At 38.5% G+C, this 72,089-nt stretch overlaps 4 annotated features.

The window, feature by feature from the left end:
* Positions 5,997–6,537: an enhancer, noted in NCBI's record as "OCT4-NANOG hESC enhancer chr11:48849408-48849948 (GRCh37/hg19 assembly coordinates)". NCBI's record gives its function as "activates a minimal SCP1, AML or CMV promoter by ChIP-STARR-seq in primed H9 embryonic stem cells {active_cell/tissue: H9 hESC(primed)}" and the evidence as "EXISTENCE:reporter gene assay evidence [ECO:0000049][PMID:30033119]".
* Positions 15,174–15,675: an enhancer, noted in NCBI's record as "NANOG hESC enhancer chr11:48858585-48859086 (GRCh37/hg19 assembly coordinates)". NCBI's record gives its function as "activates a minimal SCP1, AML or CMV promoter by ChIP-STARR-seq in naive H9 embryonic stem cells {active_cell/tissue: H9 hESC(naive)}" and the evidence as "EXISTENCE:reporter gene assay evidence [ECO:0000049][PMID:30033119]".
* Positions 23,030–23,668: an enhancer, noted in NCBI's record as "OCT4-NANOG hESC enhancer chr11:48866441-48867079 (GRCh37/hg19 assembly coordinates)". NCBI's record gives its function as "activates a minimal SCP1, AML or CMV promoter by ChIP-STARR-seq in naive H9 embryonic stem cells {active_cell/tissue: H9 hESC(naive)}" and the evidence as "EXISTENCE:reporter gene assay evidence [ECO:0000049][PMID:30033119]".
* Positions 52,497–53,312: an enhancer, noted in NCBI's record as "OCT4 hESC enhancer chr11:48895908-48896723 (GRCh37/hg19 assembly coordinates)". NCBI's record gives its function as "activates a minimal SCP1, AML or CMV promoter by ChIP-STARR-seq in primed H9 embryonic stem cells {active_cell/tissue: H9 hESC(primed)}" and the evidence as "EXISTENCE:reporter gene assay evidence [ECO:0000049][PMID:30033119]".

Consider the following 72,089-nt stretch of genomic DNA (forward strand, 5'->3'; position numbering starts at 1 on the left):
TGAACCTTTCTTTCACTTGCGCAGCTTGGAGACACTCTTTTTGTAGTAACTTCAAGTGGATATTTGAAGCGGTTTGAGGCCTACAGCAGAAAAGGAAATATATTCACATAAAAAGTAGACAGAAGAATTCTGAGAAACTTCTTTGGGATGTGTGCATTCACCTTACAGAGTGGAAACTTTCTTTTGATTGAGAAATTTTAAAACACTCATTTGTAGAATCTGTAAGTGGGTATTTGGAGAACTTTGAGGCCTATGGTGGAAAAGGAAATATCTTCTCATAAAAACTAGACAGAAGAATTCTGAGAAACTTCTTTGTGATGTGTGCATTCAACAGTCAGGAATGAAAATTTCTTTTGATTGGGCAGTTTGGAAACACTCTCTTTGTTGTAACTATAAATGGATGTTTGGAGCACTTAGAGGCCTATAGCTGAAAAAGAAGTATCTTCACATAAAAACTATACAGAAGCATTCTGCGAAAATTCTTTGAAATGGGTGTATTCATATCACAGATTTGAACCTTTCTTTTGATTGAGAAGGTTTGAAACACTCTTTTTGTAGAATCTCCAAATGTATATTTGGAGCGCTTTGTGGCCTGTGGTTGAAAAGGAAATATCTTCACATAAATACTCTACAGAAGCATTCTCAGAAACTTCTTTGTGATGTGTGCATTCAACTCAAAGAGGTGAAATTTTCTTTTGATTGAGCAACATGGAAACACTCTTTTTGTAGAATCTGCAAGTGGATATTTGGAGCGCTTTGAGGCCAATGGTTGAAAAGGAAATATCTTCAGAAAGAACTACAGAGAATCATTCTGAGAAACTTCTTTGTGATGTGTGCATTCATCTCACAGAGTTGAACCTTTCTTTTGATTGAGCAGTTTAGAAACACTCTTTTGGTAGAATCTGCAAGTGGATATTTGGAGTGCCTTGAGGCCTATGGTGGATAAGGAAATATCTTCACATAAAAACCAGATAGAAGCATTCTGAGAAACTTTCTGCATGTGCGCTTTTGTCTCACAGAGTTGAACCCTTCTTTTGATTGCGCAGTTTTGAAACACTCTTTTTGTAGAATCTGCAAGTGGACATTTGGAACGCTTTGAGGCCTATGGTGGAAAAGGAAATATCTTCACATAGAAACTAGACAGAAGCATTCTAAGAAACTTCTTTGTGATTAGTGCATTGAATTCACAGAGTTGAACCTTTCATTTGATTGAGCAGTTTGGAAGCACTTTTTGTCGAAACTGCAAATGGATATTTGGAGCTCTTTGAGGCCTATAGCTGAAAAGGAAATATCTTCACATAAAAACTAGACAGAAGCATTCTCAGAAACTCCTTTGTGATGTGTGCATTCAACTCTCAGAGTTGAACTTTTCTTTTGATAGAGCAGTTAGGAAACAATCTTTTTGTAGAATCTGCATGTGGATATTTGGAGTGCTTTGAGGCCAATGGTGGAAAAGGAAATATCTTCACATAGAACCTAGACAGAAGCATTCTCAGAAACTTCTTTGCGATGAGTGCATTCAACTCACAAAGTTGAACATTTCTTTTGATTGAGCAGTTTGGAAACACTCTTTTTGTAGAATCTGTAAGTGCCTATTTGGAGTGCTTTGAGGCCTATGGTGGAAAAGGAAATATCTTCACATTAAAATTAGACAGGAGCATTCTGAGAAAGTTGTTTGTGATGTTCGCATTCATCTCACAGAGTTGCACCTTTCTTTTGATTGAACAGTTTTGAAACACACTTTTTGTAGAATCTGCAAGTGGATGTTTGTAGTGCTTTCAGGCCTATGGTGGAAAAGGAAATATCTTCACAAAGGAACAAGACAGAAGCATTCTCAGAAACTTCTTTGTGATGTGTGCATTCAACTCCTGAGTTGAACCTTTCTTTAGATTGAGCAGTTTAGAAACACTCTTTTTGTAGTAACAGAAAATGGATATTTGGAGTACTTTGATGACTATAGCTGAAACGGAAATATCTACACCTAAAAACTACACAGAATAATTCTGAGAAACTTCTTTATGATGTGTGGATTCATCTCACATATTTTTACCTTTTTGATTGAGCAGTTTTGAAACACTCTTTTTGTAGAATCTGCAAGTGGATATTGGGAGGGCTTTGAGGCCTATGTTGGAAAAGGAAATATCTTCACATAACAACTAGAGAGAAGCATTCTCAGAAACTTCTTTGTGATGTGTGCATTCAACTCACAGAGATGAACCTTTCTTTTGATTGAGCATTTTGGAAACACTCTTTTGGTAGGAACTGCAAAAGGATATTTGGAGCGCTTTGAGGCCTATCGCTGAAAAGAAAATATCTTCATATTAAAACTACACAGAAGCATTCTGAGAAACTTCTTTGTTATTGGTGCATTCACCTCACAGAGTTGAACCATTCTTTTGATTGAGAAGTTTTGAAACACTCTTTTTGTAGAATCTGCAAGTGTATATTTGGAGCACTTGGAGACCGATGGTGGAAAGGGAAATATCTTTACATAAAAACTAGACAGAAGCATTCTCAGAAACTTCTTTGTGATGTGTGCCTTCAACTCTCAGAGTTGAACCTTTCTTTTGATTGAGCAGATTGGAAACACTTTTTTTGTAGTATCTGCAAATGGATATTTGGAGCTCTTTGAGGCCTATAGCTGAAAAGGAAATATCTTCATATAAAAACTAGACGGAAGCATTCTCATAAACTTCTTTGTGATGTGTGTATTCATCTGTTGAAAATTTCCTTTTATTGAGCAGTTTGGAAATTCTCTTTTGGTAGTAACTGCAAATGGATATTTGGAGTGCTTTGAGGCCTATAGCTGAAAAGGAATTATCTTAACATAAAAGCTAGACAAAAGCATTCTGAGAAACTTCTTTGTGATGTGTGCATTCATCTTACAGATTTGGAGCTTTCTTTTGTTTGAGAAGTTTTGAAACCCTCTTTTTTAGAATCTGCAAGTGGATATTGGGAGCGCTTTCTGGCCTACGGAGGAAAAGGAAATATCTTCACATAAAAACTAGACAGAAGCATTGTCAGAAACTTCTCTGTGATGAGTGCATTCAACTCACAGATTTGAACCATTCTTTTGATTGGGGAGTTTGGAGACACTCTTTTTGTAGTAACTGCAAATGGATATTTGGAGCGCCTTGTAGCCCATTGCTGAAAAGGAAGTATCTTCACATGCAAACTAGTCAGTAGCATTCTGAGAAACTTCTTTGTGATGTGTGCATTCATCTCAAATAGCTGAATCTTTCTTTTGATTGAGAAGTTTGAAACACTCTTTTTGTAGAATCTTCAAGTGGATATTTGGAATGGTAAGAGGCCTATGGTGGAAAAGGAAATATGTTCACATAGAAAGTAGACAGAAGCATTCTCAGAAACTTCTTTTTGATGTGTGCATTCAAGTCTTAGAGTTGAACTTTTCTTTTCATTGAGCAGTCTGGAAACACTCTTAGTGTTGTAACTGCAAATGGATTTTTGGAGGGCTTTGAAGCCTATACCTCAAAAGGTAATATCTTCACATAAATGATAGACAAAATCATTCTGAGAAATTTCTTTGCGATGTGTGCATACATCACACAGATTTGAACCTTTCGTTTGATTGAGCAGTTTTGAAATATTCTTTTTCTACAATCTGCAAGTAGATATTTGGGAGGTTTGAGGCGTATGGTGGAAAAGGAAAAACTTCACATAAAAACTAGAGAGAAGCATTCTCAGAAACTTCTGTGTGATGTGTGCATTCAACTCACAGAGTTGATCTTTTCTTTTGATTGAGCAGTTTTGAAACACTCTTTTTGAAGAATCTGCAAGTGGATATTTGGAGCGCTTTGAGGCCTATAGTGGAAAAGGGAGTATCTTTGCATAAAAACAAGACAGAAGCATTCTCAAAAACTTTTTTGTCATGTGTGCATTCAACTCACAGAGTTGAAACTTTCTTTTGATTGAGCAGTTTTGAAACACTCTTTTTGCAGAATCTGCAAGTGGATTCTTGGAGCGCTTTGAGGCCTATGGTGGCAAAGGAAATATCTTCACATAAAAACTAGACAGAAGCATTCTGAGAAACTTCTTTGTGATGTGCGCATTCATCTCACAGAGTTGAAACTTTCTTTTATTTGAGCAGTTTTGAAACCCTCTTTTTGTAGAATCTGCAACTGGATATGTGGAGTGCTTTGAGACCTATAGCTGAAAATTAAATATCTTCACATAAAAACTAGACAGAAGCATTGTCAGAAACTTCTTTGTGATGTGTGCATTCAACACTCAGAGTTGTACTTTTCTTTTGATTGCACAGTATGGAAACACTCTTCTTGAAATAACTGCAAAAGGATATTTGGAACACTTTGAAGCCTGTAGTTGAAAAGGAAATATCTTCACATAAAAACTAGACAGAAGCATTCAGAGAAACTTCTTTGTGACGTGTGCATTCAACTCACAAAATTGAACCTTTCTTTTGATTGAGCAGTTTGGAAACACTCTTTTAATAGAATCTGCAAGTGGATATTTGGAGCTCTATGAGGCCTAAGGTGTGAAATGAAATATCTTCACACAAATACTAGATAGAAGCATTCTGAGAAACTTCTTTTTGATGTGCACATTCATCTCACAGAGGTGAAACTTTCTTTTGATTGAGGAGTTTTGAAACACTCTTTTTGTAGAATCTGCAAGTGGATATTTTGAGCGCTTTGAGGCCTATGTTGGAAAAGGATATATCTTCACATAAAAACTAGACAGAAGCACTCTCTGAAACTTCTTTGTGTTGTGTGCATTCAACAGTCAGAGTTGAGCTTTTCTTTTGATTGAGCAGTTTGGAAACACTCTTTTTGTAGTAATTGCCAGTGGATATTTGGAGAGCTTTGAAACCTGTAGCTGAAAAGGAAATATCTTCAGGTAAGAACTAGACAGAAGCATTCTGAGAAACATCTTTGTGATGTGCACATTCATCTCACAGATTGAACTTTTTTTTGATGGAACAGTTTGGAAACACACTTTTTGTAGAATCTGCAAGTGGAGATTTGGAGAGCTTTGAGGCCTATGATGGAAAAGGAAATATCTTCACACAGAAACAAGACAGAAGCATTCTCAGAAACGTTTCTGTGATGTGTGAATTCACCTCTCATAGTTGAACTTTTGTTTTGATTGAGCAGTTTGAAAACACTCTTTTTGTAGTAACTGCAAATGGATATTTGGAGCGCTTTGAGGCCTATAGCTGAAAAGGAAATGTCTTCACATAAAAACTACGCAGAAACATTCTGAGAAACTTCTTTTTGATGTATGGAATCATGTCACAGATTTAAACCTTTCTTCTGATTGAGCAGCTTTGAAAAACTCTTTTGTAGAATCTGCAAGTGGATACTTGGAGTGCATTAACGCCTATGGTGGAAAAGGAAATATCTTCACATAAAAACTAGGCAGAAGCATTCTCAGAAACTACTGTGTGATGTGTGCATACAACCCTCAGATTTGTACCTTTCTTTTGATTGAGCAGTTTGAAAACAATCTTTTTTTTAATAACTGCAAAGGATATTTGGATCGCTTTGAGGCCTATAGCTGAAAAGGGAATATCTTCACATAAAAACTGGACAGAAGCATTCTGAGAAACTGCTTTGGGACGTGTGCATTCATCTCACGAAGTTGAAACTTTCTTTTGATTGAGCAGTTTGGAAACACTCTTTTTGTGGATTCTGCATGTGGATATTTCCAGCGCTTTGAGTCCTATGGTGGAAAAGGAAATGTCTTCACATAAAAGCTAGACAGAAGAATTCTGAGAAACTTCTTTGTGATGTGTGCATTCGTCTCTCAGAGTTGGACCTTTCTTTTGATTGAACAGTTTTGAAACACTCTTTTTGTAGAATCTGCAAGTGGATATTTGGAGTGCTTTGAGGTCTATGGTGGAAAAAGAAATATCTTCCCATAGAAACTAGACAGAAGCATTCTCAGAAACTTCTTTGTGATGAGTGCATTCAACTCACGGAATTGAAACTTTCTTTTGATTGAACAGTTTGGAAACACTCCTTTTGTAGTAAATGCAAATGGATATTGGGAGTGCTTTGAGACTAATAGCTGAGAGAAAATATCTTCATATAATAACTAGACAGAAGCATTCTGAGAAACTTCTTTGTGATGTGTGCATTCATCTCACAGAGTTGAACCTTTATTTTGATTGACAAGTTTTGAAACACTCTTTTTGTAGAATCTGCAAGTGGATATTTGGAGTGCTTTGAGGACTATGGTGGAAAAGGAAATATCTTCACATAAAAACTAGACAGAAGTATTGTCAGAAAATTCTTTGCATGTGCGCATTCGTCTCAAAGTGTTGAAACTTTCTTTTGATTGAGCTGTTTTGAAACACTCTTTTTGTAGAATTTGCAAGTGTATATTTGGAGTGCTTTGAGGCCTGTGGTGGAAAAGGAAATATCTTCACATTGAAAATAGACAGAAGCATTCTCAGAAACTACTTTGTGATGTGTCCATACAACTCTCAGAGTTGAACCTTACTTTTGATTGAGCAGTTTTGAAATACCTTTTTGTAGTAATTGCAAATGCATATTTGGATGACCTGGAGGCCTATAGGTGAAAAGGAAATACCTTCACATAAATACTAGACAGAAGCATTCTGAGAAACTTCCTTGTAATGTGTGGATTCATCTCACAGTGTTGCACCTTTCTTTTGATTGAGCAGTTTTGAAACACTCTTTTTGTATAGTATGCAAGTGGATATTTGGAGTGCTTTGAGGCCTATGGTGGAAAAGGAAATATCTTCACATAAAAACTAGACAAAATCATTGTCAGAAACTTCTTTGTGATGTGTGTATTCAGCTCTCAGTCTTGAACCTTTCTTTTTATTGAGCAGTTTGGAAACAATCTTTTTGTAATAACAGCAAATGTATATTTAGAGCATTTTGAGGCCTATAGCTGAAAAGGAAATATCTTCATAAAAACTACACAGGAGAATTCTGACAAACTTCTTTGTGATGTGTGCATTCATCTCACAGAGTTGAACCTTTCTTTTCAATGAGAAGTTTTGACACACTCTTGTTGTAGAATCTGCAATGGATATTTGGAGCGCTTTGCGGCCTATGGTGGAAAAGGAAATATCTTCACATAAAAACTAGACAAAATCATTGTCAGAAACTTCTTTGTGATGTGTGCATTTAGCTCTCAGTCTTGAACCTTTCTTTTTATTGAGCAGTTTGGAAACAATCTTTTTGTAATAACAGCAAATGGATATTTAGAGCATTTTGAGGCCTATAGCTGAAAAGGAAATATCTTCATAAAAACTACACAGGAGAATTCTGACAAACTTCTTTGTGATGTGTGCATTCATCTCACAGAGTTGAACCTTTCTTTTCAATGAGAAGTTTTGACACACTCTTGTTGTAGAATCTGCAATGGATATTTGGAGCGCTTTGAGGCCTATGGTGGAAAGGGAAATATCTTCAAAGAAAAACTAGACAGAAGCATTCTCAGAAACTTCTTTGTGATGTGTGCATTCAACTCACAGAATTGAACCTTTCTTTTGATTGAGCTGTTTGGAAACACTCTTTTTATAGTAACTGCAAATGGATATTTGGAGCACTTTAAATCCTATAGCTGAAAAGGAAATATCTTCACATAAAAACTAGACAGAAGCATTCTCAGAAACTTCCTTGTGATGTGTGCATTCAAATCTCGGAGTGGAACCATTCTTTTGGTTGAGCAGTTTGGAAACACTCTTTTTGTAGTAAATGCAAATGGATATTTGGAGTGCTTTGAGGCCTATAGCTGAAAAGCAAATGTCTTCACATAAAAACTACACAGAAACATTCTGAGAAACTTCTTTTTGGTGTGTGGAATCATGTCACAGATTTGAACCTTTCTTTTGATTGAGCAGCTTTGAAAAACTCTTTTTGAAGAATCTGCAAGTGGATGCTTGGAGTGCATTAAGGCCTATGGTGGAAAAGGAAATATCTTCACATAAAAACTAGGCAGAAGCATTCTCAGAAACTACTTTGTGATGTGTGCTTATAACCCTCAGATTTGTGACTTTCTTTTGATTGAGCAGTTTGAAAACAATCTTTTTGTAATAACTACAAAAGGATATTTGGATCGCTTTGAGGCTTATAGCTGAAAAGGAAATAACTTCACATTAAAAACTGGACAGAATCATTCTGAGAAACTGCTTTTTGACGTGTGCCTTCAACTCACAGAGTTGAACCTTTCTTTTCAATGAGAAGTTTTAAAACACTCTTGATGTAGAATCTGCAATGGATATTTGGAGCGCTTTGAGGCCTATGGTGGAAAGGGAATTATCTTCAAAGAAAAACTAGACAGAAGCATTCTCAGAAACTTCTTTGTGATGTGTGCATTCAACTCACAGAATTGAAACTTTCCTTTGATAGAGCAGTTTGGAAACACTCTTTTTATATTAACTGCAAATGGATATTTGGAGTGCTTTGAATCCTATAGCTGAAAAGGAAATATCTTCACATAAAAGCTAGACTGAAGCATTCTCAGAAACTTCTTTGTAATGTGTGCATTGAAATCTTGGAGTGGAACCATTCTTTTGATTGAGCAGTTTGGAAACACTCTTTTTGTAGTAACTGCAATTGGATATATGCAGTGCATTGAGACCTATATCTGAAAAGGAAATATCTTCATATAAAAACTACACAGAAGTATTCTGAGAAACTCTGTTATGTGTGTATTCATCTCACAGAGATAAACAATTGTTTTGATTGAGAAGTTTTGAAACAATCTTCAATTATTTACTTGGTGCACTTTGAGGCCTGTGGTGGAAAAGGAAATATCTTCACATAGAAACTAGAAAGAAGTATTCTCAGAAACGTCTTTGTGATGTGTGCATTCATCTCTCATTGTTGAACTGTTCTTTTGATTGAACAGTTTGGAAACATTCTTTTGTAGTAACTGCAAATGGATATTTGGGGCGCTTTGTGACCAATAGCTGAAAAGGAAATATCCTCAAATAAAAACTAGACAGAAGCATTCTGAGAAACTTCTTTGTGATGTGTGCATTCAACTCACAGAGTTGAACCCTTCTTTTAACAGAGAAGTTTTGAAACACTCTTTTTGTAGGATCTGCAAGTTGATATTTGGAGCGCTTTGAGGCCTATGGTGGAAAAGGAAATATCTTCACATAAAAACTAGACAAAAGCATTCTTAGAAGCCTCTTTGTGATGTGTGCATTCAACTCACAGAGTTGAACATTTCTTTTGAGTGAGCATTTTGGAAACACTCTTTCTGTAGAATCTGCAAGTGGATATTTGGAGTGCTTTGATGCCTACTGTGGAAAAGGAAATATCTTCACATAAAAATTAGACAGAAGCATTCTGAGAAACTACTTTGTGATGTGCGCATTCATCTCATACATTTGAGCCTTTCTATTGATTGAGCAGTTTTGAAACACTCGTTTTGTAGAACCTGCAAGAAGAGATTTGTAGTGCTTTGAGGCCTATGGTAGAAAAGAAAATATCTTCACATAGAAACTAGAGAAAAGCATTCTCAGAATTTTATTTTTTATGTGTGCATTCAACTCTCATAGTTGAACCATTCTTTTGATTGAGCAGCTTGGAAACACTACTTTTCTAGAAACTGCAAATGGATATTTAGGGTGCTTTGAGGACTGTAGCTGAAAAGGAAATCGCTTCATATAAAAACTAGACAGGAGAGTTCTGAGAAACTTCTTTGTGATGTGTGGATTCATCTCACAAATTTGAACCTTTCTTTTGATTGAACAGCTTTGAAACATTGTGTTTGTAGAATCTGCAAGTGGATATTTGGAGTGCTTTGATTCGTATTGTTGGAAAGGAAATATCTTCACATAAAAACTAGATGGAAGCATTCTTAGAAACATCTTTATGATGTGTGCATTCAACTCTCAGAATTGAACCTTTCCTTTGATTGAACAGTTTGGAAACATTCTATTTGTAGTAACTGCAAATGGATATTTGTTGGGCTTTGAGGTCTATAGCTGAAAAGGAAATATCTTTACATAAAAAATAGAAGCGTTCAGAGAAACTACTTTGTAATGTGTGTCTTCATCTCAGAGAGTTGAACATTACTTTGGATTAAACAGTTTTGAAACACTCTTTGTAGAATCTGCAAGTGGATGTTTGAAAGGCTTTGAGGCCTATGGTGGAAAAGGAAATATTTTCACATAAAAACTAGACAGAAGCATTCGTAGAAACTTCTTTGTGATGTGTGCATTCAACTCTCAGAGTTGAACTTTTATTTTCATCGAGCAGTTTGGAAACACTGTTTTTGTAGCAACTGCAAGTGGATATTTGTAGCGCTCTGAGGCCCAAAGTTGTAAAGGAAACATCTTCACATAAAAACTAGACAGAATCTTTCTGAGAAACTTCTTTGTGATGTGTGGATTCATATCACAAGGTTGAAACTTTCTCTTGATTGAGAAGTTTTGAAACAATCTTTTTGTGGAATCTGCAAGTGGATATTTGGAGCGCTTTGAGGCCTACCATGGAAAAGGAAATATCTTCACATAAAAAGTAGACAGAAGCATTCTCAGAGACTTCTTTGTGATGTGTGCTTTCAATTCACAGAGTTGAACCTCCCTTTTGATAGAGGAGTTTTGAAACACTCTTTCTGTAGGATGCAAGTGGATATTTGGAACGCTTTGAGGCCTATGGTGGAAAAGGAAATAACTTCACATAAAAACTAGACAGAAGAATTCCTAGAAACTTCTTTGTGATGTGTGCATTCAACATACAGAGTTGAACCTTTTCTATGATAGAGCAGTTTTGAAACACTGTTTTTGTAGAATCTGCAAGGGGATATTTGGAGTGCTTTGAGGCCTGTGGTGGAAAAGGAAATATCTTCACATAAAAACTACACAGAAGCATTCTCAGAAACTTCTTTGGATGGGTGCATTCAACTCACAGAGTTGAAACTACGTTTTGATAGAGCAGCTTTCAAACACTTTTTTTGTGGAATCTGCAAGTGGATATTTGAAATGTTTTGAGGCCTATGGTGGAAAAGGAAGTATCTTCACATAAAAACTACACGGAAACTTTCTCAGAAAATTATTTGTGATACGTGCATTCAATTCACAGAGTTGAACATTTCTTTTGATAGAGGAGTTTTGAAACACTCTTTTTGTAAAATCTGCAAGTGGATATCTAGAGTGCTTTGAGGCCTACGGTGTAAAAAGAAATTTCTTCACATAAAAACTAGACAGAAGCATTCTCAGAAACAACTTTGTGATGTGTGCATTCAACTCAAAGAGTTGAACCTTCCTTTTGATAGAGAAGTTTTGAAACACCGTTTTTGGAGAATCTGCAAGTGGTTATTTGGAATGCTTTGAGACCTGTGGTGGAAAAGGAAATATCTTCAAATAAAAACTAGACTGAAGCATTCTTAGAGATATTTTGAGTGCTTTGAGGCCTATGGTGGAAAAGGAATTATCTTCACATAAAAACTAGATGGAAGCATTCTCAGAAACTACTTTGTGATGTCTGCATTCAACTCACAGAGTGGAACCTTCCTTTTGATAGAGCAGTTTTGAAATACTATTTTTGGAGAATCTGCAGGTGGGTATTTGGAGAGCTTTGAGGCCTATGGTGAAAAACGAGATATCTTCACATCAAAACTAGACAGAAGCATTCTCAGAGACTACTTTGTGATGGGTGCATTAAACTCACAGAGTTGACCCTTTCTTTTGAGAGAGCAGTTTTGAAACACTCCTTTTGTAGAATCTGCAAGTGGATATTTGGAGCGCTTTGATGCCTATGGTGGAAAAGGAAATATCTTCACAAAAAAACTAGACAGAAGCATTCTCAGAGATATTTGGACCGCTTTGAGGCCTACGGTGGAAAAGGAAATATCTTCACTCATAAACTTGACAGAAGCATTGCCAGAAACATGTTTTGGATGTGTGCATTCAACTCTCAGAGTTGAACTTTCTTTTGATAGGGCAGTTTAGAAACACTCTTTTTGTAGAATCTGCAAGTGGATATTTGGAATGCTTTTAGTCCTATGCTGGAAAAGGATATATCTTCACATAAAAACTAGAGAGAAGCATTCTCAGAAACTTCCTTGTGATGTGTCCATTCAACTCACAGAGTTGAATCTTTGTTTTGATACAGCAGCTTTGAAACTCTCTTTCTGTGGAATCTGCAAGCGGATATTTGGAGGGCTTTGAGGCCTAGGGTGGAAAAGGAAATATCTTCACAGAAAAACTAGACAGAAGCATTCTCAGAGATATTTGGAGCGCTTTCAGACCAATGATGGAAAGGAAATATCTTCACATATAAACTAGACAGAAGCATTCTCAGAAACATCTTTGAAATGTGTGATTTCAACTCACAGGGTTGAACCTTCCTTTTGATAGAGCAGTTTTGAAACACTCATTTTGTAGAATCCACAAGTGGATATTTGGAAGGCTTTGAGGCCCACGGTGGGAAAGGAAATATCTTCAGATGAAAACTAGACAGAAGCACTCTCATAAACTTCTTTGTGATATGTGCATTGAACTCTCAGAGTTGAACATTCCTTATGATATCGCAGTTTTGAAACACTATTTTTGTAGAATCTGCAACTGGATATTTGGAGAGCTTTAAGGGCTATGATAGAAAAGGAAATATCTTCACCGAAAAACTAGACAGAAGCATTCTCAGAAACTTCTTTGTTATGTGTGCATTCAACTCAGAGGGTTGAGCCTTCCTTTTGATAGAGCAGTTTTGAAACACTCTTTTTGTAGAATCTGCAAGTGGATATTTGGAAACTTTGAGTCCTGTGGTGGAATAGGGTATATCTTCACATAAAAACAAGACAGAAGCATTCTCAGACACTTTCTTGTGATGTGTCCATTCAACTCACAGAGTTGAACCTTTCTTTTGACAGAGCAGTTTTGAAACACACTTTTTGTAGCATCTGCAAGTGGATAATTGGAGCGCTTTGAGGCCAACGGTGGAAAAGGAAATATCTTCACAGAAAAATTAGACAGAAGCATTCTCAGAGATATTTGGAGAGCTTTGAGGCCTACGGTGGAAAAGAAATATCTTCACACATAAACTTGACAGAAGCATTGTCAGAAACTCCTTTTGGGTGTGTGGATTCAACTCACACAGTTGAACCTTTCTTTTGATAGAGCAGTTTTGAAACACCCTTTTTGTAGAATTAGCAAGTGCATATTTGGAGGAATTTGAGGGCTACGGTGGAAAAGGAAATATCTTCACATAAGAACTAGACAGAAGCATTCTCAGAGATATTTGGAGCACTTTGAGGCCTACGGTGGAAAAGGAAATATGTTCACATAGAAACTACACAGTAGCAATCTCTGAAACATCTTGTAATGGTTGCAATCAACTCACACGTTTGAACCTTCCTTTTGATAGAGCAGTTTTGAAACACTCTTTTTGTAAAATGTGCAAGTGGATATTTGGAACGCTTTGAGACCTATGGTGGAAAAGGAAATATCTTCACATAAAAACTAGACAGAATCATTCTTAGAAACTACTATGTGATGTGTGCATTCAACTGACAGAGTTGAACCTTCCTTTTGACAGAGCAGTTTTGAAACACTCTTTTAGTAGAATCTGAAAGGGGATGTTTGGAATGCTTTGCGGCCTATGGTGGAAAAGGAAACATCTCCACATAAAAACTAGACAGAAGCATTATCAGAAACTTCTTTGTGATGTGTGCATTCAACTCACAGAGTTCACATTCCTTTTGATAGAGCAGTTTTTATACACTCCTTTTGCAGAATGTGTAAGTAGATATTTGGAACAATTTGAGACCTATGGTGGAAAAGGAAATATGTTCTCATAAAAACTAGACAGAAGCATTCTCAGAAACTACTTTATGATGTGTACGTTCAACTCACAGAGTTGAACCTTTCTATTGTTAGATCAGTTTTGAAACACCCTTTATGTAGAATCTGCAAGTGGATATTTGGAGCGCTTTGAGGCTTATGGTGGAAAAGGAAATATCTTCACATAAAAACTAGACAGAAGCATTCTCAGAGATATGTGAAGCGTTTTGAGGCCTACGGTGGAAAAGGGAATATCTTCACATAGAAACTAGACAGAAGCAATATAACAAACTTCTTTGTGATGTGTGCAATCAACTCACAGGTTTGAACATTCCTCTTGACAGAGCAGTTTTGAAACACTCTCTTTGCAGAATGTGCAACTGGATATTTGGAATGCTTTGAGGCCTACGATGGAAAAGGAAATATCTTCACAGAAAAACTGGACAGATGCATTCTCAGAAACTTCTTTGCGATTTGTGCATTAAACTCACAGAGTTGAACCCTTGCTTTGGCAGAGCAGTTTTGAAACCCTCTTTTTGTAGTATCTGCAAGTGGATATTTGGAGGGCTTTGAGGACTAGAGTGGAAAAGTAAATATCTTCACATAAAGACTAGACAGAAGCATTCTCAGAAACTTCTTTGTGATGTGTGCATTAAAATCACAGATTTGAACCTTCCTTCAGATAGAGACGTTTTGAAACACTCCTTTTGTAGGATCTGCAAGTGGTTATTGGGAGCAGTTTGAGGCCTACGGTGGAAAAGTAAATATCTTCAAATAAAAACTAGACAGAAAAATTCTGAGAAACTTCTTTGTGATGTGCGCATTCAAATCACAGAGTTGAGCCTTTCTTTTGATAGAGCAGTTTTGAAACACTCTTTTTGTAGAATCAGCAAGTGGATATTTGTAGAGCTTTGAGGCCTATGGTGGAAAAGGACATATCTTCACATAAAAACTAGCAGAAGCATTCTCAGAAACCTCTTTGTGATGTGCGCATTCAAATCACAGAGTTGAACCTTTCTTTTGTTTGAATGGTTTTGAAGCACTTTTTTGGAGAATCTGCAAGTGGATATTTGGAGTGCTTTGATGCCTACTGTGGAAAAGGAAATACCTTCACATAAAAAAGAGACAGAGCCATTCTCAGAAACATCTTGGAGATGTGTGAATTCAACTCACAGAGTTGAACTTTCCTTTTGATAGATCAGATTTGAAACACTTTTTTTGTAAAATCTGCAAGTCGATATTTGGAGCGCTCTGAGGCCTAGGGGGGAAAAGGAAATATCTTCACATAAAAACTAGGCAGAAGCATTCTCAGAAACTTCTTTGTGATGCTTCCATTCAACTCACATAGTTGAACGTTCCTTTTGATAGAGCAGTTTTGAAAAACTCTTTTTGCAGAATCTTCAAGTGGATATTTGGAGCTCTTTGAGGCCTTCAGTGGAACGGGAACATCTTCACATAAAAACTAGCCAGAAGTTTTCTCAGAGACTTCTTTGTGATGTGTGCATTCAACTCAGAGAGTTGAACCTTCCTTTTTGTAGAGCAGTTTTGAAACATTCTTTTTGTAGAATCTGCAAGTAGATATTTGGAGCACTTTGAAGACTATGGTAGAAAAGGAAGTATCTTCATATAAAAACTAGACAGCAGCATTCTCAGAAACTACTTTGTGATGTGTGCATTCAACACACAGAGTTGAACCTTTCTTTTGATAGAGCAGTTTTGAAACACTCTTTTTGTATAATCTGCAAGAGGATGTTTGGAGCGCTTTGAGGCCTACAGTGGAAACAGCACTTCTTCACATAAAAACTAGACAGAAGCCTTCTCAGAAACTTCTTTGTGATGTGTGCATTCAACTCAGAGAGTTGAACATTCCTTTTGGTAGAGCAGTTTTGGAACAGTCTTTTGTAGAATCGGCAAGTGGATATTTGGAGCGCTTTGAGGCCTATGGTGGAAACAGGAATATCTTTACATAAAAACTAGACAGAGGCATTCTCAGAAACTTTTTTATGATGTGTGCATTCAACTCAGAGTGGTAAAACTTCCTTTTGGTAGAGCAGATTTGAAAAATTCTTTTTGTGGAATCTGCAAGTGGATATTTGGAGCACTTTGAGGACTATGGTAGAAAAGGAAGTATCCTCATATAAAAACTAGACAGAAACATTATCAGAAACTACATTGTGATGTGTGCATTCAAGACACAGAGTAGAACCTTCCTTTTGACAGAGCAGTTTTGAAACACTCTTTTTGTAGAATCTGCAAGTGGATGTTTGAAACGCTTTGAGGCCTGCAGTGGAAACGGTATGTCTTCACATAAAAACTAGACAGAAGCATTCTCAGAAACTTCTTCGTTATGTGTGCATTCAACTCAGAGAGTTGAACCTTCCTCTTGGTAGAGCAGTTTTGAAACACTCTTTCTGTGGAATCTGCAAGTGGATATTTGGTGCGCTTTGAGGACCATGGTAGAAAAGAAAGTATCTTTATATAAAAACTAGACAGAAGAATTCTCAGAAACTACTTTGTGATGTGTGCATTCAACTCACAGAAGTGATCCTTTCTTTTGATAGAGCAGTTTTGAAACACTCTTTTTGTAGAATGTGCAAGTAGACACTTGGCTCACTTTGAGGCCAATGGTGGAAGAGGAAATATCTTCACATAAAAGCTAAATAGAAGCATTCTCAGAAACTAGTTCGAGATGTGTGCATTCAACTCACAGAGTTAAACATTGCTTTAGACAGTGCAGTTTTGAAACACTCTTTTTGTAGAATCTGCAAATGTATATTTGGAGCACTTTGAGGCCTTCGGTGGAAACGGGAACACCTTCACATAAAAACTAGTCAAAAGGATTCTCAGAAACTTCCTTGTGATGTGTGCATTCAACTAAAAGAGTTGAACTTCCTTTTCATAGAGCAGTTTTGAAATTCTTATTTGTAGAATCTGCAATCGGATATTTGGACCACTTTGAGATCTACAGTGGAAACGGGAATATCTTCACAGAAAAACTAGACAAAAGCGTTCTCAGACGCAACTTTGTGATGTGTGAATTCAACTCAGAGAGTTGAAGCATCCTTTTGACAGAGTACTTTTGAAGCACTCTTTTTGTAGAAACTGCAAGTGGATATTTGGATCACTTTGAGGCCCAAGTTTGAAAAGGAAATATCTTCATATCAAAACTAGACAGAAGCATTCTCAGAAAAGACTTTGTGATGTTTGCATTCAACTCACAGAGTTGAACATTCCTTTTAATTGAGCACTTTTGAGACACTCTCTTTGTAGAACCTGCAAGTGGATATTTGGAGCGCATGGAGGCCTATGGTGGAAAAGGAAATATCTTCACTTAAAAACTAGACAGAAGCATTCTTGGAAACTTCTTTGTGATGTGTGCATTCAACTCACAGAGTTGAACCTTCCTTTTGATAGATCAGTTTAGCAACACTCTTTTTGTAGAATCTGCAAGTGGATATTTGAGTGCTGTGTGGCCTATAGGGGAAATGGGAACATCTTCACATATAAACTAGACAGAACCATTCTCAGAAACTTCTTTGTGACGTGTTCATTCAACTGACAGAGTTGAACCTTTCTTTTGATAGAGCAGGTTTGAAACACTCTTCTTGAAGAATCTGCAGGTAGATTTTGTGGCCTATGGTAGGTAAGGAAATATCTTCATATAAAAATTAGACAGAAGCATTCTCAGAAATTTCTCTGTGATGTGTGTATTCAACTCACAGAGTTGAACTTTCCTTTTGATAGAGCAGTTTTGAAACCCTCTTTTTGTAGAATCTGCAAGGGGACATTTTGAGTGCTTTGTGGCCTACAGTGGAAACGGGAATATCTTTCATAAAAAAACTAGACAGAAGTATTCTAGGAAACTTCTTTGTGATGTATGCTTTCAATACAAAGGGATGAACCTTCCTTTTGACAGAGCAGTTTTGAAACACTCTTTTTGTAGAATCTGCAAGTGGACATTTGGAGCGATTTGAGGCCAATGGTGGAAAAGGAAATATCTTCATGTAAAAATTAGACAGAAGCATTCTCAGAAACTTCTTTTTGATGTGTGCATTCAAATTACAGAGTTTAAACTTTCTTTTGATAAAGTAGTTTTAAACACTCTTTTTGTAGAATCTGTAAGTGGACATTCGGAGCACTTTGAAGTCTTCGTTGGAAATGGGAATATCTTCACAAAAAACTAGAAAGAAGAATTTTCTGTAACTTCTTTGTGATGTCTGCATTCAACTCACAGAGTTGAACATTTCTTTTGATAGAGCAGTTTTGAAACACTCTTTTTGGAGAATCTGCAAGTGGATATTTGGAGCGCTTTGAGTCCTCTGGTGGAAAAGGAAATATCTTCACATAAAAACTAGACAGAAGTATTCTCAGAAACTGCTTTGTGATGTGTGCATTCAACTCACAGATTTGAACCTTCCTTCTGATAGAGCAGTTTTGAAACACTCTTTTTGTAAAATCTGCAAGTGGATTTTGGAGCGCTTTGAGGCCTTCAGGGGAAACGGGAATATCTTCACATATAAACTAAGCAGAAGCATTCTCAGAAACTTCTTGTGTAGTGTGCTTTCAACTCACAGAGCTGAATTTTCCTTTTGTAACAGCAGTTTTGAAACACTCTTTTTGTAGAATCTGCCAGTGGATATTTACAGCGCTTTGAGGCCTATGGTAGAAATGGAAATATCTTCATATAAAAACTAGACAGAAGATTTCTCAGAAACTACTTTGTGATGTGTGCATTCAACTCACAGAGTTGAACCTTCCTTTTGACAGAGCAGTTTTGAAACACTCTTTTTGTAGAATCTGCAAGTCAATGTTTGGACTGCTTTGAGGCCTTCATTGGGAATGGGATTATGTTCACAAAAAACTAGACAGAAGCATTCTTAGAAACTACTTTGTGATGTGTGCATTCAACTCACAGAGTTGAACCTTTATATTGATATGGAAGTTTTGAAACACTCTTTTTGTAGGATCTGCAAGTGGATATTTGGAGCGCTTTGTAGCCTATGGTGGAAAAGGAAGTATCTTCACATAAAAACCAGACAGAAACATTCTAACAAACTTCTTTGTGATGTGTGCATTCAACTCAGAGTTGAACCTTTCGTTTGATAGAACAGTTTTGAAACACCCTTTTTCTAGATTCTGCAAGTGTATATTTGGAGCCCTTTAAGGCCAATGCTGGTAAAGGATATATCTTCATATGAAAACCAGACAGAAGCATTCTCAAAAACTTCTTTGTGATGTGTGCATTCAACTCACAGTGTTGAACGTTTCTTTTAATAGGGCAGTTTGGAAACACTCTTTTTGTGGAATCTGCAAGAGGATATTTGGAGCACTTTGAGGCCTATGGTAGAAAAGCAAATATCTTTGTATAAAAAATAGATAGAAGCATTCTCAGGGACTAACTTGTGATGTGTGCATTAAACTCACAGAGGTGAACCTTCCTTTTGATGGAGTAGTTTTCAAACACTCTATTCGTAGAATCTGCAAGTGGGTATTTGGAACGCTTTGAGGCCTACCGTGGGAAAGGAAATATCTTCACATAAAAACTAGACAGAAGCATTATCAGAAACTTCTTTGTGATGTGTGCATTCAACTCACAGAGTTCACATTCTTTTTGATAGAGCAGTTTTGAAACACTCTTTTTTTAGAATGTGCAAGTGTACATTTTTTGCGCTTTGAAGCCTACGGTGGAAACGGGAATATCTTCACATATAAAGTAGACAGAATCATTCTCAGAAAGTTCTTTGTGATGTATGGATTCAACTCACAGAGTTGAACCTGTCTTTTGATAGAGCAGTTTTGAAACTCTCTTTTTGTAGAATCTGCAAGGGGATATTTGGAGCGCTTTGAGGACTATGGTGGAAAAGCAAGTATTTTCACATAAAAATGAGACAGAAGCATCCTCAGAAACTTCTTTGGGACGATTGCATTCAACTCACAGATTTGAAGATACTTTTTCATAGAGCAGTTCTGAAACGCTCTTTTTGTAGAATCTGCAAGTGGATATTTGCACCACTTTGGGGCCTTCCTTTGAAACGGGAATATCTTCACATAAAAACTAGACAGAAGTATTCTCAGAAACTTCTTTGTGACATGTGCATTCAACACACAGAGTTGAACCTTCCTTTTGATAGAGCAGTTTTGAAACACTCTTTTTGTAGAATCTGCAAGTGGATATTTGAAGAGCTTTAAGGCCTACGGTTGAAACGGGAATATCTTCACATAAAAACTAGACAGAAGCATACTGAGAAACGTCTTTGTGATGTGTGCATTCAACTCACAGATTTGAACCTTTCTTTTGACAGAGCCGCTTTGAAACACTCTTTTTGTAGAATCTGCAAGTGGATATTTGGAGCGATTTGAGGCCTTCAGTGGTAAAGGAAATATCTTCACATTAAAACTAGATAGAAGCATTCTTAGAAACTTCTTTGTGATATGTGAATTCAGTTCACAGAGTTCAGCCTGTCTTTTGATAGAGCAGTTTTGAAACACTTTTTCTGGAATCTGCAAGTGGAAATTTGGAGTGCTTTGAGGCCTTCGGTGGAAAAGGAAATATCTTCACATAAAAACTAGATAGAAGCACTCTCAGAATCTTCTTTGGGATATGTGCATTCAACTCCAAGAGGTGAACCTGTGTTTTGATAGAGCTGTCTTGAAACACTCTTTTTGTAGAATCTGCAAGTGGACATTTGGAGTGCTTTAAGGGCTATGGTGGAAAAGGAAATATCTTCACATAAGATAAGCTTCTTTGTGATGATTGCATTCAACTCACAGAGCTGAACAGACCTTTTCATAGAACAGTTTTGGAACACTCTTTTCGTAGAATCTGCAAGTGGATATTGGGGCTGCTTTGAGGCCTTCATTGAAAACGGGAATATCTTCACATGAAAACTAGACAGAAGCATTCTCAGGAACTTCTTTGATATGTTTGCATTCAGTTCGCAGAGTTGAAGCTTCCTTTTTATAGAAGAGTTTTGAAACACTAATTTAGTAGGGTCTGCAGTTGACATTTGGTCCGCTTTTTGGCCTACGGTTGAAACGGGCATATCTTCATATAGAAACTATTCAGAGGCATTCTCAGAAACTTCTTTGTGATGTGTGCATTCAACTCACAGAGTTGAACCTTTCTTTTGTTAGAGCAGTTTTGAAACACTCACAGAAACTTCTTTGTGACGATTGCATTCAAATCACAGAGCTGAACATACCTTTTCATAGAGCAGTTTTGGAAAACTCTTTTCATAGAATCTTCAAGTGGATATTGGGACTGCTTTGAGGACTTCATTGAAAACGGGAATATCTTAAAATAAAAACTAGACAGAAGCTTTGTCAGAAACTTCTTTGTGATGTGTGCATTCAACTCACAGAGTTGAACCTTTCTTTTAATACAGCAGTTTTGAAACACTCTTTTTGTAAAATCTGCAAGTGGATATTTGGACTGCTTTGAGGCCTTCATTGGAAACGGGAATATCTACACCTAAAAAGTAGACAGAAGCATTTTCAGACACTTCTTTGTGATGTTTGCATTCAACTCACGAAGTTGAACATACCTTTTCATAGAGCAGTTTTGAAACACTCTTTTTAGAGAATCTGCAATTGACATTTGGACTGCTTTGAGGCCTTCATTGGAAACTGGAATAGCTTCACATAAAAAGTAGAGAGAAGCATTCTCAGAAACTTCTTTGTGATGTGTGCATTGAACTCACATAGCTGAACCTTTCTTTTGACAGAGCACTTTTCAAACACTCTTTTTGTAGAATCTGCAAGTGGATATTTGGAGTGCTTCGAGGCCTTCATTGGAAAAGGTAATATCTTCACATAGAAAGGGGACAGAAGCATTCTCAGGAAGTTCTTTGTGATGTGTGCATTAAACTCACTGATTTGAACCTTCTTTTTGATAGAGTAGTTTTGAAACACTCTTTTTGTAGAATCTGCAAGTGGATATTTGGATCGCTTTGAGGCCTATGGTGGAAACGGGAATATCTTCACATTAATCTAGACAGAACCATTCTCAGAAACTTCTTTGAAATGTGTGCATTCAACTCAGAGAGTTGAACCTTCCCTTTGAGAGATCACTTTGAAAGACTCTTTTTGTAGAATCTGGAAGTGGATATACAGAGCGATTTGAAGCCTTAGTTGCAAACGGGAATATCTTCACATAAAAAGTAGAGAGAAGCATTCTCAGAAACTTCTTTGTGATGTGTGCATTCAACTCACAGAGTTGAACCTTCCTTTTGATAGAGCAGTTTTGAAACACTCTTTTCTATGATCTGCAAGTGTACAGTTGGAGCACTTGGAGTCTGACGGTTGAAACCGGAATTTCTTCACATAAAAACTAGACAGAAGTATTCTCAGAAACTTTTTTGTGATGTGTTCGTTCAACTCACAGATTTTCACCTTTCTTTTGAAAGATAGAGCAATTTTGAAACACTCTATTTGTAGAATCTGCAATTGGATATTTTTAGCGCTTTGAGCCCTTCGGTGGAAAAGGTAATATCTTCACATAGAAACGGGACAGAAGCATTCTCAGGAAGTTCTTTGTGATGTGTGCATTAAACTCACTGATTTGAACCTTCCTTTTGATAGAGTAGTTTTGAAACACTCTTTTTGTAGAATCTGCAAGTGGATTTTTGGATCACTTTGAGGCCGATGGTGGAAACGGGAATATCTTCACATAAATCTAGACAGAACCATTCTCAGAAACTTCTTTGTAATGTGTGCATTCAACTCAGAGAGTTGAACCTTCCCTTTGAGAGATAAGTTTTGAAAAACTCTTTTTGTAGAATCTGGAAGTGGATATACGGAGCGATTTGAAGCCTTAGTTGCAAACGGGAATATCTTCACATAAAAATTAGATAGAAGCATTCTCAGAAACTACTTTGTGATGTGTGCATTCAACTCACAGAGTTGAACCTTCCTTTTGATAGAGCGGTTTTGAAACAGTCTTTTTGTAGAATGTGCAAGGGGATATTTGGAGAGCTTTGAGACCTATGGTAGAAAAGGAAATATCTTCATATAAGGACTAGAGAGAAGCATTCTCAGAAACTACTTTGTGATGTTTGCATTCATCTCACAGATTTGAACCTTTCTTTTTATAGAGCAGTTTTGAAACACTCTTTTTGTTGAATCTGCAAGTGGAGATTAGGAGCGCTTTAAGGGCACTGGTGGAAAAGAAAATGTCTTCACAAAAAAAAACTAGACAGAAGCATTCTCAGAAACTCCTTTGTGATGTTTGCATTTAGCTCACAGATTTGAACATACCTTTTCATAGAGCAGTTTTGAAACTCTCTTTTTGTAGAATCCGCTAGTGAATATTTGGACCGCTTTGAGGCCTTCATTGGAAATAGGGAAATCTTCACATAAAAACTAGACAGAAGCATTCTCAGAAACTTCTTTTTGATGTGTGCATTCATCTCAGAGAGTTGAACCTTCTTTTTCATAGAGCAGTTTTGAAAGATTCTTTTTGTAGCATCTGCAATTGGATATTTGGAGTGCTTTGAAGCCGTCGTTGGAAACGGGAATTTCTTCACATAAACTAGACAGAAGCATTCTCAGAAACTTCTTTGTGATGTGTCCATTTAACTCACAAAGTTGAACTTTCCTTTTGATAGAGCAGTTTTGAAACACTCTTTTTGTAGAATCTGCAAGTGGACATTTGGAGCGCTTAGAGGCCTATGGCAGAAAAGGAAATATCTTCATATAAAAACTAGACAGTAGCATAGTCAGAAACTACTTTTTGATGTGTGCATTCAACTCACAGAGTTGAACTTTCCTTTTGATAGAGCAGTTTTGAAGCAATCTTTTTGTAGAATCAGCAAGTGGACATTTGGAGTGCTTTGAGACCTTCGGTGGAAAAGGAAATATGTTCACATAAAAACTAGACAGAAGCATTCTCAGAAACTTCTTTGTGATGCGTGCATTCAACTCACAGAGTTGAACGTGTCTTTTGATAGAGCAGTTTTGAAACACTCTTTTTGTAGAATCTGCAACTGGATATTTGGATTGCTTTGAGGCCTTCGTTGGTAACGGGGATATCTTCGTGTAAAAAACAGGCAGAAGCATTCTCAGAAACTTCTTTATGAAGTGTGCATTCAACTCACAGAGTTGAAACTTCCTTTTGATAGAGTAGTTTTGAAAAACTCTTTTTGTAGAATCTGCAACTGGATATTTGGATTGCTTTGAGGCCTTCGTTGGTAACGGGGATATCTTCACATAAAAAACAGGCAGAAGCATTCTCAGAAACTTCTTTATGAAGTGTGCATTCAACTCACAGAGTTGAAACTTCCTTTTGATAGAGTGGTTTTGAAAAACTCTTTTTGTAGAATCTGCAAGTGGATATTTAGTCTGCTTTGAGGTCTTCGTTGGAAACGGGAATAACTTCATATAAAAACTAGACAGAAGCATTCTTAGAAACTTCTTTGTGATGTGTGTATTCAACTCACAGAGTTGAAACTTCCTTTTGATAGAACAGTTATGAAACACTCTTTTTGTAAAATCTGCAAGTAGATATTTGGAGGGCTTTGAGGCCTACGGTTGAAAGAGGAATATCTTCCCATAAAAAATAGACAGAAGAATTCTTAGAAACTTCTTGGTGATGTGTGCATTGAACACACAGAGTTGAACTTTTCTTTTGATAGAGCAGTTTTGAAATACTCTTTTTGTGGAATCTGCAAGTGGATATTTGTGCTGCTCTGAGGCCTTCGTTGGAAACGGGGATATCTTCACATAAAAACTAGAATGAATCTTTCTCAGAAACTTCTTTTTGATATGTGCATTCAACGAACAGAGCTGAACCTGTCTTTTGATAGAGAAGTTTTGAAACACCCTTTTTGTAGAATATGCAAGTGGACATTTGAAGCGCTCTGAGGGCTATGGTGGAAAAGGAAGTATCTTCACCTAAAAACTAGACAGAAGCATTCTCAGAAACTTCTTTGTGATGATTGCATTCAATTCACAGAGTTGAACATACCTTTTCATAGAGCAGTTTTGAAACATTCTTTTTGTAGAATCAGCAAGTGGATATTTGGAGCGCTTTGAGGCCTACGGTTGAAAACGGAATATCTTCACATTAAAACTAGATAGAAGCATTCTCAGAAACTTCTTTGGGATGCGTTCATTCAAATCACAGAGTTGAACGTTTCTTTTGATAGAGAAGTTTGAAAGACTCTTTTTGTAGAATCTGCAAGTGGATATTTGGACTGCTTTCAGGCCTTCATTGGAAATGGGAATATCTTTACGTAAAAACTAGACAGAAGCATTCTCAGAAACTTCGTTGTGATGTGAGCATTTAACTCAGAGAGTTGAACCTTCCTTTTGATAGTGCAGTTTTGAAACACTCTTTTTGTAGAATCTGCAAATGGATATTTGGAATGCTTTGAGGACTACGGTGGAAACGGGAATATCTTCACATAAAAACTAAACAGAAACACTGTCAGAAACTTCTTTGTGATGTGTGCATTCAACTCACAGAGTTGAACTTTTCTTTTGATAGAGCAGTTTTGAAACACTGTTTTTGTATAATCTGCAAGTGGACATTTGGAGCGCTTTGAGGCCTTCGGTGGAAAAGGAAATATCTTCACATAAAAACTAGACAGAAGCATTCTCAGAAACTTCTTCCTGATGTGTGCGTTAAAATCACAGAGTTGAACCTGTCTTTTGATAGAGCAGTTTTGAAGAACCCTTTTTTTTTTATACTTTAAGTTTTAGGGTACATGTGCACATTGTGCAGGTTAGTTACATATGTATACATGTGCCATGCTGGTGCGCTGCACCCACTAACTCGTCATCTAGCATTAGGTGTATCCCCCGATGCTATCCCTCCCCCCTCCCCCCACGCCACAACAGTCCCCAGAGTGTGATATTCCCCTTCCTGTGTCCATGTGATCTCATTGTTCAGTTCCCACCTATGAGTGAGAATATGTGGTGTTTGGTTTTTTGTTCTTGCGATAGTTTACTGAGAATGATGATTTCCAATTTCATTCATGTCCCTACAAAGGACATGAACTCATCACTTTTTAGGGCTGCATAGTATTCCATGGTGTATATGTGCCACATTTTCTTTTTTTTTTTTAATTTTTTTTATTTTTAATTTTTTTTTTTATTATACTCTAAGTTTTAGGGTACATGTGCACATTGTGCAGGTTAGTTACATATGTATACATGTGCCATGCTGGTGCGCTGCACCCACTAACGTGTCATCTAGGATTAGGTATATCTCCCAATGCTATCCCTCCCCCCTCCCCCGACCCCACCACAGTCCCCAGAGTGTGATATTCCCCTTCCTGTGTCCATGTGATCTCATTGTTCAATTCCCACCTATGAGTGAGAATATGCGGTGTTTGGTTTTTTGTTCTTGCGATAGTTTACTGAGAATGATGGTTTCCAATTTCATCCATGTCCCTACAAAGGACATGAACTCATAATTTTTTATGGCTGCATAGTATTCCATGGTGTATATGTGCCACATTTTCTTAATCCAGTCTATCATTGTTGGACATTTGGGTTGGTTCCAAGTCTTTGCTATTGTGAATAGTGCCGCAATAAACATACGTGTGCATGTGTCTTTATAGCAGCATGATTTATAGTCCTTTGGGTATATACCCAGTAATGGGATGGCTGGGTCAAATGGTATTTCTAGTTCTAGATCCCTGAGGAATCGCCACACTGACTTCCACAATGGTTGAACTAGTTTACAGTCCCACCAACAGTGTAAAAGTGTTCCTATTTCTCCACATCCTCTCCAGCACCTGTTGTTTCCTGACTTTTTAATGATTGCCATTCTAACTGGTGTGAGATGATATCTCATAGTGGTTTTGATTTGCATTTCTCTGATGGCCAGTGATGATGAGCATTTTTTCATGTGTTTTTTGGCTGCATAAATGTCTTCTTTTGAGAAGTGTCTGTTCATGTCCTTCGCCCACTTTTTGATGGGGTTGTTTGTTTTTTTCTTGTAAATTTGTTTGAGTTCATTGTAGATTCTGGATATTAGCCCTTTGTCAGATGAGTAGGTTGCGAAAATTTTCTCCCATGTTGTAGGTTGCCTGTTCACTCTGATGGTAGTTTCTTTTGCTGTGCAGAAGCTCTTTAGTTTAATTAGATCCCATTTGTCAATTTTGGCTTTTGTTGCCATTGCTTTTGGTGTTTTAGACATGAAGTCCTTGCCCACATCTATGTCCTGAATGGTAATGCCTAGGTTTTCTTCCAGGGTTTTTATGGTTTTAGGTCTAACATTTAAATCTTTAATCCATCTTGAATTGATTTTTGTATAAGGTGTAAGGAAGGGATCCAGTTTCAGCTTTCTACATATGGCTAGCCAGTTTTCCCAGCACCATTTATTAAATAGGGAATCCTTTCCCCATTGCTTGTTTTTCTCAGGTTTGTCAAAGATCAGATAGTTGTAGATATGCGGCATTATTTCTGAGGGCTCTGTTCTGTTCCATTGATCTATATCTCTGTTTTGGTACCAGTACCATGCTGTTTTGGTTACTGTAGCTTTGTAGTATAGTTTGAAGTCAGGTAGTGTGATGCCTCCAGCTTTGTTCTTTTGGCTTAGGATTGACTTGGCGATGCGGGCTCTTTTTTGGTTCCATATGAACTTTAAAGTAGTTTTTTCCAATTCTGTGAAGAAAGTCATTGGTAGCTTGATGGGGATGGCATTGAATCTGTAAATTACCTTGGGCAGTATGGCCATTTTCACAATATTGATTCTTCCTACCCATGAGCATGGAATGTTCATCCATTTGTTTGTGTCCTCTTTTATTTCCTTGAGCAGTGGTTTGTAGTTCTCCTTGAAGAGGTCCTTCACATCCCTTGTAAGTTGGATTCCTAGGTATTTTATTCTCTTTGAAGCAATTGTGAATGGGAGTTCACTCATGATTTGGCTCTCTGTTTGTCTGTTATTGGTGTATAAGAATGCTTGTGATTTTTGTACATTGATTTTGTATCCTGAGACTTTGCTGAAGTTGCTTATCAGCTTAAGGAGATTTTGGGCTGAGACAATGGGGTTTTCTAGATATACAATCATGTCGTCTGCAAACAGGGACAATTTGACTTCCTCTTTTCCTAATTGAATACCCTTTATTTCCTTCTCCTGCCTGATTGCCCTGGCCAGAACTTCCAACACTATGTTGAATAGGAGCGGTGAGAGAGGGCATCCCTGTCTTGTGCCAGTTTTCAAAGGGAATGCTTCCAGTTTTTGCCCATTCAGTATGATATTGGCTGTGGGTTTGTCATAGATAGCTCTTATTATTCTGAAATACGTCCCATCAATACCTAATTTATTGAGAGTTTTTAGCATGAAGGGTTGTTGAATTTTGTCAAAGGCTTTTTCTGCATGTATTGAGATAATCATGTGGTTTTTGTCTTTGGCTCTGTTTATATGCTGGATTACATTTATTGATTTGCGTATATTAAACGAGCCTTGCATCCCAGGGATGAAGCCCACTTGATCATGGTGGATAAGCTTTTTGATGTGCTGCTGGATTCGGTTTGCCAGTATTTTATTGAGGATTTTTGCATCAATGTTCATCAAGGATATTGGTCTAAAATTCTCTTTTTTGGTTGTGTCTCTGCCCGGCTTTGGTATCAGAATGATGCTGGCCTCATAAAATGAGTTAGAGAGGATTCCCTCTTTTTCTATTGATTGGAATAGTTTCAGAAGGAATGGTACCAGTTCCTCCTTGTACCTCTGGTAGAATTCGGCTGTGAATCCATCTGGTCCTGGCCTTTATTTGGTTGGTAAACTATTGATTATTGCCACAATTTCAGAGCCTGTTATTGGTCTATTCAGAGATTCAACTTCTTCCTGGTTTAGTCTTGGGAGAGTGTATGTGTCGAGGAATGTATCCATTTCGTCTAGATTTTCTAGTTTATTTGCGTAGAGGTGTTTGTAGTATTCTCTGATGGTAGTTTGTATTTCTGTGGGATCGGTGGTGATATCCCCTTTATCATTTTTTATTGTGTCTATTTGATTCTTCTCTCTTTTTTTCTTTATTAGTCTTGCTAGCGGTCTATCAATTTTGTTGAGCCTTTCGAGAAACCAGCTCCTGGATTCATTGATTTTTTGAAGGGTTTTTTGTGTCTCTATTTCCTTCAGTTCTGCTGTGATTTTAGTTATTTCTTGCCTTCTGCCAGCTTTTGAATGTGTTTGCTCTTGCTTTTCTAGTTCTTTTAATTGTGATGTTAGGGTGTCAATTTTGGATCTTTCCTGCTTTCTCTTGTAGGCGTTTAGTGCTATAAATTTCCCTCTACACACTGCTTTGAATGCGTCCCAGAGATTCTGGTATGTGGTGTCTTTGTTCTCGTTGGTTTCAAAGAACATCTTTATTTCTGCCTTCATTTCGTTATGTACCCAGTAGTCATTCAGGAGCAGGTTGTTCAGTTTCCATGTAGTTGAGTGGCTTTGAGTGAGATTCTTAATCCTGAGTTCTAGTTTGATTGCACTGTGGTCTGAGAGATAGTTTGTTATAATTTCTGTTCTTTTACATTTGCTGAGGAGAGCTTTACTTCCAACTATGTGGTCAATTTTGGAATAGGTGTGGTGTGGTGCTGAAAAAAATGTATATTCTGTTGATTTGGGGTGGAGAGTTCTGTAGATGTCTATTAGGTCTGCTTGGTGCAGAGCTGAGTTCAATTCCTGGGTATCCTTGTTGACTTTCTGTCTCGTTGATCTGTCTAATGTTGACAGTGGGGTGTTAAATTCTCCCATTATTAATGTGTGGGAGTCTAAGTCTCTTTGTAGGTCTCTCAGGACTTGCTTTATGAATCTTGGTGCTCCTGTATTGGGTGCATAAATATTTAGGATAGTTAGCTCCTCTTGTTGAATTGATCCCTTTACCATTATGTAATGGCCTTCTTTGTCTCTTTTGATCTTTGTTGGTTTAAAGTCTGTTTTATCAGAGACTAGGATTGCAACCCCTGCCTTTTTTTGTTTTCCATTGGCTTGGTAGATCTTCCTCCATCCTTTTATTTTGAGCCTATGTGTGTCTCTGCACGTGAGGTGGGTTTCCTGAATACAGCACACTGATGGGTCTTGACTCTTTATCCAACTTGCCAGTCTATGTCTTTTAATTGCAGAATTTAGTCCATTTATATTTAAAGTTAATATTGTTATGTGTGAATTTGATCCTGTCATTATGATGTTAGCTGGTGATTTTGCTCATTAGTTGATGCAGTTCCTTCCTAGTCTCGATGGTCTTTACATTTTGGCATGATTTTGCAGCGGCTGGTACCGGTTGTTCCTTTCCATGTTTAGCGCTTCCTTCAGGAGCTCTTTTAGGGCAGGCCTGGTGGTGACAAAATCTCTCAGCATTTGCTTGTCTGTAAAGTATTTTATTTCTCCTTCACTTATGAAGTTTAGTTTGGCTGGATATGAAATTCTGGGTTGAAAATTCTTTTCTTTAAGAATGTTGAATATTGGCCCCCACTCTCTTCTGGCTTGTAGGGTTTCTGCCGAGAGATCCGCTGTTAGTCTGATGGGCTTTCCTTTGAGGGTAACCCGACCTTTCTCTCTGGCTGCCCTTAACATTTTTTCCTTCATTTCAACTTTGGTGAATCTGACAATTATGTGTCTTGGAGTTGCTCTTCTCGAGGAGTATCTTTGTGGCGTTCTCTGTATTTCCTGAATCTGAACGTTGGCCTGCCTTGCTAGATTGGGGACGTTCTCCTGGATAATATCCTGCAGAGTGTTTTCCAACTTGGTTCCATTCTCCACATCACTTTCAGGTACACCAATCAGACGTAGATTTGGTCTTTTCACATAGTCCCATATTTCTTGGAGGCTTTGCTCATTTCTTTTTATTCTTTTTTCTCTAAACTTCCCTTCTCGCTTCATTTCATTCATTTCATCTTCCATTGCTGATACCCTTTCTTCCAGTTGATCGCATCGGCTCCTGAGGCTTCTGCATTCTTCACGTAGTTCTCAAGCCTTGGTTTTCAGCTCCATCAGCTCCTTTAAGCACTTCTCTGTATTGGTTATTCTAGTTATACATTCTTCTAAATTTTTTTCAAAGTTTTCAACTTCTTTGCCTTTGGTTTGAATGTCCTCCGGTAGCTCAGAGTAATTTGATCGTCTGAAGCCTTCTTCTCTCAGCTCGTCAAAATCATTCTCCATCCAGCTTTGTTCCGTTGCTGGTGAGGAACTGCGTTCCTTTGGAGGAGGAGAGGCGCTCTGCGTTTTAGAGTTTCCAGTTTTTCTGTTCTGTTTTTTCCCCATCTTTGTGGTTTTATCTACTTTTGGTCTTTGATGATGGTGATGTACAGATGGGTTTTCGGTGTAGATGTCCTTTCTGGTTGTTAGTTTTCCTTCTAACAGACAGGACCCTCAGCTGCAGGTCTGTTGGAATACCCTGCCGTGTGAGGTGTCAGTGTGCCCCTGCTGGGGGGTGCATCCCAGTTAGGCTGCTCGGGGGTCAGGTGTCAGGGACCCACTTGAGGAGGCAGTCTGCCCGTTCTCAGATCTCCAGCTGCGTGCTGGGAGAACCACTGCTCTCTTCAAAGCTGTCAGACAGGGACACTTAAGTCTGCAGAGGTTACTGCTGTCTTTTTGTTTGTCTGTGCCCTGCCCCCAGAGGTGGAGCCTACAGAGGCAGGCAGGCCTCCTTGAGTTGTGGTGGGCTCCACCCAGTTCGAACTTCCCGGCTCCTTTGTTTACCTAAGCAAGCCTGGGCAATGGCGGGCGCCCCTCCCCCTGCCTCGTTGCCGCCTTGCAGTTTGATCTCAGACTGCTGTGCTAGCAATCAGCGAGATTCCGTGGGCGTAGGACCCTCTAAGCCAGGTGTGGGATATAGTCTCGTGGTGCGCCCTTTCTTAAGCCGGTCTGAAAAGCGCAATATTCGGGTGGGAGTGACCCGATTTTCCAGGTGCTTCCGTCACCCCTTTCTTTGACTCGGAAAGGGAACTCCCTGACCCCTTGCGCTTCCCAGGTGAGGCAATGCCTCACCCTGCTTCGGTTCGTGCACGGTGCGTGCACACACTGGCCTGTGCCCACTGTCTGGCACTCCCTAGTGAGATGAACCCGGTACCTCAGATGGAAATGCAGAAATCACCCGTCTTCTGGGTCACTCACGCTGGGAGCTGTAGACCGGAGCTGTTCTTATTCGGCCATCTTGGCTCCTCCCCCACATTTTCTTAATCCAGTCTCTCATTGTTGGACATTTGGGTTGGTTCCAAGTCTTCGCTACTGTGAATAATGCAGCAATAAACATACGTGTGCATGTGTCTTTATAGCAGCATGATTTATAGTCCTTTGGGTATATACCCAGTAATGGGATGGCTGGGTCAAATGGTATTTCTAGTTCTAGATCCCTGAGGAATTGCCACACTGACTTCCACAATGGTTGAACTAGTTTACACTCCCACCAACAGTGTAAAAGTGTTCCTATTTCTCCACATCCTCTCTAGCACCTGTTGTTTCCTGACTTTTTAATGATTACCATTCTAACTGGTGTGAGATGGTATCTCATTGTGGTTTTGATTTGCATTTCTCTGATGGCCAGTGATGATGAGCATTTTTTCATGTGTTTTTTGGCTGCATAAATGTCTTCTTTTGAGAAGTGTCTGTTCATGTCCTTCGCCCACTTTTTGATGGGGTTGTTTGTTTTTTTCTTGTAAATTTGTTTGAGTTCATTGTAGATTCTGGATATTAGCCCTTTGTCAGATGAGTAGGTTGTGAAAATTTTCTCCCATTTTGTAGGTTGCCTGTTCACTCTGATGGTAGTTTCTTTTGCTGTGCAGAAGCTCTTTAGTTTAATTAGATCCCATTTGTCAATTTTGTCTTTTGTTGCCATTGCTTTTGGTGTTTTAGACATGAAGTCCTTGCCCATGCCTATGTCCTGAATGGTAATACCTAGGTTTTCTTCCAGGGTTTTTATGGTTTTAGGTCTAATGTTTAAGTCATCAATGCATCTTGAATTGATTTTTGCATAAGGTGTAAGGAAGGGATCCAGTTTCAGCTTTCTACATATGGCTAGCCAGTTTTCCCAGCACCATTTATTAAATAGGGAATCCTTTCCCCATTGCTTGTTTTTCTCAGGTTTGTCAAAGATCAGATAGTTGTAGATATGCGGCATTATTTCTGAGGGCTCTGTTCTGTTCCATTGATCTATATCTCTGTTTTGGTACCAGCATGGTTACTGTAGCCTTGTAGTATAGTTTGAAGTCAGGTAGTTTGATGCCTCCAGCTTTGTTCTTTTGGCTTAGGATTGACTTGGCAATGCAGGCTCTTTTTTGGTTCCATACAAAGAAGAAGTCAAATTGTCCCTGTTCGCAGACGACATGATTGTATATCTAGAAAATCCCATTGTCTCAGCCCAAAATCTCCTTAAGCTGATAAGCAACTTCAGCTAAGTCTCAGGATACAAAATCAATGTACAAAAATCACAAGCATTCTTATACACCAACAACAGACAAAGACAGAAGCAAATCATGAGTGAACTCCCATTCACAATTGCTTCAAAGAGAATTAAATACCTAGGAATCCAACTTACAAGGGATGTGAAGGACTTCTTCAAGGAGAACTACAAACCACTGCCCAAGGAAATAAAAGAGGATACAAACAAATGGAAGAACATTCCATGCTCATGGATAGGAAGAATCAATATCGTGAAAATGGCCATACTGCCCAAGGTAATTTACAGATTCAATGCCATCCCCATCAAGCTACCAATGACTTTCTTCACAGAATTGGAAAAAACTACTTTAAAGTTCATATTGAAGAACCCTTTTTGTATAATCTGCTTGTGCACATTTGGTGCACTTTCAGGGCTATGTAGGAAATGGGAATATCCTCACCTAAAAACTAGACAGAAGCATTCTCAGAAACTTCTTTGTGATATTTGCAATCAAGTCACAGAGTTGAACATACCTTTTCATAGAACACTTTAGAAACACTCTTTTTGTAGAATCTGCAAGTGGATATTTGGACGGCTTTGAGGCCTTCATTGGAAACGGGAATATCTTCACATAAAAACTAGACAGAAGCACTCTCAGAAACTTCTTTTTGATGTGTGCTTTCACCTCGCACAGTGGAACCTGTCTTTTGATAGAGCAGTTTTGAAACATTCTTTCTGTAGAATCTGCAAGAGGACATTTGGAGCGCTTTGAGGGTTATGGTAGAAAAGGAAATATCTTCACAGAAAAATTAGACTGAAGCAGTCTCAGAAACTTCTTTGTCATGGTTGCTTTCAACTCACAGAGTTGAACATATCTTTATATAGAGTAGTTTTGAAAATTTTTTTTTTAGAATCTGCAAGTGGACATTTGGAGCGCTTTGAGGGCAATGGTGTAAAAGGAAATATCTTCACATACAAACTAGACAGAAGGATTCTCAGAAACATCTTTGTGATGTGTGCATTGAACCTACAGAGTTAAACCTTCCTTTTGATAGAGCAGTTTTGATACACTCTTTCTGCAGAATCTGCAAGTGGATATTTTGACCGCTTTGAAGCCTTCGTTGGAAACGGGAATATCTTCACATAAAAACTAGACAGAAGCATTCTCAGAAACTTCTTTTTGATATGTGCATTCAACTCACAGAGTTGAACCTTTCTTTTGATAGAGCCGTTTTGAAACACTCTTTTTGTAGAATCTGCAAGTGGACATTTGAAGCGCTTTGACGCTTTCGGGGGAAAAGGAAATATCTTCACATAAAAACTAGACACAAGCATTCTCAGAAACTACTTTGGGATGCGTGCATTCCACTCACAGAGATGAACCTGTCTTTTGATAGAGCAGTTTTGCAACACTCTTTTTGTAGAATCTGCAAGTGGATATTTGGACAGCTTTGAGGCCTTTGTAGGAAACGGGAATATATTCACATAAAAACTAGACAGAAGCATTCTCAGAACCTTCTTTGTGACGTTTGCATTCAACTCACAAAGTTGAACATAACTTTTTATACCGCAGTTTTTAAACACTCTTTTCGTAGAATCTGCAAGTGGATATTTGGAGCGCTTTGAGGCCTGTGGTAGAAAAGGAAATATCTTCATATAAAAACTAGGCAGAAGCATTCTCAGAAACTAACTTGAGATCTGTGCATTCAGCTCATAGATTTGAACCTTTCTTTGATAGAGCAGTTTTGAAACACTCTTTTCTAGAATCTGCAAGTGGACCGTAGTAGTGCTTTGAGGGCTATGGTGGAAATGTGAATATCTACACAGAAAAACTAGACAGAAGCATTCTCAGAAACTTCTTTGTGATGATTGCATTCAACTCAAACAGTTGAACATACCTTTGGATAGAGCAGTTTTGAAACACTCTTTTTGTAGAATCTGCAAGTGGATGTTTTGTCTGCTTTGAGGACTTCGTTGGAAAACGGAATAAATTCACATAAAAACTAGACAGACGCATTCTTATAAACTTCTTTGTGATGTGTGTATTCAACTTACAGAGTTGAACCTGTCTTTTAAGAGAGCAGTTTTGAAGCACTCTTTTTGTAGAATCTGGAAGTGGATATTTGGACTGCTTTGAGGCCTTCGTTGGAATCAGGAATATCTTCACATAAAAACTAGACAGAAGCATTCTCAGAAACCATTTTGTGATGTGTGCATTCAACTCACAGATTTGTACCTTTGTTTTGAAAGAGCAGTTCTGAAACACGCTTTTTGTAGAATCTGCAAGTGGACATTTGGAGCGCTTTGGGGGCTATGGTGGAAAAGGAAGTATCTTCAAAGAAAAACTAGACAGAAGCATTCTCAGAAACTTCTTTGCGATGATTGCATTGAATCCAAACAGTTGAACATACCTTTTCATAGAGCAGTTTTGAAACACTCTTTTGTAGAATTTGCAAGTGGATATTTGGACTGCTTTGAGGCCTTCGTTGGAAACGGGAATATCTTCACATAAAAAATTAGACAGAAGCATTCTCAGAAACTACTTTGTGATGTCTGCATTCAACTCACAGAGTTGAACCTGTCTTTTGATGAAGCAGTTTTGAAACACTCTTTTTGTAGAATCTGCAAGTGGACATTTGGAGCACTGTGAGGGCTATGGTGGAAAAGGAAATTTCTTCACCTAAAAATTAGACAGAAGCATTCTCAGAAACTTCCTCTTGATGTTTGCATTCAACTCACAGAGTTGAATATACCTTTTCATAGAGCAGTTTTGAAACACTCTTTTTGTAGAATCTGCAAGTGTATATTTGGAACCGCTTTTGAGGCGTTTGTTGGAAATGGGAATATCTTCACCTAAAAACTAGACAGAAACATTCTCAGAAACTTCTTTTTGACGTGTGCTTTCAACTCGCACATTTGAACCTCTCTTTGGATAGAGCAGTTTTGAAACACTCTTTTTGTAGTCTGCAAGTGGACATTTGGAGCACTGTGAGGGCTATGGTGGAAAAGGAAATTTCTTCACCTAAAAATTAGACAGAAGCATTCTCGGAAACTTCCTCTTGATGTTTGCATTCAATTCACAGAGTTGAATATATCTTTTCATAGAGCAGTTTTGAAACACTCTTTTTGTAGAATCTGCAAGTGGACATTTGGAGCCTTTGAGGGTTATGGTAGAAAAGAAAATATCTTCACAGAAAAATTAGACAGAAGCAGTCTCAGAAACTTCTTTGTGATGGTTGCTTTCCTCTCACAGAGTTGAACATATCTTTTTATAGAGCAGTTTTGAAACATTTTTTTTTTTGTAGAATCTGCAAGTGGACATTTGGAGCGCTTTGAGGGCAATGGTGTAAAAGGAAATATCTTCACATACAAACTAGACAGAAGGATTCTCAGAAACATCTTTGTGATGTGTGCATTGAACCTACAGAGTTAAACCTTCCTTTTGATAGAGCAGTTTTGATACAGTCTTTCTGCAGGATCTGCAAGCAGATATTTGGACCGCTTTGAAGCCTTCATTGGAAACGGGAATATCTTCACATAAAAACTAGACAGAAGCATTCTCAGAAACTTCTTTTTGATGTGTGCATTCAACTCACAGAGTTGAACCTTTCTTTTGATAGAGCCGTTTTGAAACACTCTTTTTGTAGAATCTGCAAGTGGACATTTGAAGCGCTTTGACGCTTTCGGGGGAAAAGGAAATATCTTCGCATAAAAACTAGACACAAGCATTCTCAGAAACTACTTTGGGATGCGTGCATTCAACTCACAGAGTTGAACCTGTCTTTTGATAGAGCAGTTTTGAAACACTTTTTTTTGTGGAATCTGCAAGTGGATATTTGGAACGCTTTGAGGCCTTTGTAGGAAACGGGAATATATTCACATAAAAACTAGACAGAAGCATTCTCAGGACCTTCTTTGTGACGTTTGCATTCAACTCACAAAGTTGAACATACCTTTTTATACTGCAGTTTTTAAACACTCTTTTCGTAGAATCTGCAAGTGGATATTTGGAGCGCTTTGAGGCCTATGGTAGAAAAGGAAATATCTTCATATAAAAACTAGGCAGAAGCATTCTCAGAAACTAATTTGAGATGTGTGCATTCAACTCACAGAGTTGAACCTTTCTTTTGATAGAGCAGTTTTGAAACACTCTTTTTTGGAATCTGCAAGTGGACCGTAGTAGCACTTTGAGGGCTATGGTGGAAATGCGAATATCTACACAGAAAAACTAGACAGAAGCATTCTCAGAAACTTCTTTGTGATGATTGCATTCAACTCACACAGTTGAACATACCTTTCGATAGAGCAGTTTCGAAACACTCTTTTTGTAGAATATGCAAGTGGATGTTTTGTCCGCTTTGAGGACTTCATTGGAAATGGGAATAAATTCACATAAAAACTAGACAGAAGCATTCTTATAAACTTATTTGTGATGTTTGTATTCAACTTACAGATTTGAACCTGTCTTTTGAGAGAGCAGTTTTGAAGCACTCTTTTTGTAGAATTTGCAAGTGGATATTTGGACTGCTTTGAGGCCTTCTTTGGAATCGGGAATATCTTCACATAAAAACTAGACAGAAGGATTCTCAGAAACTTCTTTGTGACGTCTGCATTCAACTCACAGTGTTGAACCTGTCTTTTGATGAAGAAGTTTTGAAACACTCTTTCTGTAGAATCTGCAAGTGGACACTTGGAGCGCTGTGAGGGCTATGGTGGAAAAGGAAATTTCTTCACCTAAAAACTAGACAGAAGCATTCTCAGAAATTTCTTTGTGATGTTAGCATTCAACTCACAGAGTTGAATATACCTTTTCATAGAGCAGTTTTGAAACACGCTTTTTGTAGAATCTGCAAGGGTATATTTGGACCGCTTTTGAGGCGTTTGTTGGAAATGGGAATATCTTCACATAAAAACTAGACAGAAGCATTCTCAGAGACTTCTTTGTTATGTGTGTATTCAACTCCCAGAGTTGAACCTTCCTGTTGATAGAGCACTTTTCAAACACTCTTTTGTGGAATCTGCAAGTGGATATTTGGAGCGGTTTGAGGCGTATGGTACAATAGGAAATATCTTCATATAAAAATTAGACAGAAGCAGTCTCAGAAAATACTTTACGATGTGTGCATTAAACTCACATAGTTGAACCTTTCTTTTAATGGAGCAGTTTTGAAACACTGTTTTTGTAGAATCTGCAAGTGGATATTTGGTGCACTTTGAAGGCAATGGTGGAGAAGGAAATATCTTCACATAAACAATAGACAGAAGCATTCTCAGAAACGTCTTTGTGATGATTGCATTCAGCTCACAGGGTTGAACATACCTTTTCTTAGAGTAGTTTTGAAACACTCTTTTTATAGAATCTGCAAGTGGATATATGGACCGCCTTGAGGCCTTCGTTGGAAAAGGGAATATCTTCATATAAAAAAAAGGCAGAAGCATTCTTAGAAACTTCTTTGTGATGTGTGCATTCAAATCACAGATTTGAAACTTCCTTTTGGTAGAGCGGTTATGAAACACTCTTTGTAGAATCTGCAAGTGGATATTTGGAGCGCTTTGAGGTCTACGGTTGAAACAGGAATATCTTCCCATATAACATAGACAGAAGCATTCCTAGAAACTTCTTGGTGATGTGTGCATTCACCACACGGAGTTGAACATTTCTTTTGATAGAGCAGTTTTTAAATACTCTTTTTGTATATCTGCAAGTGGATATTTGTACTGCTCTGAGGCCTTCGTTGGAAACGGGAATAACTTCGCATAAAAACTAGAATGAAGCATTCTCAGAAACTTCTTTTTGATATGTGCTTTCAACGAACAGAGCTGAACCTGTCTTTTGATAGAGCAGTTTTGAAAAACCCTTTTTGTAGAATATGCAAGTGGACATTTGAAGTGGTCTGAGGTCTATGATGGAAAAGGAAGTATCTTCACCTAAAAACTAGACAGAAGCATTCTCAGAAACTTCTTTGTGATGATTGCATTCAGTTCACAGTGTTGAACATACCTTTTCATAGAGCAGTTTTGAAACATTCTTTTTGTAGAATCAGCAAGTGGATATTTGGAGCACTTTGAGGACTATGGTTGAAACGGGAATATCTTCACTTAAAATCTAGACAGAAGCATTCTCAGAAACTTCTTTGTGATGTTTGCATTCAACCCACAGAGTTGAACATACCTTTTCATAGAGCAGTTTTGAAACACTCTTTTTGAAGAATCTGCAATGGATATTTGGACTGCTTTGAGGCCTTCTTTAGAAACGGGAATATCTTCACATAAAAATTAGACAGAAGCCTTCTCAGAAACTTCATTTTGATGTGTGCATTCAACTCACAGAGTTGAACCTTCGTTTTGATAGAGCAGTTTTCAAACACTCTCTTTGTAGAATCTGCCAGTGGATATTTGGAGCGCTTTGAGGCCTACTGTAGAAAAGGAAATATCTTCATAAAAAAACTGGACAAAAGAATTATCAGAAACTTATTTGTGATGTGTGCATTCAACTCACAGAGTTGAATCTTTCTTTTTATGGCTCAGTTATGAAACACTCTTTTCGTAAAATCTGCAAGTGGATATTTGGAGTGATTTGAGGCTTATGGTAGAAATGCAAAAATCTTCATATAAAAAGTAGACAGAAGCATTCTCAGAATCTACTTTGCGATGTGTGCATTCAACTCACAGAGTTGAACTTTTCTTTTGATAGAGCAGTTTTGAAACACTCTTGTTTTAAAATCTGCAAGTGGACATTTGGAGCGCTTTGAGGGCTATGGTGGAAAAGGAAGTATCTTCACATAAAAACTAGACAGAAGCATTCTCAGAAACTTCTTTTTGATGTGTGTATTCAACTCACAGTGTTGAACCTTCCTTTTGATAGAGCAGTTATGAAACAGTCTTTTTGTAGAATCTGCAAGTGGATATTTGGAGCATTTTGAGGCCTACGGTTGAAACGGGAATATCTTCACATAAAAACTAGACAGAAGCATTAGCAGAAACTTCTTTGTTATGTGTGGATTCAACTCACAGAGTTGAACCTTTGTTTTGATAGAGCAGTTTTGATACACTCTTTTTGTAGAATCTGCAAGGGGATATTTGGACTGCTTTGAGGCCTTCGTTTGAAACAGGAATATCTTCACATAAAAACTAGACAGAATTATTCTCAGAAACTTCTTTGTGATGATTGCATTCAAATCACAGAGTTGAACGTACATTTTCATAGAGCAGTTTTGAAACACTCTTTTTGTAGAATCTGCAATTGGATATTGGGACCGCTTTGAGGCCTTCGTTGGAAACGGGAATATTTTCACATAAAAACTAGACAGAAGCATTCTCAGGAGCTTCTTTGCAATGTGTGCCTTCAACTCATCGAGTTGAACCTTCCTTTTGATAGAGCGGTTTTGAAACACTCTTTTTGAAGAATCTGCAAGTGTATATTTGGACTGCTTTGAGCCCTTCATTGGAAACGGGAATATCTTCACATAAAAACTAGACAGAAGCATTCTCAGGAGCTTCTTTGCAATGTGTGCCTTCAACTCATCGAGTTGAACCTTCCTTTTGATAGAGCAGTTTTGAAACACTCTTTTTGAAGAATCTGCAAGTGGATATTTGGACTGCTTTGAGCCCTTCATTGGAAACGGGAATATCTTCACATAAAAACTAGACAGAAGCATTCTCAGAAATTTCTATGTTATGTGTGCATTCAACTCACAGAGTTAAACCTTCCCTTTGATAGAGCAGTTTGAAACACTCCTTTTGTAGAATCTGCAAGTGGATATTTGGACTGCTTTTAGCCCTTCATTGGAAACGGGAATATCTTCACATAAAAACTAGACAGAAGTATTCTGAGAAATTTCTCTGTGATGTATGTGTTCAACTCACAGAGTTAAACCTTCCCTTTGATAGAGCAGTTTGAAACACTCCTTTTGTAGAATCTGCAAGTGGATATTTGGACTGCTTTTAGCCCTTCATTGGAAACGGGAATATCTTCACATTAAAACTAGACAGAAACATTCTCAGAAACTTCTTTGTGATGCGTGCATTCAACTCACAGAGTTGAATCTTCCTTTTGATAGAGGACTTTTGGAACACTCTTTTTTAGAATCTGCAAGTGGATATTTGGAGCGCTTTGAGGACTATGGTAGAAAAGCAAATATCTTCATGTAAAACTAGACAGAAGCATTCTCAGAAACTTCTTTGTGATGTGTGCATTCAACTAACAGAGTTGAACTTTTCTTTTGATAGAGCAGTTTTGAAACACTCTCTTTTTAGAATCTGCAATTGGATATTTGGAACACCATGAGGCCTACGTTTGAAACGGAAATATCTTCACGTAAAAACTAGACAGAAGCATTCACAGAAACTTCTTTGTGATTTGTGAATTCAACTCACTGAGTTGAAACTTCCATTTGGTAGAGCAGTTTTGAAACACTTTTTTTAAAGAATCTGCAAGTGGGTATTTGGAGAGCTTTGAGGACTGTGTTAGAAAAGCAAATATCTTCGTGTAAAAACTAGACAGAAGGATTCTCAGAAATTTCTTTTGATGTGTGCATTCAACTAACAGAGTGGAACTTTTCTTTTGATAGAGCCGTTTTGAAACACTCTTTTTGTAGAATCTGCAAGTCGATATTGGGACCGCTTTGAGACCTTCGTTGGAAACAGGAATATCTTCACGTAAAAACTAGACAGAAGCATTCTCAGAAACTTCTTTGTGATGTGTGCATTCAAATCACAAAGTTGAACCTTCCTTTTTATGAGCGGTTTTGAAAACCTCTTTTTATAGAGTCTGCAAGTGGATATTTGGAGCACTTTGAGGCCTATGTTTGAAACGGGAATATCTTCATATAAAAACTAGACAGAAGCATTCTCAGAAACTTCTTTCTTACGTGTGCATTCAACTCACTGAGTTGAACCTTTCTTTTGGTAGAGCAGTTCTGAAACACTCTTTTTTTAGAATCTGCAAGTGGATATTTGGACTGCTTTGAGGCCTTTGTTGGAAACGGGAATATCGTCACATAAAAAATAGGCAGAAGCATTCTCAGGAACTTCTTTGTTATGTGTCCAATCAAATCGCAGAGTTGAACCTTCCCTTTGATAGAGCAGTTTTGAAACACTCTTTTTGTAGAATCTGCAAGTGGATATTTGGAGCACTTTGAGGCCTTCTGTTGAAATGGTAATATCTTCACCTAAAAACTAGAAAGAAGAATTCTCAGACACTTCTTTGTGATGTGTGCATTCAACTCACAGAATTGAACCTTCCTGTTGATAGAGAAGTTTTGAAACACTCTTTTTGTGGAATCTGCAAGTGGATATTTACTCTGCTTTGAGGACTTCGTTGGAAACGGGAATATCTCCACATAAAAACTAGACAGAAGAATTCTCAGGAATGACTTTGATATGTGTGCATTAAACTCACAGAGTTGAACCTTCCTTTAGATAGAGCAGCTTTGAAACACTCTTTTTGGACATTTGGGTTGGTTCCAAGTCTTTGCTATTATGAATAATGCCACAATTAACATACGTGTGCATGTGTCTTTATAGCAGCATGATTTATAGTCCTTTGGGTATATACCCAGTAATGGTTTGCCTGGGTCAAATGGTATTTCTAGTGCTAGATCCCTGAGGAATTGCCACACTGACTTCCACAATGGTTGAACTAGTTTACAGTCCCACCAACAGTGTAAAAGTGTTCCTATTTCTCCACATCCTCTCTAGCACCTGTTGTTTCCTGACTTTTTAATGATTGCCATTCTAACTGGTGCAAAATGGTATCTCATTGTGGTTTTGATTTCCATTTCTCCGATGGCCAGTGATGGTGAGCATTTTTTCATGTGTTTCTTGGCTGCATAAATGTCTTCTTTTGAGAAGTGTCTGTTCATGTCCTTTGCCCACTTTTTGATGGGGTTGTTTGTTTTATTCTTGTAAATTTGTTTGAGTTCATTGCCCAACAATGATAGACTGGATTAAGAAAATGTGGCACATATACACCATGGAATACTAGGCAGCCATAAAAAATGATGAGTTCATGTCCTTTGTAGGGACATGGATGGAATTGCAAATCTTCATTCTCAGTAAACTATTGCAAGAACAAAAAACCAAACCCCGCATATTCTCACTCATAGGTGGGAATTGATCAATGAGAACACATGGACACAGGAAGGGAAACATTACACTCTGGGGACTGTTGTGGGCTGGGGGGAGGGGAGAGGGATAGCACTGGGAGATATACCTAATGTTAGATGACGAGTTAGTGGGTGCAGCGCACCAGCATGGCACATGTATACATATGTAACTAACCTGCACACTGTGCAAATGTACCCTAAAACTTAAAGTATCATAATAAATAAATAAATAAATAAATAAATAAAAAGAAACACTCTTTTTGTAGAATCTGCAAGTCTATATTGGGACCGCTTTGAGGCTTTCATTGGAAACGGGAATATCTTGACAAAAAACTAGACAGAACCATTCTCAGAAACTCCTTTGTGATGTGTGCATTCAACTCACAGAGTTGAACCTTCCTTTTGATAGAGTACTTTTGAAACACTCTTTTTGTAGAATCTGCAAGTGGATATTTGGAGCACTTAGAGGCCTATGGTTGAAACGGGAATATCTTCACATAAAAAGTAGACAGAATTATTCTCAGAAACTTCTTTGTGATGTGTGCATTCAACTCACAGAGTTGAACCTTCCTTTTGATACAGAAGTTTTGAAACACTATTTTTGTAAAATCTGCAAGTGGATATTTGGACTGCATTGAGGCTTTCGTTGGAAACGGGAATATCTCTGCATAAAAACTAGACAGAAGCATTCTCAGGAAAGTCTTTGTTATGTGTGCATTAAACTCACAGTGTTGAACCTTCCTTTTGATAGAGCAGTTTTGAAACACTCTTTTGGTAGAATCTGCAAGTGGATATTTGGACTGCTTTGAGGCATTCAGTGGAAACGGGAATAACTTCACCTTAAAACTAGGCAGAAGCATTCTCGGAAACTTCTTTGTGATGTGCGCATTGAACTCACAGAGATGAACGTTCCTTTTGATAGAGCATTTTTGAAACTCTCTTTTTATAGAATCTGCAAATGGATATTGGGACCACTTTGCGGCCTAAGGTTGAAACGGTAGTATCTTCACATAAAAACCAGACAGAAGCATTCTCAGAAACTTCTTTGTGATGACTGAATTCAACTCACAGAGTTGAACATACCTTTTCATAGAGCAGTTTTGAAATACTCTTTTTGTAGAATCTGCAAGTGGATATTAGGACTGCTTTGAGGGTTTCTTTGGAAATGGGAATATCTTCACATAAAAACTAGACAGAAGCATTCTCAGGAACTTCGTTGTGATGTTTGCATTCAATTCACAGATTTGAACCTTCCTTTTCATAGCGCAGTTTTGAAACACTCTTTTTGTAGAATCTGCAATTGGATATTTAGACTGCTTTTAGGCCTTCGTTGCAAATAGGAATATCTTCACGTAAAATGTAGACAGAAGAATTCTCAGAAACTATTTTGTTATGTGTGCATTGAACTCACAGAGTTGAACCTTCCTTTTGATAGAGCAGTTTTGAAACAGTCTTTTTGTAGAATCTGCATGTGGATATTTGGACTACTCTGAGGTCTTTGTTGGAAACAGGAATATCTCCACATGAAAACTAGACAGAAGCATTCTCAGGAACTTCTTTGTTAAGTGAGCACTAAACTCATAGAATTGAACCTTCCTTATGATAGAGCAGTTTCGAAACACTCTTTTTGTAGAATCTGCAAGTGGACATTTGGACTGCTTTGAGGCCTTCATTGGAAACGGGAAAATCTTCACATTAAAACTGGACAGAAGCATTCTCAGAAACTTCTTTACGATGTGTGCATTCAACTCACAGAGTTGAACCTTCCTTTTGAGAGAGCAGTTTTGCAACACTCTTTTTGTAGAATCTGCAAGTGGATATTTGGAGTATTTTGAAGCCTACGGTTGAAACGGAAATATCTTCACATAAAAACTAGACAGAATCATTCTCAGAAACTCCTTTGTGGTGTGTGCATTCAACTCACAGAGTTGAAACTCCCTTTTGATAGAGCAGTTGTGAAACACTCTTTTTGTAGAATCTGCAAGTGGATATTTGGATTGATTTGAGGCTTTCATTGGAAACCGGAATATCTTCACTTAAAAACTAGACAGAATTATTCTCAGGAACTTCTTTGTCATGGTTGCATTCAATTCACAGAATTGAACCTTCCTTTTGATAGAGCAGTTTTGAAACATTCTTTTTGTAGTATCTGCAAGGGGATATTTGGAATGCTTTGAGGCCTTCTAGGAAACGGGAATATCTTCACATAAAATGTAAACAGAAGAATTCTCAGAAACTACTTTGTTATGGGTGCATTCAATTCACAGATTGGAACCTTCCTTTTGATAGAGCAGTTTTAAAACACTCTTTTTGTAGAGTCTGCAAGTGGATATTTGGACTGCTTTGAGGCCTTCCTTGGAAATGGGAATAACTTCACATAAAAACTAGACAGAAGCATTCACAGAAACTTCTTTGTTATGTGTGCATTCAACTCACAGAGTTGACCCTTCCTTTTAAAAGAGCAGTTTTGAAACACATTTTTTGTAGAATCTGCAAGTGGATATTTGGAGCACTTTGAGGCCTACTCTTGTAACGGGATTACCTTCACACAAAGACTAGAAGAAGCATTCTAAGAAACTACTTTGTGATGTGTGCATTCAACGCACAGAGTTGAACCTTTCTTTTGATAGAGCAGTTTTGAAACACTATTTTTGTAAAATCTGCAAGTGGATATTTGAAGCGCTTTGAGGCCTATGGTGGAAAACCAAATATCTCCATATAAAAACTAGACAGAAACATTCTCAGAATCTAATCTGTGATATGTGCATTCAACTCAGAGTTGACCTTTCCTTTTGATAGAGCAGTTTTGAAACACTCTTTTTGTAGAAAATGAAGTTGATATTTGGAGGGCTTTCAGGGCTATGGTGGAAAAGGAAGTATCCTCACATAAAAATTAGACAGAAGCATTCTCAGACACTTGTTTGTGATGATTCCATTCAGCTCACAGAGTTGAACATACCTTTTCATAGAGCTGTTTTGAAACAATCTTTTTGTACAATCTGCAAGTGGATATTGGGACCCCTTTGAGCCCTTCATTGAAAAAGGGAATGTCTTCACATGAAAACTAGAAAGAAGCATTCTCAGAAAGTTCTTTATGATGTGTGCATTCAACTCACAGAGTTGAACCTTCCTTTTGATAGAGCGCTATTGGAACACTCTTTTTGTAGAATCTACAAGTGGATATTTGGAGCATATTGAGGCCAACGGTTGAAACGGGAATATCTTCACATAAAAACTAGACAGAAGCATTCTCAGAAAATTCCTTGTATGTGTGCATTCAACTCACACAATTGAACCTTGATTTTGATAGAGCAGTTTTGAAGCATTCTTTTTGTAGAATCTGCAAGTGGATATTTGGAGCACTTTGAGGCCTATGGTTGAAACGGGAATATCTTCACATAAAAACTAGACAGATGCATTCTCAGAAACTTCTTTGTAATGTGTGCATTCAACTCACAGAGTTGAACCTTCCTTTTGATAGAGCAGTTTTGGAACACTCTTTTTGTAGAATCTGCAGGTGAATATTTGGAGCGCTTTCAGGCTTATGGTAGAAATGCAAATATCTTCATATAAAAACTAGACAGAAGCATTCTCAGAAACTACTTTGTGATGTGTGCATTCAACTCACAGAGTTGAATTTTTCTTTTGATAGAGTAGTTTTGAAACACTCTTTTTGTAGAATCTGCAAGTGGACATTTGGAGCGCTTTTAGGGCTATGATGGAAAAGGTAGTATATTCACATAAAAGCTAGACAGAAGCATTCTCTGGAAATTCCTTGTGATTATTGCATTCAACTCACAGAGTTGAACATATCTTTTCACAGAGCAGTTTTGAATCTCTCTTTTGTAGAATCTGCTAGTGGATATTGGGACTGCTTTGAGGCCTTCGTTGGAAACGGGAATATATTCACATAAAAACTAGACAGAACCATTCTCAGAAACTTCTTTGTGATGTGTGCATTCAGTTCACAGAGTTGAACGTACCTTTTCATAGAGCAGTTTTGAAACACTTTTTTTGTACAATCTACAAGTGGATATTTGGAGCACATTGAGGCCTATGGTGAAAAAGGAAATATCTTCACATAAAAACTAGACAGCAGCATTCTCAGAATCTTTTCTGTGATGTGTGCATTCACCTCACAGTTTTGAAACTTCCCTTTGATAGAGCAGTTTTGAAACACTCTTTTTAAAGAATCTGCAAGTGGATATTTTGACCGCTTTGAGGCCTAAGGTTGAAACGGGCATATATTCACATAAAAACTAGACAGAAGCATTCTCAGAAACATCTTTATGATGATTGCATTCAACTCACAGAGTTGAAGATATCTTTTCATAGAGTAGTTTTCAAAAACTCTTTTTGTAGAATCTGCTAGAGGATATTGGGACTGCTTTGGGGCCTTCTTTGGAAACGGGAATATCTTCACATGAAAACTAGAGAGAAGAATTCTCAGAAACTTCTTTGTGATGTGTGCATTCAAATCACAGAGTTGAACCTTCCTTTTGATTGAGCAGTTTTGAAACACTCTTTTTGTTGAATCTGCAAGTGAATATTTGGAGCACTTTGTGGACTACATTTGAAACGGGAATATCTTCACATAAAAATTAGACAGAAGCATTCTCACAAACTTCTTTCTTATGTGTGCATTCGACTAACGGAGTTGAAACTTTCTTTTGGTAGAGCAGTTTTGAAAGACTCTTTTTGTAGAATCTGCAAGTGGATATTAGGTCTGCTTTGAGGTGTTTGTTGGAAACGGGAATATCCTCACATAAAAAGTAGACAGAAGCATTCTCAGGAACTCCTTCGTATGTTTGCATTGAAATCACAGAGTTGAACCTTCCTTTCTATAAAGCAGTTTTGAAACACACTTTTTGTAGAACCTGCATGTTTATATTTGGACTGCTTTGAGGCCTTCGCTGGAAATGGGAATATCGTCACCTAAAAAGAAGACAGAAGCATTCTAAGAAACTTCTTTGTTACGTGTGCATTCAACTCACAGAGTTGAACCTTCCTTTTGATATAGAAGTATTGAAACTCTGTTTTTGCAGAACCTCCAAGTGCATATTTGGATGGCTTTGAGGCCTTCGTTGGAAACGGGAGTATCTTCACATAAAATCTAGACAGAAGAATTCTCAGAAACTTCTTTGTTATGTGGGCATTCACCTCACAGAGTTGAACCTTCCTTTTGATAGAGCAGTTTTGAAACACTCTTTTTATAGCATCTGCAAGTTGATATTAGGACTGCTTTGAGGCTTTCATTGGAATCGAGAATATCTTCATATAAAAAGTAGAGAGCAGCATTGCCAGAAACTTCTCTGTGATGATGGCATTCAACTTACAGAGTTGAACATACCTTTTCATAAATCAGTTTTGAAATACTCTTTTTGTAGCCTCTACAGTTGGATATTTGGAGAGCTTTGAGGCATGTGGTTGAAACGGGAATATCTCCACATAAAAACTAGACAGAATCGTTCTCAGAAATTTCTTTGCGATGATTGCATTCAACTCAGAGAGTTGAACATACCTTTTCATAGAACAGTTTTGAAACACTCTTTTTGTAGAATCTACAAGTGAATATTGCGACCGCTTTGAGGCCTTCATTGGAAACGGGAATATATTCACATAAAAGTGAGACAGAAGCAATCTCAGAAACTTCTTTGTGATGTGTACATTCAACTCACAGAGTTGAACCTTTTTTTTGATAGAGCAGTTTTGAAACACTCTTCTTGTAGTATCTGCAAGTGGATATTTGGACTGCTTCGAGGCCTTTGTTAGAAAAGGGATATCTTCACATAAGATCTAGACAGAAGCATACTCAGAAACATCCTTGTGATGTGTATATTCAACTCACCGAGTTGAACCTTCCTTTTAATAGAGCAGTTTTGAAACACTCTTTTTCTAGAATCTGCAAGTTGACATTTGGAGTGCTTTAAGGGCTATGCTGGAAAAGGAAGTATCTTCACATAAAAACTAGAAAGAAGCATTCCCAGAAACTTCTTTGTGATAATTGAATTCAACTCACGAAGTTGAACATTCCTTTTCATAGAGCAGTGTTGAAGCACCCTTTTTGTAGAATCTGCAAGTGGATATTTGGAGTGCTTTGAGGCCTTCATTGGAATCGGGAATATCTTCACATAAAAACTAGACAAAAGCATTCTCAGAAACTTCTTTGTGATGTGTGCATTCAACTCACAGAGTTGAATCTTCCTATTGATAGAGCAGATTTGAAACACTCTTTTTGTAGAATCTGCAAGTGGATATTTGCAGCACTATGAAGCCTACAGCTGAAACGGGAATATCTTCACATAAAAATTAGACAGAAGCATTCTCAGAAAGTTCTTTGTGATGCATGCATTCATGTCACAGAGTTGAACCTTACTTTTGATAGAGCAGTTTTGAAACACTCTTTTTGTAGAATCTCCAAGTGGATATTTGGACCGCTTTGAGGCCTATGGTTGAAAGGGGAATATCTTCACATAAAAACCAGAAAAAAGCATTCTCAGAAACTTCTTTGTGATGATTGCATTCAATTCAGATTGTTTAACATGCCTTTTCATAGAGTGGTTTTTAAACACTCTTTTTGTAGAATCTGCCAAAGGATATTAGGACTGCTTTGAGGCCTTCATTGGAAATCAGGATATCTTCACATAAAAACTAGACAGACGCATTCTCAGAAACTACTTTGTGATGTGTGCATTCAACTCACAGAGTTGAACGTTGCTTTTGATAGAGCAGTTTTGAAACACTCTTTTTGTAGAATCTGCATGTGGATATTTGGTGCATTTTGAGGCCTACGGATGAAACGGGAATATCTTCACATAAAATCTAGACAGAAGCATTCTCAGAAACTTCTTTGTGATGATAAAATTCAACTAACAGAGTTGAACATACCTTTCCAGAGAGCAGTTTTTAAACACTCTTTTTGTAGGATCTGCAAGTGGATATTTGTACCGCTTTGAGGCCTTTGTTGGAAATTGGAATATCTTCACATAAAAACTAGACAGAAGCATTCTCAGAAACTTCTTTGTGATGTGTGCATTCAACTCACAGGGCTGAACCTTCCTTTTGATCGATCAGGTTTGAAACACACTTTTTGTAGAATCTGCCAGTGGATATTTGGAGCACTTTGAGTCCTACGGTTGAAAAGGGAATATCTTCACATAAAAAATAGACTGAATCATTCTCAGAAACTCCTTTGTTATGTGTGCATTCAACTGACGGATTTGAACCCTTCTTTTGATAGAGCAGTTTTGAAACACTGTTTTTGTACAATCTGCAAGTGGATATTTGGATGCTTTGAGGCATTCATTAGAAACGGGAATATCTTCACATAAAAACTATACAGAAGCATTCTCAGAAACTTCTTTGTTATTTGTGCATTCAATTCACAAAATTAAAGTGTCCTTTTGAAAGAGCAGTTTGGAAACACACTTTTTGTAGAATCCTCAAGTGGGTATTTGCACTGCTTGGAGCCCCTCTTTGGAAACGGGAATATCTTCACATAAAAACTAGACAGAAGCATTCTCAGGAACTTCTTTGTTATGTGTGCATTCAATTCACAGAGTTGAACATTCCTTTTGATAGAACAGTTATGAAACACTCTTTTTGTAGAATGTGCAAGTGGATATTTGGACTGCTTTTAGGCCTTCGTAGGAAACGGGAATATCTTCCCATAAAAACTAGACAGAAGCATTCTCAGAAACTTCTTTGTGATGTGTGCATTCAACTCACAGAGTTGAACCTTCGTATTGATAGAGCAGTATTGAAACACTCTTTTTGTAGAATCTGCAAGTGGATATTTGGAGAGCTTTGAGTCCTACAGTGGAAACGGGAATATCTTCACATAAAAACTAGACAGAAGCATTCTCAGAAACTTCTTTGTGATGTGTGCATTCAACTCACAGAATTGAACCTTTCTTTTGATAGAGCAGTATTCACACACTCTTTTTGTAGAATCTGTAAGTGGATATTTGGACCGCTTTGAGGACTATGGTTGAAACTGGAATATCTTCACATAAAATCTAGACAGAAGCATTCTCAGAATCTTCCTTCTGATGTGTGCATTCAACTCACAGGGTTGAACCTTTCTTTTGTTAGAGCAATTCTGAAACACTGTTTTAGTAGGATCTGCAAGTGGACATTTGGAACCCTTTGAGGCCTACGGTGGAAAAGGAAATATCTTCACCTAAAAACTAGAGAGAAGCATTCTCAGAAACTTCTTTGTGATGTTTGCATTCAAGTCACAGAGTTGAACATACCTTTTCTTAAAGCAGTTTTGATAAACTGTTTTTGTAGAATCTGCAATTGGATATTTGGATTGCTTTGTGGCCTTCGTTGGAAACGGGAATATCTTCACATAAAAACTATATGAAGAATTCTCAGAAACTTCTTTGTAATGTGGGCATTCAACTGACAGAGTTGAACCTTCCTTTTGATAGAGCAGTTTTCAAACACTCTTTTTGCAGAATCTGCAAGTGGATATTTGGAGCGATGTGAGGCCTATGGTAGAAAAGGAAATATCTTCATATAAAAACTAGACAGAAGCATTCTCAGAAACTAGTTTGTGATGTGTGCATTCAACTAACAGAGATGAACCTTCCCTTTGATAGAGCATTTTTGAAACATTTGTTTTGTAGAATATGAGTGTGGATATTTGGTGCATTTTGAGGCCCACGGTTTAAATGGGAATATCTTCACATAAAAACTAGACAGAAGCATTCTCAGAAACTTCTTGTGAAGATTGCATTCAACTAACAGAGTTATACATACCTTTCCATAGAGCAGTTTTGAAACACTCTTTTTGTAGAATCTGCAAGTGGATATTTGGACCGCTTTGAGACCTTCTTTGGAAAGGAGAATATCTTCATTTAAAAATGAGACAGATGTATTCTCAGAAACTTCTTGTGATGTGTGCATTCATCTCACAGAGTTGAACCTTTCTTTTGATAGAGCAGTTTTGAAACACGCTTTTTGTAGACTCTGAAAGTGGATATTTAGAGCACGTTGAGTCCTACAGTTGAAACGGGAATATCTTCACATAAAAACTAGATAGAAGCATATTCAGTAACTTCATTTTTTGTGTGCATTCAACTCACAGAAGTCAACCTTTCTTTTGATAAAACAGTTTTGAAACACTCTTTTTGTAGAATCTGCTAGTAGATATTTGGACTGCTTTGAGGCCTTTGTTGGAAATGGGAATATCTGCACATAAAAACTACACAGAAGCATTCTCAGAAACTTCTTTTTATGTGTGCATTCAACTCACAGAGTTTAATTTTTCTTTTGATAGAGCAGTTTTGAAACACTCTTCTTCTAGAATCTGCAAGTTGACATTTGGAGTGCTCTGAGGACAATGGTGGAAAAGGAAGTATCTCCACATAAAAACTAGACAGAAGCATTCTCAGAAACTTCTTTGTTATGATTGCCTTCAACTCACAGAGTTGAACACACCTTTTCATAGAGCAGTTGTGAAACACCCTTTTTGTAGAATCTGCAAGTGGATATTGGGAACACTTTGAGACCTTCGTTGGAAATGGGACTATCTTCACATAAAATCTAGACAGAAGCATTCTCAGAATCTTCTTTGTGATGTGCACATTCAACTCACAGAGTTGAACCTTCCTTCTGATGGAGCAGTTTTGAAACACTCTTTTTGTAGAATCTGCAAATGGATATTTGGAGCGCTTTGAGGCCTAAGGTTGAAACAGGGATATCTTCACATAAAAACTAGACAGAACCAGTCTCAGGAACTTCTTTGTCATGTGTGCATTCAGCTGAAAGAGTTGACCTTTTGTTTTGATAGAGCAGTTTTGAAACACTCTTTTTGTAGAATCTGCAAGTGGATATTTGGACTGCTTTGAGGCCTGCATTGGAAACGGGAATATCTTCACATAAAAACTAGACAGAAGCATTCTCAGAAACTTCTTTGTGATGTGTGCATTCAACTCACAGAATTGAACAATCCTTTTGATAGGGCAGTTTTGAAACACTCTTTTTGTAGTATCTGCAAGTGGATATTGGGACCGCTTTGAGGCCTTCGTTGGAAACGGGAATATCTTCACATAAAAACTAGACAGAAGCATATTCAGAAACTTCTTTGTGATGTCTGCATTTTGCTCATTGAGTTGAACCTTCGTTTTGGTAGAGCAGTTTTGAAACACTCTTTTTGTAGAATCTGCAAGTGGATATTTGGAGAGCTTTGAGGCCTTCGTTGGAAACAGGAACATGTTCACATAAAAACTAGACAGAAGCATTCTCAGAAACTTCTTTGTGATGTGTGTATTGAAGTCACAGAGTTGAACCTTCCTTTTGATATAGCAGTTTTGAAACACTCTTTTTGTGGAATCTGCAAGTGGATATTTGTACTGCTTTGGTGCCTTCGTTGGAAACGGGAATACCTCCACATATAAACTAGACAGAAGCATTCTCAGGAACTACTTTGTTATGTGTGCATTCAATTCACAGAGTTAAACCTTCCTATTGAGAGAGCAGTTTTGCAACACTTTTCGTAGAATCTGCAAGTGGATATTTGGAGAACTTTGAGGCCTGTGGTTGAAACGGGAATATCTTCATATAAAAACTAGACAGAAGCATTCTCAGAAACTACTTTGTGATGATTGTGTTCAACTCACAGAGTTGAACATACCTTTTCATAGAGCAGTTTTGAAACACTCTTTTTGTAGAATCTGCAAGTGGATATTTGGACTGCTTTGAGGCCTACGGTTGAAATGGGAATATCTTCACATAAAAACTAAACAGAATCCTTCTCAGAAACTACTTTGTGTTGAGTGCATTCAACTTAGAGACTTGAACCTTCCGTTTGATAGTGTAGTTTTGAAACATTCTTTTTGTAGTATCTGCAAATGGATATTTGGAGCAATTTCAGGCATATGGTTGAAACCGGAATATCTTCATGTAAAAACTAGACAGAAGCATTATCAGAAACTTCTTTTTGATGATTGCATTCAATGCACAGAGTTGAACATACCTTTTCATAGAGCACTTATGAAAAACTCTTTTTGTAGAATCTGCAAGTGGATATTTGGCCCTCATTGAGGCACTCATTGGAATCGGAATATCTTCACATAAAAACTAGACAGAAGCTTTCTCAGGAAATTCTTTTTTATGTGTGCATTGAACTCATGGAGTTGAACATTGCTTTTGATAGAGCAGTTTTGAAACACTATTTTTGTAGAATCTGCCAGTGGATATTTGGACTGCTTTGAGGACTGCATTGGAAACTGGAATATCTTCACATGAAAACTAGACAGAAGTATTCTCAGAAACTTCTTTCTTATGTGTGCATACAACTCATAGAGGTGAACCTTCCTTTTGATAGAGAAGTTTTGAAACACTCTTTTTGTGGGATCTGCAAGTGGATATTTGGAATGCTTTGAGGCCTTCGATTGAAAGAGGGATATCTTCACATAAAAACTAGACAGAAGCTTTCTCAGAAACTTCTTTGGGATGATTGCATTCAACTCACAGAGTTGAACCTACCTTTTCATAAAGCAGCTTTGAGACACTCTTTTTGTAGAATCTGCAAGGTGATATTTGGAGAACTTTGAGGCCTGCGTTTGAAACGGGAATATCTTCACATGAAAATTAGAAAGAAGCATTCTCAGAAACTTTTTTGTTATGTATGCATTCAACTCACGGAGTTGAAGCTTCCTTTTGACAGAGCATTTTTGAAACACTCTTTTTGTAGAATCTCCAAGTGGATATTTGGACTGCTATGAGGCCTTCACTAGAAATGGAATATCTTCACATAAAAAGTAGAAAAAGGCATTCTCAGGAAATTCTTTAATATGTGTGCATTCAACTCACTGGGTTGAAACTTGTTTTTCATAGAGCAGTTTTGAAACACTCTTTTTGTAGATTCTGAAAGTGGATATTAGGACTGCTTTGAGGCCTTCGTTGGAAACTGGAATATCTTCAGATGAAAATTTGACAGAAGCATTCTCAGAAACATTTTTGTGATGTGTGCATTGAACTCACAGAGTTGAACCTTCGTTTTAATAGAGCTATTTTAAAACACTCTTTTTCTAGAATCAGCAAGTGGATATTTGGAACGCTTTGAGGCCTATGTTTGAAACGGGGATATCTTCACATAAAAACTAGACAGAAGCATTCTCAGGAACTTCTTTGTGGTGTGTTCATTCAACTCACAGAGTTGAATTTTTCTTTGATAGAGCAGTTTTGAAACACTCTTTTGTGGAATCTGCAAGTGGACATTTTGAGTGCTTTGAGGGCTATGGTCGAAAAGGAAGTATCTTCACATAAAAACTAGACAGAAGCATTCTCAGAAACTTCTTTCTGAAGATTGTATTCAACTCCCTGAGTTGAACACACTTTTTCATAGAGCAGTTTTGAAACACTCTTTTTGTACAATCTGCAAGAGGATATTTGAAGTTCTTTGAGGCCTTTGGTGGAAAAAGGAATATCTTCACCTAAGAACTAGACAGAAGCATTCTCAGGAACTTCTTTGTGATGTTTGCATTCAACTCACAGACTTGAACATACCTTTTCATAGAGGAGTTTTGAAACACTCTTTCTGTAGAATCTGCAAGTGGATATTTGGACAGCTTGGAGGCCTTCGGTGGAAACGGGAATATCTTCATATAAAAACTAGACAGAAGCATTCTCAGAAACTTCCTTGTGATGTGTGCATTCAACTAACAGAGTTGAACCTTCCTTTTAATAGAGCGGTTTTCAAACAATCCTTTTGTAGAATCTGCAAGCGGATATTTGGACCGCTTTGAGGCCTATGGATGAAACGGGAGTATCTTCACATAAAAACTATACAGAAGCATTATCAGAAACTTCTTTGCGATGATTGCATTCATCTCACAGAGTTGAACATACCTTTACATAGAGCAGTTTTGAAACGCTTTTTGTGGAATCTGAAAGTGGATATTTCGACTGCTTTGAAACCTTCGTTGGAAACGAAAATAACTTCACATAAAAACTAGACAAACATTCTGAGAAACTTCTTAGTGATGTGTGCTCAACGCACTGAATTGAACCTTCCTTTAGATAGATCAGTGTTGAAACACTCTTTTTCTATAGTATGCAGGTGCATATTTGGGGCACTTTGAGGCCTATGGTTGAAACTAAAATATCTTCACATAAAATCTAGAAAGAAGCATTCTCAGAAACTACTTTGTCATGTGGGCATTCAATTCAAACAGTTGAACTTTCCTTTTGATAGATCAGTTTTTAAACACTCTTTTTGTAGGATATGCAGGTGGATATTTGGGGCACTTTGAGGCCTACGGTTGAAACGAAAATATCTTCACATAAAATCTAGACACAAGCATTCTCAGAAACTAGTTTGTTATGTGGGCATTCAACTCAAAGGGTTGAACCTTCCTTTTGATAGATCGGTTTTGAAACACTCTTTTTGGAGAATCTGAAAGTGAATATTTGGACGGCTTTGAGGCCTTCATTGGAAACGGGAATATCTTCACATAAAAACTAGACAGAAGAATTCTCAGAAACTTCTTTGTTATGTGTGCCTTCAACACACGGTGTTGAACCTTCCTTTTGATAGGGCAGTTTTGAAACACTCTTTTTGTAGAATCTGCAAGTGGATATTTGGAGCGCTTTGAGGCCTACGGTTGAAACGGGAATATCTTCACATAAAAACTAGATAGAAACATTCACAGAAACTAATTTGTGATGTGTGCATTCAATTCACAGAGTTGAAATTTTCTTTTGATAGAGCAGTTTTGAAACACTCTTTTTGTAGAATATGCCAGTGGACATTTATAGCGCTTTGAGGGTTATGGTGGAAAAGGAAGTATCTTCACGTAAAAGCTAGACAGAAGCATACTCAGAAACTTCTTTGTGATGTGTGCATTCAACTCACAGAGTTGAACGTTCCCTTTGATAGAGCAGTTTTGAAACACTCTTTTTGTAGAATCTGCAAGTGGATATTGGGACCGTTTTGAGGCATTCGTTGGAAACAGGAATATCTTCACATAAAAGCTAGACAGAAGCATTTTCAGAAACTTCTTTGTGATGAGTACATTCAACTCACATAGTTGAACTTTCTTGTTGATAGAGCAGTTTTGAAATACTCTTTTTGTAGATCTGCAAGTGGATATTTGGAGCACTTTGAGGCCTTTGGTTGAAATGGGAATATCTTCACATAAAAACTAGATAGAAGCATTCTCAGAAACTTCTTTGTGATGTGTGCATGCAACTCACAGAGTTGAACCTTCCTTTTGATACAGCAGATTTGAAACACGATTTTTGCAGAATCTGCAAGGGAATATCTGAACTGCTTTGAGGCCTTCATTTGAATAGGGAATATCTTTATAGAAACTGGACAGAAGCATTCTCAGGAACTTCTTTGTTAAGTGTGCATTCAACTCACAGGGTTGAAACTTCCTTTTGATGGTTGTCTTTACTTAAATTACAAAATTAGCTGGGGGCGGGGGGCGGAGAATATGCATTAGAATGGAAGGAGAACATACTTAACATACCATTGGAAGGTGGAACTCCTAATACTTGAGAATATTTTTGAGAACTGTTTAATTCTCACTGTAGAAAGATGTCCCCTTTGAATGACATTAAAAATTCACCAGAAGAGTGAAGAATAATAGTTAAAATGTCACATAAGTAACAAGAGTGTCAAAACATAAAGTGTTCTCAAAGGTTAAAGTACGTATTTGAGATAGAGGAGAGAATAAATAAGAGTTAATTAATTAGACTTCATTAGGTGAAAAGACTTTTCTAAAATCTTCCGTAATAATAGAAGATATTAATTACAATAATTAAAATATACAAAAAATAAAAGCATTAAAATAGTGAAAAAATTTAAAAAGAGTAAACTTGAAAATTATTTAATTTTTAATCTCAAAAATCAGAAAGTGATTTTATCAATGTCTTAAAAAATTAAAATAAAAACCAACTTAATAATGTAAAAGATGGGAAGTTTCCACCGGGCTGGGTGCCAGAGCTAGGGCTTCCCTGAGGACGCAGAAGCAAGAAGCAGGGACCTTGGCACGCACCAGACTTTCCCTCCTGACAGAGCCTAAGCCCCCCGCCCACGCCTCAGGCCCCCGGCATGGTGCTGCTGGCTGGGACCCAGCCACAGGGTGGCGGGGAGCGCTGCGTGACCCTGCCACCGCCGTCCCCACTCCTAGGCACACAGGTCGAGGAGGACCGCGCTGACTGCAAAGAGTTCCAGGACTTCTCCAGTCTGCCCGACACCCGCAGCATCACCTGGGACGACTCTTTCTACACTTTCCAGGAGGAGGAGGAGCACGGCGTCCAGGGCGTGGAGAGCGTACTGGAGGAGGGCGTCCTAGAGGAGGTCGTATTGGAGGCATGGGGCTGCTGCAGACTTTGGTGCGGCAGGGGGTGAGCATTGAGAAGACGTAGGAGCTGACCACAATGGCTAGACCGGCCTTGATGTCGCCTGCAGATCACCTGAGGTTGGGAGTCTGAAAGTAGCCTGACCAACATGGAGAAAACCCGTCTCTACTAAAAATACAAAATTAGCCGAGCATGGTGGCACATGCCTGTAATCCCAGCTACTCAGGAGGCTGAGGCAGGAGAATCGCTCGCACCCAGGAGGCAGAGGTGGCAGGGAGCCAAGATCGCGCCATTGCACTCCGGCCTGGGCAACAAGAGCCAAACTCTGACTCAATCAACAAAACCTCAATTTATTAAAGAGTATTTTCTCTGTGATTTTGTATTTTTAATTGTTATCCAATTTGTCAAGTTTTACAAGTGATAGGGCCCCTTGTATCCAAGACAGTTTTACTACACTTGCCTGAAGACCCTGTATTTAAAATACTGTTTCTAGCAATACATATTTATAATATCTATAGGAGTTTACACAGAAATCATGGGATTCTCTCCTTTTTGGCTGTTTGTTTTGGTCTTTTCTTCCCATTGTGGGTGCACATGCACACTGCATGTTTTTATTAATTAGATTAAGTGATGCCAGATATTTCTGTTTGATGGAGGGATTGACTCATTCAGCCACATGATCAAGTGAGAAAGAGATATCATATTTTATTGTATCTTTTTAGAAAGTACTATCCATACATATTGGGGAAAAACATTTATCGTCAAATTATAAAACAATGCAGATATAAGCATGTATGTATTGCTAGAATTAAACTCTTTTTAATCAAGGAGTTTTAGATAAACTGGATAGAAAATCTTTAACATATTAAAAATAGATATCAGGGAAAAGTGTCATTTGATAAAATGGGGGAAATGTAATAGATGATTACCAGAAATACAAAATTAAGCCGTATATGCTCTTAAGTAAATCGAATCCAGACATCTTTAAAATATAAAAAAAGGATGCAACAAGAGTAAGATGCAAATTAAAGGAATTGGGGGAGGTGATGTTTAGAACAAGCAAAGAGAATGCAATGGGAAGCAAACATATTTTAGGCAAATTCTCCTGGAGTGGACCAGACAGCCCTCTTTTCCAGACTCAGTTCCAAAGAGTCCCTTATGTGGGTATTTCTTTTATTTTTCCTTTGAGGACTGCACTTGGTGTTTAGTTCAACCTCATGCGGACCTCATGGAATTTCCAAGACGTAGGTCCTTGGCATTGTGGCACCTTCCTGCCACACGCACATAATTCACAGCATTACCAAGTCACCATGAGCTCCACGCTCACCTCTGTCAGCCCAGGACCCAGCCAGGCAGTGTCACATGGTCTCCCAGGCATGCCTTTCCAAGCCGGCTATCCCTGCTGCGAAAGTTGTGAAGGCACTGGTCTGGGGAGCTGAGCCCTGGGCCTGTCCTAAAGCTCCATAGGTGACTGCACTGCATCCCACATGGAGAGCTGCAGCTCTAACAGAGGGATTTTGAGAGGCCTCAGTCGCCTTTAAGTGGCACTTCCAGGACACCCATCTTGAGCTCTCACAAATGGCTCCACCTTCTCAAGAATGTCTAATTGTCATTGGAACAGCCAGTGTCTGGCAGCTTCGCTCGGGCTGATGTGGCATCTGACCCTTGGTGGGTGGCCAGACATTCCTTCCTGTTTCTGCCATGGGAAGTTGACACTGGGAATGGTATGGAGCCCCCACTTCTACACTAAGCCTTGGGTGTCTGCTGCTTCCAGGTCACAAATGGATATTTCTGGTCCTGACCAGCCACTACCACACTGTAACCGATGCTCATAGTCTCCAGGGATGTGCAGAACAGCAATGGCAGGACAGCAAACAACTGGCGATTTCCCCAGGTCCCACGCTGTTCCGGAGTGGGCGTGTTGGGTCCCTGTTCCCAATGTGTTCCATCCTTACCCAGGTGCACAGGGTACCTTGGGGCCAGCACAGGGCTTGTCAAGTAATGCTCCTGGTGTCCACAAAACAGCTCCAGAGATACCTGCATTTTGAAAAGCCTGCCAAGCCAACAAGTATGGGGCAGGACCCAGATTGCTTTGGCAAATATGAAGGTGAGCTGGCCACTTGCCTGGTGAGTAGAAGCTGCCTTTACCTGGCCAGTGTATGCAACTTGAGAGAAAATGACAATTTCACGGGGGGGTTCTGGTGGGACTGGGAAGCCTGACCTTCCCCGGAGCTTTGGTATGGCCCCAGTGGAAAGACTGGATTTTGAAAACCCACCAGAGCCAACTGAAAGAAGGGTCATCCCTGATGAGATCCCAGACTCCCCCTGGTCTCTCTGGACTCACTTTAGGCGTGCCTTGCCTGTTGGCATCCCTTCCCTTTGGCCCATGAGGCAGGTCCAGGTAGCTTCTGCAGCTGTGTGCCTGGGTACTGGCCCAGCACTTCTCATTTTTGCCATGTGGAAGCAGATTTGCTAGTAGAGGAATTTTCCAAGTCAAAGGAAGTGTCACCGAGACTCTTTCCTCCACCTATCGAGAACCCATGATCTTGGTTTCTTATTATCTTTGGAGTGGGCAGCAGAGGAGACAAGCAGGCCTCCAGCCAGGCTCAGGGAGTGTGGGAAGGCAGGGAGAAAAGTCTAGAAGATGGGGAAGTAGAGCCACCTTGAGGGGGTGTCCTGGGGTCAGTGTCGAGGTGATCAGATGAGCCAGTTTATATTTAAGCAACATTATTATGTTCAATTATTTTGGGTAAGGGATTCCTCAGGGGAGGTGTGGTCATCTGGTCCCAGAGGTGGAGTGCAATGCCCACTCATCTTCCTGAGCCATTTGGAAGCCCTTTCTTCTAGCCCTAGGTACTGGTGACACAGGCTCCTCGGTCTCAGGAGGTGCACAGGGCTGGGGGTGGTGCAGGCTTCTTGTCACTTACATACTCAGCACGATTGGGCATCAGGCATTCAGAGATCTTAGAGTGGCCTCTCTAAAAACCTGGTGTCCTAGGAGAACATTTATTATTTTTGTCTATTTTTGTTTCTTTGAACTGCTGCATTCACTCACTGAGGGCTCGCCCTCCGTGCACCCCTCATGTTGTTCAGGAAGGAGGGGACTGACAAGCATGGACCCCTTTCTCCCCTTCTGTCAGTTGCCACCACACTGTCCCCACTGGCTTTATCACCATGTTCTCCCACCCCTGTTGCCTCATCTCTTCTTCCTCATTCACCCTTCCTTCCTTTGCCTGTTTTCTTCCCCAAGTTGGTTAAGTTCTTTATCATCCCTGGCACCACCTACCCTGAGGTCTACCAAGGACAGAAAAGCAGGGGCCTCTGTGAGGCAATGTGGTGTTATCATGGTGGGACCTCCAGACCCCCAGAGTGAGTGAACAGCAGGCCTGCCAGCATCTGTGCTGATGGCTAAGAATTCCTACACCGCCGTGCCCCTCCCACCCCCTCCTCTTTGCTCAGAAGGGAGACCAGGTTTGCTCTCTTGCAATGACAGCCCAGCCCCTGCTGTGCACAGGGATGGGGCTCAGGGTCCCTCCCTGCACTCTGATGATAATTAACTGTAGATAGTGAATTTCAAGTTGACAGCTACCTTCTCAGGAATTTATATATAAATATAGTTAAAGGAAAAGCTAAAGTCTATTTTACTACTTTTTAGTGTTTGTGAACTTTAAGCTTAAACTGGACAGAATAAATATTTCTCAGACAATGTCGATGCTTCTGATTACAAGTCCCTTGGTGGAGAATTTTTTTGGTGATTAGAGATTGGGGACTCTGGCAGCAGAAATGGCTTTGCGGTGGGTGTGAATTCACTTCTGTCCCTCGGAGAGCCTCCTGTGGATGTGAAAGCATGTATTAACACCAGTGAAATCCACCTCCATGTGCATGGAGGTGGCTGATGAGAACACAAATGAGCCAGTCCTGGCACTTCCCTGCAGAACCGGTCACTCCTGGTCTGACATTGAAGCATGTGAATTAAGAGTGACATTTTTTTCTACTTGCTTCTGTGAATAAAGTATTCTACAGTCAGCCAGCACTAAACTCACTAGAAAGGAGGAGGGAAGAGCGTGGAGCCAATCATCTAGAATTACCTCGGTGTGCAGAGGCTGTCCCTTGGCTGCACTTGGGAAAAGCAGTGTGAAACATCCTGTGCCTCTTTCTTCTGGAGCTCCTCCTGACAGTCTCCTGGCAACACTAGAGACCTCAACACTATGGAGATCAGAATTTCAATAGCTTTGTCATCTCAGCATTGACCACTCCTGAGACCCGAGGCTCCTCCTGGGAGCAGGAGACCGCGAGTTCTTGATGTTCGTTGGAAAATAGGATTTATGAATGCAGGAGGGCCGTGCTGGACTCCTCTGCCTTCTTCTCTCCCTGCTGTCAGCAGTGACCAGGTCTCCAGTGTGGACGCGAGTCTGTTGTGGGTGAAAGAGAAGCCCCTGGGGTAAGGCCAGACCCCAGGCCTGAAAAGGATGCAAAGCCTGCTGTTTCAGGCTGTCAGGAAGAATCGTGGGTACAAAGTGAATATGATGAAATGCATCCCAGAGAGGAAATGAATGTGCCCTCACTAAGAAGTGGGTCTGGCTGCCAGGTCTCTGGCAGCCCACCGGCAAGAGGACTACAACCCCTGCAGCCCTGCCATCCACACTACATGATGTGGGGAGTCTGTCTCTTCACTCTTACCCTGGGGACCCAAGCCTGCTTTGAGGAGTGAGTCACAGCCCTGATGTGTGCCTTGCATTACTCTTTCCCCAGGTGTGCCCGGAGACTCACGCTTGCTCATTTCTGTCCTGACACATCTCGCTGGTCCTGCGGTGGTCAGAGTCCTCGTGTTCTGTGTCAGCTCCTAGACATCATTAGTCTTTCACGTGATAAAGTATGAGCACTTTTCTCTTTTACTGTATTTGGGGAAATTCTAACACTCTCCCCAGGGATTTGCACAGGTCCCTCTGTCTCCCATGGTGGGTAATTCTATGGATTCTGCACCTGGCAGTCAGCACTCCCCCTTGCAAGCCCCTGGGGTCCCTGTTTCTGTGGGCCTGGTCCTTGGTTTCTACCCCAGTACTTTTTTGCTGGGACCTGCCTAGAACCGCCTGGAGGGCCATGGTCTAGGGAAGGACAGGTAGAACCCTGACCACAACAGATCCTTCTAAAACAACAAAGTCACCTTGATGACCACGACTGCAGTGGGGTGAATGCCATCGCAGCGGGCATGCTAGGAGGCGCCAGGGGCTTACCGCAAAAGCAGTTCTTCCCAAGGCACCCTTTGCATCTTCCCCTCCTCACCTCTCAGTGCATTTGGAACTGGCTTATGCGTTGGAATGACTTAAATCAACTGCTCGTTTCTGTGACCCCGCACTCACAGGTTCCTTCATTAACATTTTAAATAAGTGGCTAAAAAAACTCCTCTGGAGATTGCTTTTGAAAGCAGGAAAAAGAAAAACACATACTACCTGAAATGATTTTACTAATTTTTGAGTGACTCAGTTGAAAGTCAGTGTTGCATACAAAATTTCCTCATGCTGAGCCAGCTTGAAATAAGACTTGATAAAAGACACGGCCCTCAGTAGCAGGCGGTGCCACTGTGGACAGTGTACACTGTGGTGTGAGGGTATGCACAGGTGAGTGTAAGTGTGTTTACACATACACACGGATAAACTGAAAGGACACCGTGCTTCATGCTGGCAAAGGTTATGATGCTGCTGTAGCTTGTTATGGACCCCGGGCCGTGTCTGATGGGAAATGCTTTGATGGCATGCATGTTGTTCAATGTATATAATGGGGTCTCCCATGGCCCAAGGACCCACTATGAGCACTCCGCCCACTGTGGTGGAGAACGCGGCTGGAGTCATCACAGCCCAGGTCTTTATTGAAAGGCAGTGTTGACCCAGAAGGTTCCTGTAGAACCCATTTGGCCAGGTGTGGACCATCTCTCTCCATCTGACCTGCCTTGGCTGCACAGAGGGACACAGACCCAAAAGGCCCAGACTCAAGAGGAAACTGAATGACGTTTACCATTACACCAGCTTTCATTTATTTTTTCCATACGATCATGAGAACTGTTATTACTAAGTGTGCTTATAAATGCTATTTACAGTCTGTTCCCTTTTATTAGATGAAAGAATGATAAAGAACAATAAATTGCCTGTAGTAAAACCATGCCTAAGACCAAGAGTGGTGGCTCATGCATGTAATCCCAGCAATTTGGGAGGCCACGACGGGCAAATCACCTGAGGTCAGGAGTCCAAGACCAGCCTGGAAAACGTGGCAAAACCCCAGCTCTAAAAAATCCAAAAAAAAAAAAAATTAGCTGGGCATGATGGTGGTTGCCTGTTATTCCAGCTACTTGGGTGGCTGAGACAGGAGAATCGCTTGAACCTGGGAGGTGGAGGTTGCAGTGAGCCGAGATTGCACCATTGCCCTCCAGCGTTGGTGAAAGAGAGAGAGAGAGGGAGGGAGGGAGAGAGAGAGAGAGGGCGGAGAGAGGGTGGGGGGAGAGAGAGAGAGAAAGAAGAAAGAAAGAAAGAAAGAAAGAAAGAAAGAAAGAAAGAAAGAAAGAAAGAAAGAAAGAAGAAAGAAAGAAGAAAGAAAGAAGAAAGAAAGAAAGAAAGAAAGAAAGAAAGAAAGAAAGAAAGAAAGAAAGAAAGAAAGAAAGAAAGAAAGAAAGCCATGCCTGAAAGGCACTGTGTGGTCATCACTTCAGCAGGTTGACACTCACCTGGAGGTCATGAAATCTGTTCTTTAGTCGAGTGATGGGTTGAGCACTGAGCTCTGAGCTCACACACTGGGGCATGTGCCGCTGCTCTGACTCACTCCTTTAAAGAGGAAAATACAATTGAGCTTTCTAATACCAAATATTTCATCACAGGATTTAAAAACAAATAATCATTCAAGGGAAATTCGTCTTTAAAACCCTTTTCTGATGTAGCAGTCCCAAATCATAGGGATTACGAACTTGAGCCACTGAGCCTAGACTGACTGATGTATCCTACCAATAAGCTATGTACATAAACTCATGTCTTCCCACTTCTCAGAACCATGAAATCAATCATTCCTCCTTTTCCTTCATTTATTTTTATTGTATCTTAACAGTACTAGAAGCCAAATTCATTCTTTTCTTAAACCTCTTTTATTCATTATATGACTTCCTAAAACACCTGAAGAAAGGTTATTATTCATCATTTCTTCAATATACACCCTTTGATATCGGACAGCTTACATGAGAGTCATTGGAATTTATGGTGATTCACAGATAATTTTTTGCAGTATTAAGTTTTTAAATTAGTCTTTAATACCAAACCTCCCTACTCCATAGCCTGACCACTCTCTCTGAGCAGTAATCAATGCTGCATTGTACCCTCAGGATAGGAAGCCATGAGAAAAAACCTTCCTCAAGTCCTAAGCAACATGATTTCCACTCAAGTGGTAAGTGGATACATTTGTAGCATGTCTGTCTGAGGATGAATCTGAGGGAAAAGGCCTAATACTTACAATCCACTGGTTGGTTTTCCTGCTCTCCTCATTTAACTTTCTTTGGTTTTCTTGAATTTTTGCCCCAAAAGAACTCGTTTGCTTCATTATCATCTCCTATAAAAGAACTATGAATTTGAACATCAGAGAAACAAATCGCTTTGGGTGTCAAACCCCCATTGATAAACAAATCAAGGGATGAGATATGAAAGAGATTTGGGAAGACCTCAGACTGTAGAACCACAACATGGAACGCAACCAGTTTAATAGGAAAATCATAAGCAGGGCTAATTTACAGATAATGTGGCATCTTGCATCAGAATTGGAATCTACTGACACCGTGCCTTGCTAATTCTAGCATATTTTATTCTATTATTTGCAGCGTTGGTAAAGAGGTTTCTTATATAGAAGGCTTTTGAACTTGTAGTTTAGATAGCCAGAAACTCTTTCTGATATTGAGCTCTTTACAGTGCCTTGAACTTTAAACTAAATAGTCAAATTATTATAATGATTATTAACTTCATCACTCCCTCAGTGAAAGGCAAGTTCCAGGAAGGAAGGTATTTACACAGATTCTATTTAAATTTCTAACATTGATGCCTAGGCACAACAAGACATCCAGTACAGAACAGAATAATCCTCATGCTCTTCATCTTCCCCCTAATTTCTTTACCTGTGCCACCCTCTAGCTTTCAAAGTGCTCTCTGAGCCATCACTTACCCAGTGTTCCTTAGTTGCCCCTCACAGTGTCTGGGAGCCCCGTGCTCCTGAGTGTTCCAGAACAGCAAATGAAGCAGGCTCTTATCCACCGCTCCAAATATCTTTTTTTCTCCCTGTGGATCCCACACATTTATTCATTAGAGCTCAGGAATTGCCAGAGACTGGCTTTTCTGGCAATGCACACTGGATTCTTCAGAAGAATATTGGTTTTGATGTCCTCCTGCTGTGACAGTTCCCCCCATGTGGGCAGCAGGTAGAAATTTTGGTTTCTTCCCAGGAAAGGCAGGGAAAGGGCCTACAGAAGCTGGGGCCGCAGCCTGTGATGATGGGGTCTACGAGTTAGTTCAGACAGAAGAGGCAGATGGGTTCTTTCTGTTAGGCTTGTGTGATATCTGAGACCATTTTCCTGAAGGAAGGAAATTAGGAAAGGTATGATTAAAACTTCATCTTATGCCTTGGAGAAACAAAGGCCAAAGCAAAATTTGACTCAGGTTGTGACTCAGCGATAAACTTCTGTCTAGAGTAGAACAGGCTTTATTTTGTATAAGACAAAAATCGAACCTGAGGCACAAAGAGAGCTCTTGGATCTGTAGGTAAAATTGTTGGGTTCGTGCACAACTCACAGGGCACTACATCCTCATCCTACTATTTTGTTTTGCATAGAAAAATGAACCTCAGAGAGGAGAGGTGTGATGGCTCACACCTGTAATCCCAGCACTTTGGGATGCCAAGGCTGGTAGATCAGGTTGGAGACCAGCCTGGCCAATATGTGAAACCCTGTCTCTACTAAAAACACAACAATCAGCCAGGAGTGGTGGAACATACCTGTAATCCCAGAAACTTAGGAGACTGGGCAGGAGAATTGCTTGAACCCTGAATTTTCAGTCAGCTGAGATTGAGCCACTACTCTTCAGCCTGGGCAATAAAGCAAGAAGAAAGAAAGAAAGAAAGAAAGAAAGAAAGAAAGAAAGAAAGAAAGAAAGAAAGAAAGAAAGAAAGAAAGAAAGAGAGAATGAGAGAGAGAGAGAGAAAAAGAGAGAAAAAGGAAGAAAGAAATAAAGAAAGAAAAGAAAAGAAACCTCAGTTTTGTTGAGTTTTGACTTTACTCCAAAAAACTTCAGGTTTAAGAGTATGAAATTAGGACCAATTTATACCATTAGATGATGGGTCCTGAATACTCTGAAAACCATTCTTAATGCTCATTGTGATTGGATTAGAAAAGATTGATTCAGTGCAAAAGAAAAAAAGTGATTGGTTTAGGAAATGGTATTTAACTGCAATTTTACTCTCATTGTTTCACTTAGATGTCATAATTTTCTCCTTTAAAGTATTTCAAAAAATCTCCGTCACAATCCACCACTGCAAAATGATTTCTAAAGAACCATTATTTATTTACTGAACATTGTGAAATTTGATCAGATTTCACCCAGAAATGCTGAAGAGGCATTTAGTATACACTAAAACAATATTATCCTCAAATTATTCAACACATTCCCTAAGTTGTATATTATAGAATATTCTGTCTTGTGCATATATTTTTGTGCCAAGTTTAGAACAGAGGGTATTACATTTATGTACAACATATAAAATAAAATATTCTCAATAAAATTTAGGATATACAACAAGTATGAAATTGCAAGATATCTGAAAACTATTTTCTGTGTTCTTAGAATACTTAGGAACAACTAAGGAATACATAAATGATACAAGTAAAATTAATCTTCACTGTATTTCACAAGTATGTAGGAAGACAGGATGATAAAATAAGAGTAAAAATGTTTTTACTAAGTAAGCAAATGACATCACTTATAGGAACAAGCTCAGTTTGTTGGAAAATTAAACACAGGGCAGTCTGTTTTGGGTTGGAAAAGTCGCAGGAACTCCTCCTCTGTTAGTTGTGTTCTCACCCTAAAAATGTACTTATGGTCTCACTGAAACTTGCTGTAGAAGTAATACTATAAAATCTGATCAGGGATCAGGGCCTCACCATATAGTGGTAGTAGCTTTCAGACATCTTCGCAGCCAGTTCCAAAGCCTCGCTGTTTGTCCCAGCAAAGAATGAGCTTGACTACTTGTACCTCTTTATATTGAATCTCTGAAAAATCACACCCATTTCAAACAGGTTGTACAGTTCTTGGAGTTTGGGATAGCCATTAGGGTTCTTGATTAGGTTTCACCAGAAGAGAGGAAATGATTGATTCAACAACTTGGCTAATCTCCATAAACAAACTTTAAACTTCTTGTTATCAAGAACCACTGAGTTTACAACAAACGAACCCTCAAATACCAAATTTGTAGATAATTTTGGAGTCCCTTAATATTTTAATCATCAAAAGATGAGAAAGAGGATACCATCAATTTATGATTTTAATAAATGTCTTCAAAAGTCTGGAATCGTTTTTCTCCTTTTTCTTTTTGTTTTTTTTCTTATGTTTTTGGAAATGTTTTGCCTGAAGTTGGCTTTAATTCTAATAGTCACTGAAGTAGACTTGAAATGCACTTTGCTGTTGCTTTTGAAGCTTGATTTCAGGTTTTAATGTATTACTGTCAATTTATATATATATATAATGTATTTTATATAATATATATTTTTATACATATATAATATATATGTATTTTATATATATTATATATTATAATATGTATTTTATATATATTATGTATACACACACACACATATATATATGTATATACATATATATATAGATTGATGGATAGTCTGGTTCTGTAGCCTAGGCTGGAGTGCGGTGGTGCAATCACAGCTCACAGCAGCATTAAACTGCTAGGCTCAAGTGATTCTTTTGCCTCATTTTCTCATAGAGCCAAAATTACAGATGTGAGCCACTGCACCCAGTCTATTAATTCATGTTGTTGATAAAAGCATAAGAATTATCTTTATTATAAATTAAGAAACAGAATATCTTTAAGGAAATATTATATCTTTTAGGAAAAATAAAATCTTCAGTAGTTATAGACTCTTGTGAAAACCGCCGTTACCAATAGCAATTTTGTGTATGTCTATATAACACATACATAAGTAAATATATATAATATATACATGATTTTTTTCACATTTGGCAGTCATTTAAGAACTTCTTTTACCATATAAAATCTAATTTATATTGGTAAAAGTGAAATAAGTAAAATTTGCTGTTTAGTGAAAACTTTGTTTAGCAAGTTAAATGAAGCTGTAGAAAGTGTGAATTGGATAATAGATATAAAGATATGTCATGAAGGCTTCACACATGGACAAATAGAGGTAAACTAGGAGAGTGATAGTGACCTAAGGAGGATGAGAGTATCATGTATGTCCTATAAACAGCATAATGTGTGAGTGACTGTAGCACACAGTAGAGCTAAGTAGAGAAGATGAGGAGAGAACATATTCAAGGGTGTAATGTTTGATAATTTTTTCAGAGTAAGCAAATGAATTCAGGAAGCCAAAAAATCCCCATTTTGGATGTATAAAACATAAATTTACTTTGTTTTGCATGTGTAAAACAATACATTTTGGCTGATTTTTAGTATTTCTCTGTCTCTGTTGGCTGATTCATTATGATGTGTTTAAGATTGAAACCACACTGTAAAGAGCTCAATATCAGAAAGAGTTTCTGGCTATCTAAACTACAAGTTCAAAAGCCTTCTATATAAGAAACCTCTTTACCAACGCTGCAAATAATAGAATAAAATATGCTAGAATTAGCAAGGCACGGTGTCAGTAGATTCCAATTCTGATGCAAGATGCCACATTATCTGTAAATTAGCCCTGCTTATGATTTTCCTATTAAACTGGTTGCGTTCCATGTTGTGGTTCTACAGTCTGAGGTCTTCCCAAATCTCTTTCATATCTCATCCCTTGATTTGTTTATCAATGGGGGTTTGACACCCAAAGCGATTTGTTTCTCTGATGTTCAAATTCATAGTTCTTTTATAGGAGATGATAATGAAGCAAACGAGTTCTTTTGGGGCAAAAATTCAAGAAAACCAAAGAAAGTTAAATGAGGAGAGCAGGAAAACCAACCAGTGGATTGTAAGTATTAGGCCTTTTCCCTCAGATTCATCCTCAGACAGACATGCTACAAATGTATCCACTTACCACTTGAGTGGAAATCATGTTGCTTAGGACTTGAGGAAGGTTTTTTCTCATGGCTTCCTATCCTGAGGGTACAATGCAGCATTGATTACTGCTCAGAGAGAGTGGTCAGGCTATGGAGTAGGGAGGTTTGGTATTAAAGACTAATTTAAAAACTTAATACTGCAAAAAATTATCTGTGAATCACCATAAATTCCAATGACTCTCATGTAAGCTGTCCGATATCAAAGGGTGTATATTGAAGAAATGATGAATAATAACCTTTCTTCAGGTGTTTTAGGAAGTCATATAATGAATAAAAGAGGTTTAAGAAAAGAATGAATTTGGCTTCTAGTACTGTTAAGATACAATAAAAATAAATGAAGGAAAAGGAGGAATGATTGATTTCATGGTTCTGAGAAGTGGGAAGACATGAGTTTATGTACATAGCTTATTGGTAGGATACATCAGTCAGTCTAGGCTCAGTGGCTCAAGTTCGTAATCCCTATGATTTGGGACTGCTACATCAGAAAAGGGTTTTAAAGACGAATTTCCCTTGAATGATTATTTGTTTTTAAATCCTGTGATGAAATATTTGGTATTAGAAAGCTCAATTGTATTTTCCTCTTTAAAGGAGTGAGTCAGAGCAGCGGCACATGCCCCAGTGTGTGAGCTCAGAGCTCAGTGCTCAACCCATCACTCGACTAAAGAACAGATTTCATGACCTCCAGGTGAGTGTCAACCTGCTGAAGTGATGACCACACAGTGCCTTTCAGGCATGGCTTTCTTTCTTTCTTTCTTTCTTTCTTTCTTTCTTTCTTTCTTTCTTTCTTTCTTTCTTTCTTTCTTTCTTTCTTCTTTCTTTCTTCTTTCTTTCTTCTTTCTTTCTTTCTTTCTTTCTTTCTTTCTTTCTTTCTTTCTTTCTTTCTTTCTTTCTTCTTTCTCTCTCTCTCTCCCCCCACCCTCTCTCCGCCCTCTCTCTCTCTCTCCCTCCCTCCCTCTCTCTCTCTCTTTCACCAACGCTGGAGGGCAATGGTGCAATCTCGGCTCACTGCAACCTCCACCTCCCAGGTTCAAGCGATTCTCCTGTCTCAGCCACCCAAGTAGCTGGAATAACAGGCAACCACCATCATGCCCAGCTAATTTTTTTTTTTTTTGGATTTTTTAGAGCTGGGGTTTTGCCACGTTTTCCAGGCTGGTCTTGGACTCCTGACCTCAGGTGATTTGCCCGTCGTGGCCTCCCAAATTGCTGGGATTACATGCATGAGCCACCACTCTTGGTCTTAGGCATGGTTTTACTACAGGCAATTTATTGTTCTTTATCATTC

The sequence above is a fragment of the Homo sapiens genome, chromosome 11 (assembly GCF_000001405.40).
Source record: "Homo sapiens chromosome 11, GRCh38.p14 Primary Assembly".
Taxonomy (NCBI): domain Eukaryota; kingdom Metazoa; phylum Chordata; class Mammalia; order Primates; family Hominidae; genus Homo; species Homo sapiens.